Source organism: Labeo rohita, chromosome 3 (assembly GCF_022985175.1).
Source record: "Labeo rohita strain BAU-BD-2019 chromosome 3, IGBB_LRoh.1.0, whole genome shotgun sequence".
Taxonomy (NCBI): domain Eukaryota; kingdom Metazoa; phylum Chordata; class Actinopteri; order Cypriniformes; family Cyprinidae; genus Labeo; species Labeo rohita.
In genome coordinates, this window is record NC_066871.1 from 7,820,362 (window position 1) to 7,879,646 (window position 59,285).

Here is a 59,285-nt window from a genome sequence, read left to right on the forward strand (position 1 = left end):
GCATGTGTGTTCTTGTAATATTTGAGAGAGAAACTCTACTGCAAATCACAAATTCAACCATTGTGTGCACCAACCACAGGTCTTCTTTAAAATGAGTCCAAACTTAACTGTGCTCCCAAGTTTTTTGACATTTTTGTCCACTAAGGAGCTATGTGTAACTTTTTTTAATGACACACAAAGGTTAAGCTGGTTCTTAGCTGGTCCTAAGCAACTTGCTCCTGCTCAGGACCAGCTTAGGACCAGCACATGACCAGCCTAAATCAGCTCATGACCAGCTTAAACCAGTTCAAACCAGCAGCCATGCTTCAAAACATATCTAACCAGCATATGCTGGATTTTTCAGTGGATGACCTTTCCTACGTGATTACATAAAGCATGAAGCCGAGCTAGTGCAAAACAAGCATTTGTAGTGAAAAATGTTATTTTTTTTTTATTATTATTATTATTAAGAAAATGGCCAGTCGATTCACTAGATAAGATTAATTTTTTTTTACAGAAGACAATCCAGGTTACTACAGCTCTCATTCTCCATCCCATCCTGCATATTCAGACTAGCACACTGTGTTCAGTTATGATACGAAATGAACATTGATGTTTTGCAATGTCAAACTGAGCTGAAATGGTTTGAATTTTGATCTGTTCCTCACATAAAGTTATTAAACTTCTTCAGAACATTGACAGCCAATCAGAATCCAGCTTGAGCATTTAAACTGGCAGATGACATAACTGTAGCACATGCTTATAATAAACAGAATGCTACTTTGCTTTGGTCTGGAAGCTAATATAGTTATAGTTATCAGTTTTGGTGTGAAAAATTGTATGGAAATGTATGGAAGAATAAGGTTTCAGTTTGTGAAAATTTACATTTCTGAATGAACTATGAACTGTTTAAAGGAGAAGAAGATAAGAAAAAGCCAGGTTTTTCTCCTTTCTAGTCATGTTCACCTCATATTTCTGCATGTAATGTTTGACCCCACATTCCTGCAATAGCTTTTACCTCCTTTCCATTAGAAGCCCCCCACAGATGAATGAATAAGTATGAGTGTGTCTGCCAGCTGTTTGGCTTTCAGAGCAAGACCACATTAGTTGTGAAACCTACCCTCAGAGTATCCCAAATAATCCCGCCTTCTCCCTACCGCAGAGTCGCCCGCCCAACACCTGACACCTTCCCACACAACACGCCAGGGTCCCTTTAAACATTAATGAGCTTTAAATTATGACGGGTTTAATTAAAGCAATTGAGTATGACTGGGGAGAGATATTTCCCTGGAGGGACCTTTCATCCCGCTTCCTTAACTGGCTTTCAGTGAAGAGCATTTGCCAAGTACAGTTATCCCACAATGCCAGGTGGTGAGAGTGAGAAAGAATAAACACTATCTTTTGGCATGATGACCTGGAACAAAGTGGGATATTATGGCGGTGTACGCTATCAATACGGGTCCTAATTTTGCCTCTTATTTATTACAGCTTTACAAAAATGTGCACCGCTGCGATAAAGAGGCTGGGAGCAAAAGAGAACAAAAGTGCAAGAAAACAGAGGCTGTGGAAGATTTTGCACTTCATTCTAATCTTGAAAGCCACAGAAATTTCACACCCACTCCATCAACGTGGAGAGCAGATCCTTTATCAGTTAGTATGAACTTTACAAAAAAAAGCAGTTAGAAACCACAACACGATTCAGCCCAATAGACATGATAATCAAAACCAAACAGATGTTTTTTGGCAGAGTATCTCAAGTACAAGCTTTAAAGGCACAGCCTTATTCTAGAGATGGGCCGGGGAGCAGCAGCACGACATGCATGAAAACAGCATGTTTTTGCTTCCACAAAATGGGCAAAATCATATAATAAATGATCTGTGGGGTTTTTAAGCTGAAACTTCACAGACATATTCTGGGGACACCAGAGACTTATATTACATATTGTAAAAAGGGGCATAATACACTGTAAAAACTCCAACTTGCAAATTGTTCACTCAGTTTAAAAATGTAAGTCAAGTGGACACATTTTTAAGCAGAATGTTGAGTTTACACATAAAAACAAGTTAACTCAATGTTTACTATATTTTTCTCAATGAACACAAATAAGAAAGTTGAGCAAACTCAGTATTTTTATTTCTTCATTTGAGCGGTCAACTTGACATTATTGCGCATGCGCAAAGTGCCGTCGCTGAACTATACAAGGAGTTTACAGCTTCAAACATAAACAACGATGGCAAAGGGAGTGGATGTCTTCTTTTAAGGTAAGTTCTTTCTGCCCAGATTTAATATAGAAAGTAAGCCAAATAAACTACACAGTTAGGTTTGTAAATGTTCTTTAAAGAAAGAATAAACATTGTTGAATGAAGTCTGGCGGCTAACTAGTTAGCTAGCTTTGTTTTTCAAGCACGATCAGCTAACGTTAGCATTTGCAAGGTATGTATACAGATATATTTTTATAGTAACAGTTCAAATGTCGATTAAACGAGTATATAATTAACCAGATAGAGGTTAATTATGTGTTGTATTTCGTTGTGCTAGGCGATATAACTTACTAGTTTATCTGGCACACAGTTGTTGTTGTTGTTGTTGTTTTTTTTTTTTTTTTTTTTTTTTTTGAAATCCGCGATACTGGTGCATATATGTGAAAGTGCAAGACGTGTAAGATGATAAACGTGTTTATTGACACACAACCGAAGCGTGCAGAAAATATGCGATCACAGATTCATCTCTCTGTAGCAGCTTAGTTCGCTTAAATTGTCAAATACACATAAAGTTATGTCAAAATGTGTTTATTTACATAAACAATCACTTGTAAGTCTGAAATGAGAGTCAACGTCTGAGATAAAATCGCCTGTGTGTCAGTAAATTTGATCCGTGCATTAACGTTAGCCTCATAAACCTGCTGATATTTGTTCCGTTAATGTTACAAAAAATAAATAAATAAATAAATAAATAAAAAGACGACACTCACTCCTCTTGACTGAACAAATTTAGCAGCTTCAATAAGAGTCAGTTTATTCCATACAGTGAAGATATGCAGTATTTGTTTATACATGTATTTTTTGTATTATTTCTGACTTATTTCTGTACTGGTAAAAACTAGTCCTTATCCAGAATTGTATTATTATTATTTTTGTTATGTTTTAAACATTTAATGTCAATATTTAGTAGGAAATATATATATATATAATTTTTTTTTTTTTTTTACTGCAGGACACAAAGCCAGAGGATGTCCACACCAAGGGTATGAAGATGAGCATCTTAACTATTACTGGAAGATGATGTTGTCATCCACTCAAACCTAAAGGTGCCTAGGATGTAGTACTAGAGACGCAGATTGTGTTGGAATATATACATGGCCTTACCACTGCTGTTGCTGTCCTCTTTGGCTTAATTTAGATCATCCAAAAAAATGAAAATTCTGTCATCATTTACTCACAGCCATGTCGATCCAAACCCATAAGACATTTGTTCATCTTTAATACACAAATGAAGATATTTTTAATGAAACCTGAGATATTTCTGTCCATTCACTGAAAAACTATTCACCTAAAATTCTGATGCTTCAAAATGTTCATAAAGAGATTGTAAAACAAATACAGAAGAATGGAATGGTTTAAACAAAGTCTTCTGAAGACACGTGATCACATTACACATCACGCATTTCACACTAAATGCTGCTCCATCTCTGCAAGTGCTGTGAGTTTGAGCCTTATATAACATGTATTAAAAAAAAACCCCAGAAATTGTATTATATTTTAGTTTTCTATACAGTGATAGCTTAAAAGCTATGTCAGTTAGCACTGCATTATAAGTACACTCTAAAAAGATGGTTCTTTAAAGGTCTATTTAGAACCGAGTTTAGGGTTTTTTTTTTTAATTCCTGGCCTTTAAAAAAAAAAAAAAAAAAAAAAATTGTAACTGTCAAAACACCTCATTACTCATTTTCTGGACATCAACTATCCAGCTACACAGACTATCAACACAGTTTCAACAGGTGAAGTTCTTTCTTACAATGTCTATAAAATGTTAACTTTCATATTGTAACTTGTTTCCCATTGCCAATAATGTCTTTTTCTTTTTTAGGTTCTTTTTTGTGTGACAAGCTCTGTTCGGTTAAGGATACTCTCTTCTCCACTAAGTAATAGAGGTAATGAGTTTATTCATTGTTAGATTTTTCTTAAAATTATTACTTGAGTCTATGCTTAAGTGTTAAAGCTATATAAAACTATCCTAAGATCCCACTTTAAATCACTTTTTCTTTTTTTAATATTTTGAAGGGCATACTGCTTATGTCAATTTTTGCTTATGGCCTTCATAAGCATAATTGTTTTTACATAAACACATGGACACTCTTTAACTGTAAACTCAACTGTGTATTTCAGATGCATCATATTCACAACCTCATCATCTGCAAAGAAACTGCCACTCAATCACACCACATTGATGGGCTTAAAGGCATCACAGAGGATCCTGAAGATACATTATTCCTGGAAATTTTGTCATTTATTTTCTATTTCTATTTTTACTTTCTGATGTATTTTTTCATGTTCATTGTCAACTGTCATTTATTATTTGTATTTAGCCAATAACTGTTTTTAGAGCATTTTCATTTTTGCTTCAAGTTCATGTCAATTAAAAAAAATAAAAGTACCTAACTGAAACTACATGCTGTTTTGTTTAGTTTTTGTGTGAGTGTGTAAAACCCTAATACAGGCTAAAATACATTATAGGAAAAACAAAAATGTTAATAGATAATATATGTAAATAATATTAATAAGTAAAACTAGTATCAAAGTTATAAATATACTAATATTAATGAAAATAAACTATTTTCAAATGTACTATTTTCTAAATCCTATTTCATGCATCCCTACAATTGCGTCTCTTCAGGAGACTTAAACTGCTCAATTCATATTAACTTATATATTTATTTAATTATTTATGATCTCTTTATGAACGCTTTGAAGTTTTGGGTGAACAGCCTTTCAATACAGAAGTCTCTCAAATTTCATTAAAATATTTTAATTTGTGTTGAGTGTGAACAACGGTTTAGAACAACATGGGAGTGAGTAAATGATAAATTTTCAGAATAATTTTGGTTGAATTATTCCTTTAAGTGTTGTGTTAATAGTTGAAATATTTTGCTTCTTGATCCAGTGTGTTTGTTGCATTATGGATGTGCCAAAATAATAGATAGAGCAAGATGAACGTTTAAAATGACGGTAAAGTTTAGCTTCCTTTAAATTATATAAAAGTTTTTTTGTGACTTTTGATTTAAAACTTTACTTAAGGCTGCAGAATTTTAATATTTTTAATGTTACATTTTTCTGGCACTTAAAAAAAATTTTTAAATGTGTGTTTTTTGTTTAAGAGTGTTTTTATTGTAAATAGTCACATCCTAGTTACATCATAGTTTGAGTGGAGAAAAGCTAAATTGTGTTCATTTTGTAGAATGCCAATAAATACTTTCTGTAATGATGACAAAATCTTGTTTTTGTTATATTTACAGTATTGTTCATACTGCATGCATTTGTATTCTTAAAGGATGTGGAGGAGCATACAATGTGGCTTAGAGTCTGGATGTAAGATTTAAAGTTATACATTTAAATAGTAAAAAAAAGGCAGTTGATTTGGCTTAAAATACTAAAGCAACCGGCTGCAAAGCTTTTTTTGAGGTTACTGAACTTCAAGCAAAAAATTACTGGCACAACTTAGTTCTTGAAGTTCAGTAAACTCAAAAGCTTTGCAGCTGGTTACCTTAATATTTTAAGTTGAGTCAACTTAACAATTTAAGTTAATCTGCTGCAAAGCATTTTTGAGTTTACTGAACTTCAAGAAATAAGTTGTGCCAACTCTGACTGGTAGTTCACTCAACTTCACTGAAGTTCACTGAACTTTTATATATGAGTTGGCACAACTTCCCTCCTTTAAAGTTGAGTAAACTCAAAATTGCTGTGCAGCAGATTAACTTAATTTTTTAAGTTAACTCAACTTTTTATTTTTTACAGTGTAGGACTTCATTAAGCAAATCTAAGCTCTACTTAAATGCTTCAAAAAGTTGTGAAAAGTCAAAGTTTTAGTTTGAAGCAGACAGAACAAACTGAATATGTGACAGTTGCTCGGGCTGTGCAAGTGTTTGCGCAAGCTCCCAAGGCATAGCCAAAATGATCAAAACCCTGTCATGATGCTTTCATATTGAACTAGTCATGCAAGCAAACCATTTGAGGAAAGACAAGAAAAAGGGAGGCAAAGCAGTAAACTCTATTTTAGGTGTTTTTGTGTACCAGGATGTTCTTGCTGTTAAGTTTTCAGGGTTCATATATTTACTATATATTACCAAGCTATACAAAGAGGTATTTAAAAGATTTTTGGTTGATTGGTTTACATTGAGGTTAAAATTACATTTTCAGATTTGTGACATTTGTGACAGATTTGTGCTGTTCAGTTTCAGAAGTTGTAATGATGCATTCTTTTCCTAAAATGAATTTGAAATCCATCTGTTGATTATATCATTTTCAGTTTTTGGTAACACTTTAGAATATGGAACACATATTCACTAAGAGTTTTCCCTGAACAAACTCCTTATTTGTTGCTTATTAATAGTTAGTAACATAGTTGTTAAGTTTAGGTATGGGTAGGATTAAAGGATTAGTTCACTTCCAGCATAAAAATATCTTGATAATTTACTCACCTTGTCATTCAAGATGTTGATATCTTTAAGGTTTTTGAGGAAAACATTCCAGGATTTTTCTCCATATATTGGACTTCAATGGGGATCAGCAGGGTGAAGGTCCAAACTGCAGCTTCAAAGGGCTCTACACGATCCCAGCTGTGGAATAATGGTCTTACGTAACTAAACGATTAGTCATTTTTTTAAAAATGTATGTACTTTTTAACCACAAATGCTCATCTTGCACTAGCTTGACTTTACATAGCTCGCGTTACATAATCATGTTGGAAAAGTCATACATGGTTTGTTCTTCGCCTGTGTACTTCAGTTCCAGGTGGGGTTGGACAAAAAACTCCATCTCATTTTCTCCTCTAACTTCAAAATCATCTGACATCGTTGTTTTACCTTTTTTTGTAAAGGGCGTTTGACTTTCTTTGCCAGTTCGCTTTGTAAACACTGGGTTGGTACTTCTACCTATGTCATGTGTGTGTGATTACGTAATGCGTGAGGTCAAGGTAGTGTACAATGAGCATTTGTGGTTAAAAAGTATACCTGACATCGTTGTTTGACCTTTTTTGTAAAGACCGTTTGACTTTCTTTGCACGTTCACTTTGTAAACACTAGGTTGGTACTTCAGCCTACATCACGCGTGACCTTTCCTACTTGATTACGTAATGCGTGAAGTGGAGCTAGTGCAAAACAAGCATTTGTAATTAAAATATATATATATATTTTTTTTTTTTTTTTCAAAAAATGACCAATCGTTTCACTAGATAAGACCCTTATTCCTCAGCTGGGATCATGTGGAACCCTTTGAATCTGCATTGAAACTGCAGTTTGGACCTTTAACCCGTCCACTATATGGAAAAAAAATCTGGAACCTGGAATGTTTTCCTCAAAAACCTTCTTTATCGACTCTTTTCTGGAACTAAACTAATCCTTTAATGAATCTAAAATATGCAGAATAATGCATTAATATGTGCTTCATATGTACTAATAAACAGCTAATAATAAACTAAAAGTGAGAGTTGGTCCGTAAAATAAAGTGTTATCCAGTTTTTAAATATATTCAAATACAATTTAAAATTATGCCACACAATTTATTGTGCAACCCTACATAGCATGCAATCTGCTTTTTACGTATTATCTAACTGTGATTCAGCAGACCGAGTTACACTAATTTGGTAAGAGGCGCCACTGGAAAGCACTCTGATCACAATTTTCTAATCAACTTGGATTGTAAGAAACCACAATTATTTTCTATTTTACAATCGTGGTTAAGGGTTGGGTTGCGCTTTTTTGGTACGACCGACCCAACTACAATTTCACCATCTCATTCAAATTATGATGACTTGGCAGTTGACATGGAAATGTGGGTGGTCATGTGTTTAAGTATTCTAACGTCTGACATCTGTCTAAAGCCAGCAAGTTGCAGAAGTATTAAAGATATAACATTTTAAACCAGTTTTGCAGCATAGCTAAAATCTGACAATACTAAACAAATTTCTACTGCTGCAATGTTTATGTCCCTGTTTCCCCCGTGAAGTAACAGAGACGCTCAACCAAGAAAGACATATTAGACAGAGTATTATTTCAGGAGTCTGTGACACTGAAAACACAGCGTCTTTTGAACGTTTTGAATCAGAAATGAGCTGTCGGAAAGAAACCGCAAAACAAAATGTGATGAGTTAGAGAGCGATACACGAGTAAGACAGCGAGCAGGTGGCGGAGGGAGAGACAGAAGGAGAGGGAACACTGTATGAAGGAAAAGCGCCAAAGAAACTATGGAGGCTCTGATTAGTAACGCCTGGATCCACATGTCAGCTGACAAAGATATCAGGTTAAATTTAGCAGAGGGTCTGTGAGGCAAACAGAGTATGCCAGAGAAAACAACACTCCCACCGTCTCCATTATCTGACCTCATATTTCAGCCAGAATTCGTTTGAACTTATTTAGCCAGAGGCTGCCTACACTGCTTAACATTTAAAACCATTTTTATTTGACACAAAAGGAAGAGGTTTGCCCAAAGGAAACAACATCTACTGAATGCACGTATCTTCCTTTATAAGCAGGATGTCAAGTGTTTTGTTTCACTGAGGCTCATACAGAAGCTCTTTTCACTCTCATTCATTTATTATATTTTCCCCTTAGCTCACAAGACATTTGTATATTGCCTGTCCACCGCAGTTAGTAAATGTTTTTCCTTAAAGGGATAAAAATGTAAACTCTGTCATCATTTATTCATCCCAATGTCATTCCAAACCTGTTTGACTTTCTTTCTTTCCACTCAATACAAAGAGATTTCCTTGTCGTTCTTTTCAATGCATTTAAAGTCCATATGAGGACAGAGGCGTTCAAACTTTAAACGGGCGCACAAGTACCATAAAAGTACAAAGGTCCATATGACTCATGCGCTAGTCATTCGATAGCTTTCTATGATGAAAAGACCAAATTTTTTATTCACCGATAATCTTCCCCTCCAGTGAGCTGTTAACTGCTGACTAGATCACTGAGTCAGTGAGATGAACTCGAGAACCAGATCAGTCAGATTCGGGAATGAATCATTCACATCAGTTTTGTGAACTAACCAATTCATTCACATTAGTACAATTCGTTCTTGAATCAAGCATCCTATTTCAACAAGGAGAGCTTAAATTTGCTTACATTTCTCATGCTTTATTTCCCAGAGCTGATAGTTTTTGAGTGACCTACTATCTAGGCCGGCTGCAGGATGGCACGCTGAACAATGAGGCAGATACGGATGCAAGCCATGCATGATTTAAAAGTAAGACTGAAAATTCTTTCCCGTTGCCCCCCTGTGAACCGCCGTGCTAGACAGGTGCTGCTGTGAAACTGGAGACGGGAACAATATGCCTGTTTAAATATTTAGTAGGGAAATCTGCATATAATTACCACATGAATGTCTCATAAACAGACACCTGCAACATCAAGTTCAAGTTCTCTTCTCTTAACAGTCAAACATATACAGGAATTAAAAATCATCTACACTGTAAAGAATAAAAAACACAATTTGTTGAGTCAGTTTAAAATAATTTGTTACCCAGCTGCCTTAAAATTTCAAGCTGATTCAACTCAAATATCTAAGTTGTCTCTTAGTATAACTTAACATTTAAAGTTAAATAAACTTTTTTTTGAGTTGGCTGAACTTAAAATTTTAAGGCAGCCAGGTTAGAAATTATTTTAAGTTGACTCAACAAATTGTTTTTTACAGTGTAGTGCAGAACAGCTGCTTTTTACTATTTATCTAAGCTTGGTAGACCCCAGTTTTAATGACAGAAAATGTACATAAAATGTGCAAAAACTTAGATACATACTGATTTCCATTGATAGAATGTTTCATTTAAAAAGTAGCTTGATAGAATGTTTCATTTAAAAAGTAGCCAACTACACTACCACTAAAAGTATTTATTTTATTGCTACTAATATTTTTGTTCATCAAGGATGCATTCATCTGTGGGGAGCAGATGCATTTTAACAGTCAGTTTCTAAAGACATTCAGCTGAAGTTTCACTTCCCATTTACCAAATGTATTTTTGTGACTCAAAGCTAAATTTGCAGTCTTCAGTGTCACATTATTCTTCAGAAAGCATTCTAATATGCTGATTTGCTGCTCAGAAAACATTTCTTATTATTTTATATGACATTGGTTTTGTATGTGTCTCCGCAGTTCTGACTTCAAATGTCCGTTGAGTGGCGCCATAACTTTAATGCTCCAGGAAGTTTTAAAATAATGTACCATCTGTGCTACACCTAAACCTACACGATAGCATGAACAAGAGCGAATGTGACGTAAAAATGTAATCGCAAGCATGTCATTTTAGCTTGTTTTTCAGTCTCTAATCTTTCAGCTCTTTCATTGTGAGTCGTTTTTCATGGGATTTGTACCCAAGGATTCCGCATCCTAAATCAAATTCGGTGCCGGCTGAGCTACTGAGCAAGCTTGTTACATCTGGAAAGTGAAACATGTGAGGCTGTAATCATAAATGTGTATGAAAAAGATGTTTATTTCTGATGGAAACTGCAGTGATGTGTACTTATTAGTACGTATTTCACATTTTGTGAAAGTTCCCACAGGTACGTTTTCGTCATGAGATCAGGTAGGATTTTTGAATAAAGATAGTGTATGTGCAAAGTGAACTGTGATTGGCCCTGTACTTTTTGCATATATTTAACAATTTATAGATGCCTACAAAACCTACAACCCTTGCTTACCTAAATCCTTCAGCGCTAGAGTTGTACAGCTTTGCAAATGCTGGTATTTCCTTGAGGAAATGCAAATCTGGTTTTCCCTGTGGTGCTGCTATAAAAAACCCTTCACTGTTCTAGGATACTATTATCTCGCAAATTAATCTCACAGCTTCAGTTTCACACTGAAAATAAATGGACAAGTGGATGGACTCCACTTGAAACGCTATCCATTAAAGTATCTTTTGCTGCACATTTAATCTTTTCTTCTGTTTGTGCGGGTGCAGCGATGCACTCTAGTTTAGAGGAAACAATGAACCTCAGATCAAACAAGCCTATTTAGAGCAGGGTAAAAAGACATAAAAGAGAAAAATAAGTCTACCTGCTTCTTAAAGTGACAGCTCAGTGTGGAAGAGCTGATGACTCATACTGCAGTAATAAGCAGCGGGTTTCATTGAAGCGTGACAGTGGACAGTATCCATCTGTGTGTCACAGGCATGTCCTGCTGCTGTCGCTGAAGAGCTTGGGCTGAGCTGTCTGTGCTAGTCATCTCATCACTTGGTGATGATGGAAGTCTTTGCCAGATCACCTCATGACATGTACACGAGACCAGAGCCAAAGCATCTCAACAATGGGTTCAGCCAAAGCAGCGAATACATGACAACCATCACTGAAGCATCTCAGTCAGGCCACTTTGTGTCTCTGGCCCCTGATTTGGCTCATCAGACAGACGTGATCCTGATGCCAACTGGCCCTTGGAGCACATACACTCCGATCAGCAGACAACAAGCATCCCAGCACAATACTTTAGCACATACTGAGATACTGTGTTACACATATGCTCGTCATTGTTCTCTAAATAGACATACAATATGCTACATCATAACTTTTGGCGTGAATGACACTTTCTTGAAAAACTAATGTATCATCTCAGATACGGGTGGGTGATATACCGGTAGACAGGTAGAAATTTGTTAATCGGTAGAAATCTCTAATGTGGTTACACGCTAATATGACACGTTTTTAAGCAATGCAATTTAAAAACAAGTGATTTTAAGCTGTTAAAATGCAATAAGCAGCGAAAGAGAACTTAATTTGTTATGCACCTAATTTCAGAGCACTGTTAGAGATACATGCTCGTAGGTGAAGACCTTTCTCATAGAGTACTGAACTGAGTTATTTTTGCCGCTTTATAGGCCTTGAATTAAATGCATTAAATGAATTAAAAGCATTAAATGCACACTTTTGTATGTCAAAATGCCCGTCTTTGCAACTATCCTTGTAAAAACAGTAATTTATCTTAATGAATGTGTTTCCACTCCTCATGCTGTTTCAAAATGGAATAGATCAGTGGAAAATATTTTATAGAAAAAGGTTTGGACACTTCCTAACAGGTATCTATTGGTAAATAAGGTTAAAGAAGTTTTTTTAAGCTTATTCATCAGTACCTTCCTGTTAAAGCCTTTATTGTCTCAAAATTCAAATTAAGCATAGATGTGAACTGTACTTTTTGCGACTCACAACCAGAAACTGTCTTGCATCTTTTTTGGTATTGCGTTCATACAAAAAACGCTGGCATGACATTTGCCAGTTCATTGTAAACTTCATACACAATGACTTTGAGCTTTTCTTTAAGGATGTTTTGTTTGGAATTTTTACTTTTGAGAAGCAGTATGAAAATGTTTACTTTCTCTGCAATTTAATTATTTTGCTTGCAAAATATTTTATCCACAAATACAAAGTTATGAAAGTTACCCCCCACTTTTCTTATATTCAAGAAGACATTAAAATTTATATTAAATCATTATCTACCTCATGTAACAAAAAGGCAACTAAAACTTTGGATGTATGCTCACTTTTTGGTGGTTTTGTGTAATTTGTATTTGATAATTTATGTTTTGAGGGAAAAGTATGTTTATTGTTATGTGATCTGCTTATTTTTTATCATTTATTCATCTATTTATTATTTCTTTCTTTCATTTATTTATTTATTTATTTTCAATGGAAAAATACAGTCAAAACACAGTTTAAAATGACAGGCTTGTATGTCTTTGCTTTAAAGTATATATTAATGCATTTTTTTCTGTGAGAGTAGTTTCCATCATTTTCAGCATCACATCTACTAGTAAATTAAATGTAAATATGTTAAATGATTCAATTTGTGCAGAATATTCAACACAAATGTTTTATTAGTCAACGGTAACATGTTCATTCTAATGTGGTGATTTGCTGGTTGGGAAATGTTTTATTATTAAATCAGTTGCAAATGGTGGCGCTGCTTAATGGAGTGTGGAAAGGCAATACAGTGTCTCTCTTGCAAAGCCTTCGGCCTATTTGCTTTTATTACCAGTCACAAGAAATACACATCTTTAGAAACTCATTAGTCTATTGTTCTGTTGAAAGAACGTCAAACTGGATATAAGCAGTACAAACCAAGAAGTGGATGGTTCACATTCACAAGACTTTAAGTATATAAGGTCACACAGGTGATCAGAGACCCTAGGCATCTTTCTTCGGGTTAAAAGGTCTCTTTAATGTCCTAAGTTATTATAACTGTGACCTTAATTGCCTGCTGTCTGTAAAATTTTAATGTCTTAAGGATTGTTCCACAGGTGCATGTGCAATAACTGTTTATGGTTCGTTGAACAAAACATGTTTTTACAGAATTATCTTTAAAATACAGTACCCTGAAAAAAAAATCTTTTTTTGTCTTTTTTGCTTAGAAGTGCCCTATAATGACACCTGTGGGAAATTTTAACTAAGTATCTTAATACACAGACTGCTGGAATGCACAGATTGAATGCATGCTTGATGAAGAAAAATGTCAACACTAAAACAAACACTTAAAACATTAAGCAGATTCATTATAAAGAAGGCTGTAGTGCAAATTGCAACCTTGTGTGAGATTGGAGGTGCAGCTTCTGGCTGATTGCCATGGCGCTATAAAAATGAGCCATGAGTGTATTTCACCTTGGAATGTTTATAGCATTCTTGAATTACTTAAACATATTGATTTACTCACTGGTAGCCAACAGTGTACTCCTTTCTATTTCTGACACCATTACGCATCAGAGTAGCAATGTGTGAGCATGCAGATCTCAGTGGTTTCCAGACCTGTGACCCGCAGGGAGACTTACCTAACCGTACAAGCAGGCAACCCTATAGTGCATATACACACTCAAACACATACATCAGCCTTAAGTGGAGGTTGTGACCACTAATTAGACACTGATGAATTGAGTTTGGATAGTATGTCAAGCAAGGAGGGTCTCCTGCTTATGCCATGGTCATATTGTCAGCACTGACAAGTTAAAACTGTCATTTATGTTTTGATTGTAGGTTAGTCTTTACAGGAATAGTTCCTGTTTGGTGGATTTTGCTGCTTGCAAGGAAACTCAAATCAATATTATTTAGTTATGTTTCAAGAAGCCATGTATTAAGTGGGATAATGTTTATCCAATGCACACCTTCCTGCCAGTCAAACTTGAATTTTAAGACTAGGGCTGTCACGATTCCTAAATTCAATTCAAGTATTCCATTTTAAAAAAAATCCTCCACTGCAATTTGCCAGTGTGGAGTAACTGACAAAATACCGGAAGTGGCGCATTTAACGGACGTGAATCCATGATATATTAAACCCATTTAATAATTATAATAAAGAACAATTCTACTGTGAATTCACAAAGGCTATTATTTTGTTGAACTGTTATCACTTACATGTGTGGAGCGTCTCAAACGCTATCTCTGCATGTTGCTGTGAGTTTGGGTTTATTATAAGGTTCATCTGGGAACATACTGCTCTCAATTTTATCAGATTTGTAAGGTAAATAATTTATAAACCTAAAACACAAATCACAATTTCAGAATAAAAGCTCAAACCCTCACTCTAGGTTTACACGGTTTGATGTCCACATATTGAAGAAATCACAGTGATTGCAGCATTTCTGTCATAAAGATATGGCCAAATATTAAAAATTAAGTAGACATTTGCATTAAAAGTTGTTTAGGCAATATTAAACAATGATTAGATCATGCAGTAAACTGTAAAAACAATCGTCAGGCCATTGGCGCCCTCAGCAATCATTTGTCATAATGCATGACGTACATTAGCTCCATTGTTTATAACATATTATATATCTTAACAATTTTGTTGAATAAAACCATGTGATTACTTGCTTTTGATATACTTTATTTGAACTAATTATTATTGCCTCATTGCTATTGTATATGTATTTTAAGTCATTTTAAAAACTACTGTTTGCTTATGTCTTTATGTTTATATATATACATACATACACTGAGGCACATTTTCAAATAGATGTTATCTTTATTAACAAACCGCATATTTTAAGTCTAAATAAGTACATTCTCACTGAAAACTCTTAAACCTACTTTCCGTGATACAAAAACAGTATTATTTATAAAACTGTAGTGGATTTGGGCGTCCGCCATGACACTTGCTGTGAGAAATACTGCAAGCGAAGTGATACAAACAATGAAACAGTTGGAATTCTGATATCACTACAATATCATACTCCTCTCAGCCAATCAGATTTGAGGACCAGAAAGAAAATATAGTATACTCTCAATAATTCTCAAGAAATTGTGAGTGTCAAAACATGCCACCACAGTGTTGCACAACAAGTTACGTGCTACTCAGGGTTGAAAGTTTCAAAAAATCCCTAAGCCAGACTTTGCGCAATAGTAGCCCACTACTAATGGTTAGCAAAATCCACTAATAACAATACGACCACTCTGCACTCTGCTCTGCCTTACCTAAGCACAGTAACATATTGCAAGCACTTCAAAGCCTTTGAAGGGGCTTCAGAGGAGTCAGATGGGAGGCCTGGGACAGGCTTTTGTCCATCCTGTCGTCTGTTCTTCAGTCTCAGCGAACTTTACAGCCGGTGGTTGTGTCCTCTGGGAACGTCCGCAGGCAAGCAGCCAGGTGTTCAGGAGTTGGCCTGCTGCTACCGATGACAGACATGCTGGGACCATAGAGAGTGGCTCAGCTAGTGCCTGAATCTGTAAGTCCCATTAAAGCCACTGCGCGTCACGCTGTCCCTTTAAAGTCACGCCAACTCTGAACATTTGCTTGTGTAACGTTTAAGAAAAATTAGCTTTATATGAGTATTCATCTGATATTTCAGTCATAGAAATAATGCAGTCTAACATTACGCAAGTAAGAAATGTTCCTGGATCATTGCTGGAACATTCCTGTAATAAACAATCATAGCCCAAATTATGGTTTCCCTAAAACCAGAGGCAAAAGGTTCGTTGATAATAATGTTATTCAAGCCATACAGCCTAATCTTACATCTATCCTTAAACCAAACGCTAAAATCTGATCCGCTGATATCCCTGTGTGGTTCTCCATGAGATGTTTCTGAGCATTTCCTCACCACAAACACTCACTCCCTCTGATATCTTACAAATCTCAGGCATTCCTGAGGGAATGGAGAGTATGAAATGTTTTTTTAAAGAATAAATAAGCTAAACCACAACTATTTTACAATAACAGTACAGTTATAAAATCAGTTTATTGTTATTGTTAACAGACAACTTAAAGATCATCGTACAGCAGCTGAGACTCTTGAGTTCCTCTCAAAATATTGGCATCCGTCTGTATCTGTGTAATATATGTGAAATATGTGGGAACATTTTAGATTTTTTAAGTGGCACTAATTCTGTTTTATGTTTTTCTTTCTAAAAAAAATTAAAAAGATACAACAGCATCAGCTTCTGCTGTTTCTATTTCTCTGGAAAATGTCAGAGTTCAAGGTAGGTTTGCTAAGGATAACCTTTAATTGTAAAAGTACCTTTATATGCTATTGGATTTATTGTGAGCATTCACCTAGTCTGAAATTGGACATGAACAACCTCTCAAGTCATAGTTATAACTAGGAAACTTGGAGATAATTTGGATACACAAGTTTCCGAGTTGGGCGGGCCATAAACATTTAATATGGTGGAGAGAAGAAACATAGCTAGTTTTATTTGATTTTCCCACAACATCTACATTGCATTCTCCTGCCATTACAGCCATGTATATTTATGTACACTACCAGTTAAAAGTTTTTGAACAGTAAGATTTTTTGTTTTTTCAAGAAGTCTCTTCTGCTCACCAGTGCTGCATTTATTTGATCCAAAGTACAGCAAAAACAGTATAAATCTGAAATATTTTAAAATAACCATTTTCTATTTGAATGTGTTTCAAAATGTAATTTATTCCTGTGATTTTAAAGCTGATTTTTTTTAGCACCATTACTCCAGTCATGGAGTATCGGTATAGTGTTAGAAAAACTTTTTATTTCAGATAAATGCTGATCTTTGGTCTTTCTATTCATCAGAGAATCCTGAAAAAATCTATTTAGCTGTTTTAAATATTGATAATAATAATAAAAATAATAATACATTTTTCTTGAACAGCAAATTATCATACTGAATGATTTCTGAGGGCTGTGACACTGAAGACTGGAGTAATGATGCTAAAAATTTAGCTTTGATCACAGGACTAAATTATAAAATATATTCAAATAGAAAGCAGTTATTTTAAATAGTGCAATCTCAACACGGCGGCCCCATTAACCTTTATTTACTTGTATATTTTGCAAGCAACATTTAAATAAATATTATTTCATTTTATTACAGTTGATGTTTTCCCATTGCTCAGTTCTTTTCAATGGACCCTTAATGGATCAATTACTCACCCTCATGTCATTCCAAAACCATAATTCATAAGGATTCTGTATACAATCTCTTTATGAACTTACTGAAAAATCAAATGTTTGATTGTGCAGACTTTTAGGGGAGAGACAGGGATCTCTCAGATTTTATTAAAATACCTTCATTGTGTGAACAAAGGTCTTATAGGTTTGGAATGACACGAGGGTGAATAAATAATAGCAGAATTTGAATAAACTGTCCTTTTAAAAACTTTTCCTGTCACAGCTCAGTGGATTTTGGGACTGTCTGTGTTCTTCACAAAGAAATGAAGGGCATGCCAGAATTTCCAAAACTTCTTCTCATTTCTTTAGATGCAAAAAATGGGAGAAATGGGAAAATTACTTGCACCATAGTGCGCTTTATTTCAACCGAAGATCAATCAAAGCAACTAAAAACTAAAAACTAAAAACCAACGACTCTGCTGTCCTTCAACCTACCGCCAAACACATGTCACTGGCCCTTTAAGAGAGGGTCCCACAATACTTTGCGTTTGCCAAAGATAAACAAACCCGGGCTACTGAAACTGAAGCTAAAGTACGATGTAGCTGCTGCTACTCCGTATTCAATATCAAGACAAACAGTACAGTCTTTTAAATGCTTTTTCTTCCTCAAGATGGCAGTTAGACTTATTTCAAATAGTCTGCACTAACAAGAACATTCTGAAGCATTTTGCTAAGTATCGAACGATAAAAGTGACATGATACATTTATGATCATATGTCTGTAATCTTACTGCGTGCTTTTTAGACTTTTGCATTCAACTTATGTGCAGAAACAGAGAGGAAGTCCATAACAAACCGGTTATGGTTTGGGAAAATATATAGCCTAATATTTTGTAATATTCATAATGACAACACGGAAAAGAAAGAAATCTTTAACGTTACCTCAATCAGAATCTGCCAGCGATCAGACTGATGGTGAACCTCTTAAGAGACTCGTTCAGTGTCAATCTGACACGAACTCTGTGGATCATCACCTCAGCCCTTATTTCTCAATGAAAGAGTCCGTCAGACTGACTTACAGCTTCTTCAATCAGCCCTGCGTTGATCTGGCAAAGGCCTTTCTCGGCAAGGTAAGAAGACGGTGATTTCAGGAAATCATTTCATGTGAAAAGGTTACTGCTGAATTCAGAAAACAGATGCTCCCAAAGTGTTAGTCATAACTAAAACTATTATCAATATTAGATGATGTTTTGGTTAAAGTACCGAAATTACTAGAACTGAAATACTGAAATGAAAGCTATATACACACTACCTGTCAAAAGTTTTTGAACAGTAAAATGTTTAATGTTAAAAAAGTCCCTTCTGCTCACCAAGCATGCATTTATTTGATCAAAAAATACAGCAAAAGCAATAATATTGTAAAAATATTTTTACTATTTAAAATAAGTACTTTCTATTTGAATATACACTACCGTTCAAAAGTTTGGGGTCAGTAAGACTTGTAATGGTCTTTAAAGAAGTCTCTTATGCTCATCAAGGCTGCATTTATTTGATTAAAAATATAGAAAAAAACAGTAATATTGCAAAATGTTTTTACAATATAAAATAATGTTTTTTATTTTAACATACTTTAAAATAGAATTTATTCCTGTGATGAAAAGATGATTTTTTATCAGCTGTTACTCCAGTCTTAAGTGTCACATGATCCTTCAGAAATCATTCTAATATGCAGATTTATTATTAGAATGATCAATGTTGGATAATATCAACAGTTGTGCTGCCAAATATTTTTTGGAACCTGTGATTTTCGTTTTTTTTTTTTTTCAGGATTCTTTCATAAATAACAAGTTTAAAAAGTACAGTGTTTATTCAAAATATAAATATTTTATAACAATGTAAATTATTTATTATTAACTTTCAATAAACTTTTAATTATTAACTTAATACATCCTTGGTGAATAAAAGTATTAATTTCTTAAAAAAAAAAAAAAAAAAAAAAAAAAGAAACAATAAAAATGTACTGACCCCAAACTTTTGAACGGTAGTGTATGTTAAAATAAAATTTATTCCTGTGATCAAATCTACGTTTTCAGCATCATTATGCCAGCTGTCAGTGTCACATGATCCTTCGGAAATCATTCTAATATGCTCATTTGCTGTTCAAGAAATGTTTATTATTATTTAAAACAGTTCAGTACATTTTTCAGGATTCTTTGATGAACAGAAAGATCCAAAGATCAGCTTTTATCTGAAATAAACAGCTTTTATAACATTATACACGATACCATTTAAAAGACATTTACAATGTTACAAAAGATTTCCATTTCAGATAAATGCTGTTCTTGTAGTTCTCTAGAACTTTCTATTCATCAAAGAAACTTGAAACAATTCTACTCAGCCATTTTCAACATAATAATAATAATAATAATGTTTTTTAAACAACAAATCAGAATATTAGAATGATTTCTGAAGGATCATTTGACTGGAGGAATAATGCTAAAATCCAGCGTTAAAATGACAGAAATAAATTGCATTTTAAAATATTTTAAAATAGAAAACAGTTATTTTAAATAGTAAAAATGTTTCACAGTTTTACTGCTTTTGCTGTATAAATGCTTGCAAACAAATGCAGGCTTGATGAGCAATAGAGACTTATCTAAAAAAACATTAAAAATCTTACTGTTCAAAAACTTTTGACTGGTAGTGTATATTTAAAATTTACACAGAATTACATAAACCCAAATTTTAATGGAAACTGAAAATGTAAAAATAATAGTTAAGAAATAATATTTCAGAATATTAAAGGGATAATTCAATTACGGTAGTCATTGACTTCCAAAGTATCCACCTTATTCTTCAACACGGAAGTAAGTTCTTGCATTATTTAACATATTATTAGTCAAATGGTTAAAATGGCATTAGTTTTGAATATCATACTCATCATATCATGAGTGTAATTCAAATCCCTCTGCTGTCAAAAAACAGAAAAATTGCCCAAGGCCTGTAAAAAATTATTCTCAGGAATTGTGTTGAAATCATGACCTGACATCCAGAAATGAGTAACACCCAGAAATGACTAACAACCCAAGCACATACTCACTGCTGGGCGAGAAAGTCAGTGCTCAGAAGCCCAATACTGACTTAATGGAAGAAAATGTTTCTTGAATGCCACAAAATTGTTGTAGTAATGCTTATAAAATGCATTAATTTGCTGCTTTTAGATATAAAGTTGTCAATCACTTTGGCTTCTAGGCTCGCTGTTTTAAATGTAGACAGCGTTTTAGCCAAGCTACACGGCTTCATTCAGTATGTGAACACGTGAAATACTTTGGCGGAGTTAAACGCAGGAAGCCTTTGAATCCACAGCGCAGAATAGAGTTGAACGGACACACAGAGACCTAATTTGCATTTTAATGAGGTTTAAAATGGAAAGAAGGCTGCGGAAAACATTAAGGCAACCGAAATACCAGAAAATTGGCCACACTGTTACATGACTGTGCAGAGTTTCCGTTTCAGGTTCAGTAAACCAGCACAAAATATGCCCTTGTTTGTTTTCAGTTTACCCGTGTGAATAGAAAGGGTGTAATGAGAAGCATGAAAAGCCATTATCATGTTTGAAGGGCATCCGGTCTGACCCATAATAGGTTGTTTGGTGTGACCAAGCACTCGTCCAGCGTGACAGCCTGTAGACAGCATGGAGAAGGTGACACTTGTGGCTTTCACACTCTGTTGAGCTCATTACACAAACACTGTTCACAGCGGCCTCGTATTTGCTCAAGCTCCCTGCACGACTGCTTGTAGCATCTTTTAGCGCCTTTTAAGCAGCCGTTTATAGGATAAGTGGACCAGATGAACCCACTTTGAATAAACAAAGACTTTAGAGCCAGGATGGCATTCTGCTCTCTTAATGGGACACACCAGCTGAAATTACTGTATAGTTATTTTATCTTATGTTGTGGTAATATGTTATGTGGTAATCTAGATTTGTTTATTTTATGAACTACTGTGGGTGGTAATCTATATTTGTTTATTTTATTAACTAACTCTTAGTGGTGTTTGCCCTGCGCTAAAACTGTTGCAGAGATGATCAAGTGTTCTGAGGTAATTTAGCACGTTGTGTTTGTGGTTTCTAGGGTGTTTGGTTGTCTAGTTTAAAAGTTGACAAGTTGTTGGTTTAATATGGTTTTAAAACTCAGTACTGTTTTTAAGATTGCATTTAATGACTCTAAAATGTCATGTATATATTTATGTAAAAAAAATTATATATATATATATATATATATTTTTTTTTTTTTTTTTTTTTTCTTTTAAAATGTCATGTTTTGTAAACTATTTTTGAATATTAAACTAACTAACCAACTATAGCAGTGAGTAACTAAAACAATTTTAAGATGATTTTAGTCAAAAGGGCTGAAAAATCATACAAGCACTACTATTTATTGGCTTATCACTTTTGACCAGTAGGTGGCGCTGTTACCAAATTGATGTGACAATGGCACATACAAAGTTTGATGTTAATATGTAAAAGCTTTGCAGATATACAGCCTCAGACGCAGTATGGCATCATTCCAGCAAATTCATTGATGTGTTAAACGATAACCATTTTGTATATCGACACAAAATCCGTAACTTTTTGCCAGCATGATCTGAAGATGATCTGGGTCAGATTTGGTGAAAATCAGACCAACAGTCTAGGAGGAGTTTAAAAAAGTATGTTTTCAGCATAAATCAAAATGGCATTTAAGAAGTTTGGCCAACTATGGCAAAATTGATATTGATGTTCTTGGCTTGATCCAAAGAGTTCAATCAAAGCTCATTACAATAGGCTAATGCAATCAAAAGTTATTAGCATTTTTGAAAGTTTGTGCTCCAAAATTTTCTGAGTGCCGTCAGGGCATGGTTCTAAAGACACATGCAGAGTTTCTGAAGAAGAATAATAAGAATGCCAGCGGGTACAATAGGTGCCATCGCCAATTGGTGCTTCATCCCTAATTACTGTTTTTATGATTAAAAATAAATGTAGCCTTAGAAACTTCTATCAAAAACAAAATCTTCCCAACCCTAAACATTTAAACACTAGTGTATGTATTTTTTTTTTTTGCCTGTTTTATCAGGATTTTTTACAAAAAAAAAAAAAAAAATTCTAAGGAGCCCAAATGTTTTCAACACTGATACTAATGAGAAATGTTTTTTGACATCTGAATATGATTTCTGAGCCCAACTGTTTTCAACACTGATACTAATGAGAAATGTTTTTTGACATCTGAATATGATTTCTGAAGGATCATGTGAGACAAACGGGAGTAATGATGCTGAAAATTCAGTTTTGCAACCACAGGAATAAATTACATTTTAAAATATATTAAAATAGAAAAGTTATTTTAAATTACAATAATATTTCATTATATTATTGTTTTTTATGATCAAATAAATGCAGCCTTAGAGACTTCTTTCATTTGAACAGTAGTGTTTGTAATTTTTTGCCTGATTTAACAACTGTTAACAACAATTAACAACAATCATAAATCAAACAGCCTAGAAAAACTATACCACACCTTTACTCAAACCACAGGATTTGAGATATCATTAGCCAGCTAACATTTGTGGTCTAATGTTTCTCAGTCAACAGAATTTGACACATTTGCACCACCTGCTGGATGTAAGATGCCTGTACAGACTCAGGACGTGGGGAGTTTTTGGACCAAGTGTGACATCTGGTTTCTGTGTGCATTAGGTGTTGGTGAGAAAGTTAAGTGATGGCACTGAGCTCAGAGGAAGGGTTGTGGAAACCGAAGCATATTTGGGCGGGGAGGACAAGGCGTCCCACTCGGCAGGGGGAAAACGCACGGAGAGGAACGCTGCCATGTTCATGAAGCCCGGAACCATCTACGTCTATCCCATCTACGGCATCTACCTCTGCATGAACGTCTCCAGCCAAGGTGAGGCTCCAAAAACCGCTGTAATCGACCACACGTACGTCTTCACAGGCGATGGAGCCGGAAGGCTGTAACCACAGATCCCTCACCGCTAGTCATGCGAGAAACAAGTGCTTTGTTTTGCTTCTGCTTTGCTTCTCTCCAACTGTTTCTCATTATAGGTCAATTTGGCACATTGCATAAACCTAGAGAAAGGTTGGAGCGTACGCTCGCAGACACAAGCCAACAGGAAGGAGACGGCATGGAGCCTTGCTAACTACTCTACTATATGTGTGTGCAGGGGAGGGGGCGGCGGTGCTTTTGCGCTCGCTGGAGCCTCTGAGCGGTCAGGACGTCATGAGGGGCATGCGAGCAGCCAAACGCAAGGCGGGAGCCAAAATCCTTAAGGAGAAAGAGCTCTGCAATGGCCCGTCCAAGTTGTGCCAAGCACTAGATATACAGCGCAGCTTCGACCGCAGGGATCTGGCCACTGATACCGAGGTGTGGCTTGAGGGGGACCCAGAACGAGAGACTGTCAACGCTGGAGAGGTGGTGTCGGCGCCTCGGATTGGAGTCGAGTCTCATGGCGAATGGGCAACCAAACCTCTTCGCTTCTACTTAAAAGGACACCCATGTGTGAGCGTGCTGAATAGAGATGTAGAGCGTCAGATGCAATCCTCTGCTGATCTTCATAACACTGAGATGGAAAGGACAGTCTGATGAAATGATTTTTACAGATGAAATCAGTCTTTAAAGGGATAGTTTGCTCAAAAATGAATAATTTACTCACTATTATGTTGCTCCAAACAACAAAAGAGATGTTTAGCACAATGTCCAAGCTGCTCTCATCAGTATAATTAAAGTGAATTTTAACCAGGGACTTTCAATGTTTAAAAAAAATGGCAAAAAGCACTCTAAATATATCATGACTTGTTCATTATATTCTCTGTAAGTCCTTATAATGCCATGCGATAACAAAAAAGCTATAGTTTAAGTTGTTCACCAGTAATGATCTCATTTTTCCTCACAAAGCCATCCAGTTGAGAAGAATATAATGCACAACTCTGTTTTTAAGCTGCAAAACGATGAGTCGTGATTAATTGATTCAAAATAAAAGAAAACTGTGTGTGCACTATGTATATTTATTATGTATATATTTAAAAAAAAATTGTATGCACTGTATGCATTTGCATGTAAACACCTGTATATAATTTATATTATATATAAATATTTTAAATATAAATCTAACATTGTTCCTTAATATATACATGTATTTGTGTGAATTTACATATACATAAGAAATATACACAGTACACACATATATTCTTATTTTGAATCTATTAGTTACGACTAATCGTTTTGCAGCTCTACTTGTTTTGTCAATTTTGGAGTTTGAAAGGCTCTAGTCACTAATCATTTTCACCGAATTACGAGCAAAAAGAGCAGCAAAATTGCTGTTAGAAAGTCACACGGGGTGGAACGACATAAGAGTGACTAAATAATGAGAATGGTCATTTTTGAGTCAACTAACCTTTTAGGTTTGAGTTCTAAACATCTCTGTTTTTTGTAACATTATTACATATTCTTGTTATTCCTGTAAATTGATTTTTCAGATGTTTGGGAAACCATTTGCACTTGGAGGCAATTACAACCCCCCTTTTCTCTTTCTCCGTTTACTCCGCACTCATTCTGGTCTGGAATTATCATCATGGTATGTGTTTTGGGTCTTGTTTGCTTGAGGAGATGGTTTATGACATCAGGGAGCAATCTCCACATAGGAGATGCTTGGGAGGATGCCCAAGGATGATTCACACACCATGACCCCTTAATCGTTTATTAAAATAAACCGCATATGAGGTAAAAATCATGACAACATGACAATCTTTGGTCAATACAGCTATACAGTAGATTATGTGAGGCTCACTTCATAAGCCACTTATGAAACTGAGCACGTCGAATGCATTTCACGCATGGTTATTTAAGCCACTGATGATAAGCAAACACTCACTGTTGAATGATCAATTTAGTCTGGTGGAGACTGGAACAGAGAGATGATGGGATCCTCGTGGTTGGTTATCACTAAAACACTGCGAAACTTATCGAATAAAGTTTTTAGCTGCGAGCGACGCATGTTCTCGTTGTACATGATCTCTTCCAGGTGATGATGGCCTCTGAAATAATGCAGCAGCCTAAAGAAAGACAAGACGACACTATTTTACTACATGCAGCAAAATAATGTTTATAATTGGATTGGTGGCTCAATCTGACTGAAAAGCCTTTATCTAAACACCTCATTCGATACGATTGAGCTTGAGCCCGAATTAAACTTCTACTGGATTTTGAACGGGCGGTGTAGATCTTAAATCAATAAATCAATGCATCACAATTTGTGAGATTTTCCAAATGCATCGTGATTCTTTCTGAAATCGATTCTGAGCTTAGTTTTTAACAGCAGATGGCAGTCTAATCTAGTTTTTAACACTCAAATGCTCAAAGTATGGAAGCCTGTTTTTGCCACTGAATAAAAAATAAAAACGGGAATTGCGTCATATAAACTCACAAGTTTGACTTTTTTTTTCTCAGAATTGTGAGATAAAAACTCACAACTGCAAGTTATAAAGTTAGAATTGTGGGATATAAACTCACAATTGCGAGAAATACTGAACTTGATTTTGTATCTTGTAATTCTGACTTTTTTTTCTCAGAAATGTGATATAAAGTCCAGTTCTGAGGAGAAAAGATATGTTCACAGAATTGCTAGTTTATATCTCACAATTCTGACTTTATAACTTGCAATTGCAGCTTTTTTGATTTTAATTCGGACTTCTTTTCTCACAGTTGCGAGTTTATCTCATGCAATTGAAACGATTTCTCAGAATTGCGAGATATAGTCGCAATTCTGAATTTATAATTTAATATAATTAATAAGTTTTTTAATTAATTTTTATCTCAAAATTCAGACTTTTTTTTTCTCAGTCATATTCAAAATTATGTGAATATTTACATACATTTTGCATTTTATGAATGTGCCTATGTTTGTTCCTGACTTTGTGTGTATACCTGTTTTAAAAACTGGTCCATGGAAGAGACTGAATATTTGCTTTTTAAAAAAAAAAAAAAAAAAAAAAAACTCTTTTCACATAAAAGTCAGCTTTCTTTTTAAGATATATCATCAAGACAAAAATGACAAATAACTTTTCAGTAGTATATATATATATTTCCCACCATAAATATATCCAAATTTAATTTCTGAATAGTAATATGCATCAGCCAAATATTGTCCTATCATCACAAACCATACATCAATTGAAGCTTATTTATTCAGCTTTCAGATGATGTATGAATCTCAATTACAAGAAATTGACCCTCATGACTGGTTTTGTGGTCCAGGGTCACATATATCTATATATTCAGAATACATGTAATGCACATATAAAACAAATGTGTGATTTGGATTGCAACATTTAGGCTTCACATAAACAGAACATTTAGAATCTAAAATAGCACTGAATTCATTCTAATTTGTGAAAATTAGCTCATGTATCCATACCTACTCTTTTGTACAAAAACTAGGTTTGAGATGGGAAAAACAAGCTATAAAAGACACTCCGTCACCTGGCAAACAAGCGCAGGTCCTCTGGGTTCTGTGCTGCTGGGACACGGAGGATGGCATGCCGCTCATGTTCGGTCAGGCTGGCCAGAAGAGTTTCTGTCATTCTTTTATTGAGAGGAGAATCTCCTCCGGTCTGGAGCTCAGCGCTTGAGTTATCCATACTGGGACTCGTGAGGGTCATGTCATCGCTACTTGCTGCAGAGGAAGAATGAGAGAAACTACTAAGACTTTTTTTGATCATAAAAGTGTTTTCACTTGTGTGTGTGGCTTTCAAGCTCCATTAGAGCTGACTGGGTTACATACTGGGAGAGCCGAAACTCAAGGCACTGGGTGTACTCAGACTTCGGCCTGTAAGGCGTGTGACTAGAGGTGGCTCCTCCTCCCGCAGACCAGGCTCCTCCTCAATGGGCGGGACCAGCAGACAAACATAAGTATGGAGCTGAAACAGCAGCCGATGCTGGAGCATCCAGACCACCATTTGAATGAGCTGGGCCTGCTCAGATACACACATGATGGTGTAGTTACAGCATTAAAAAAAACTGACAATACTAATCACACAAACTCTGACCCTTACTGAGATTAAATCAGAACCAAAGGCACAAATGCCTTGCTTTTTAGCAAGTATTTACAACATCTCAAACAAGTCAAACACTACTCTAATGTCACCATTTCATTACCTTGTAACATTTACATACAATTGTTGTGTTTTGCCACCTAATGGCAGTTGCACCGAACATCCAAATGATAAAATGAACAATGAATGTCTCATACTTTTGATTAAAATGCATCACATCTGGTCAGCTGGTTGATATGGCAAAAGTTAATGCTAAAAATGTATCTGAAAATTCTGCATGCTCCTATATGCAACTCCAAAATGCTCCTGTACTGCTTTCTGTTGAAAATGAATGACTCCTTGTCTGTTGTTTTGTTATAGATAGTAAAAAGCGGGGTTTAGACTCTTACCTCATGCACAGGGGCATCCAGTGGATTCCTGAACTCTGACAGAGATACAGGAAGTGAGAACTTTGCTAACATGGAGGGCAGGTCATGACCTGGAAATTGGAGGGCAAACTGCTCAGCCAGAGGAGAATAGCTGGGGGAGGGAGAAACGAAATCATGAATAATGTTTGCATTGAGTTTTTTTTTTTAAGGTATTGCATGTACAAAAGACAATGCAATACAATTTTACAATTTTTACGTTTTTTAAGAGAACTCATACTCACATGCAGATGTTAGCATGGGGAGAGAGCATATACACATTGTTCTCACAGAGAGGATAGATAATTATGGCTTTACCCCAGTATACCAAATGTGCAGCTATCTGGAAAACCTGTGGGAAGCAATTTAACATTTTAGATCATTGATTTTCCAGCTAGGGGGCAAATTCTAAAGGGGGCAGAAAATGGCTCAGATCATTTATATCAAGACAAAATGATAATTAATATAAATCAAAACAACTAAAAAATTATAGAACAAGGATATATGACTTAGTCTAATTTTTAAAAGTGATTTCTAGACCTGGAAGTCATGTAAATGAATAAAATGTTAAAACTCCATGTGTATTTTCATAATGGATTTATATTTTTCTAGTTATGCCAAGCTCTAAAACATTTTATCAGGTAGAAATGATAAAAATGTATTTTTTAAAATCCATATTTAATTCTAAATCCTTGCCCAATAAGAATGTACATATGAATAAAAAGTCATAAAAAGTGAAAATTATTTTTTAAATTTCATTTACACTACTGTTCAAAAACTTTTGAACAGTAAGATTTTTAATGTTTTTTATAGTCTCTTCTGCTCACCAAGCCTGCATTTATTTGATCCAAAGTGCAGCAAAAACAGTAAAATTTTGAAATTGATTTACTGCTCAAAAACATGTATTATTATTATTATTATTGTTATTATTATTATTATATTGAAAACAGCAGAGTAGAATTTTGAGGTTTATTTGATGAACAGAAAGTTCAGGAAAAAAGCATTTATGCAAACAGAAATATTTTGTAACATTATAAATCTCTTTATAACTTTTGATCAATTTAAAAGCATCCTTGCTAAATATATGTATTAATTTCTTAAAACAAAACAAAACAAAAAACAAAACATCATACTGACTCAAAGCTTTTGAATCCAAATTATTTTCTGTTATGCCATAAATAACATATTTTAAAATGTAATTTATTCCTGTGATCAAGCTTTTTATTTCAGATAAATACTGATCTTTGGATCTTTCTATTCATCAAAGAATCCTGAAAAAATGTACTCAACTGTTTCCAGCTGTTTTCAACAGCAAATCAGCATATTAGAATGATTTCAGAAGGATCATGTGACACTGAAGACTGGAGTAATGATGCTGTAAATTTAACCTTGATCACAGGAATAAAATACATTTTAAAATGTTATTTATGGCATAACAGATAATATGGATTTATCTTGCATTTCCACTAGGTGGCAGTATGAGACCAACTAATGCTTTAAACAAAAACAACTGCTGTAACTTGTATATCATAACTGTTCATTTTATTCCCTAAAACCCTATAGTGTCAGAACAGCATCCGATTTTTCACCAGAAAAGCTTTTTTCAAGACTAAATCTAGAACTTGTCTGTTAAACCAATGAACCGTTTCCACGTGTCAAACACTAAGGGAGGACAAGGCTGATAAAAGTGTACAGTGGCATCTAGTCTTTGACCTGTAGGAGAGCCAGGTCAGCATCTTGAGCCAGTTGCTGCAGGTTCTTCACAGCTGAGCAGGTCTTGATGAGGCGCACTAGAGCAGGAGAGCAGTCCAGAGGGAGCTGAGCTAGTAAGACTTTCTCATTGTCCAGGAGCAGCAGTGCGTGATACGGCCTGCAGGGGGCACACAATCACAACACTACTTGCAGTACAAATTACACTCTGGTCTTAATAGGAAGTGCATTTGTGACCCTGGACCACAAAACCAGTCGAAAGTAGCACGGGTATATTTGTAGCAATAGCCAAAAATACATTAGATGGGTCAAAACTATTATTTTATGCCAAAAATCATTAGGATATTAAGTAAAGATCATGCTCCATGAAGATATTTTGTAAATTTCCTACCGAAAATATTTCAAAACTTAATCTTTGATTAGTAATATGCATTGCTAAGAAGTTCATTTGGACAACTTTAAAGGTGATTTAGATTTTTTTGCACCCTCAGATTCCTGATTTTCAAATATTGTCCTATCCTAATAAACCATACATCAATGGAAAGCTTATTTATTCAGCTCAATTTATGGTCAATTTATTATTTACCATCTCACTTTCAAAAAATTGACCCTTATGACTGGTTTTGTGGTCCAGGGTCACATTTGAAAAGCGGGCGAGACTAAGGCCATGTTCAGAATATCATATAACCACACATAATACTTTCTTATTAAATAGTGTAATACTGTACACAAAGAATACATGGATAACATACTACTATTTTTGCCAAAAATTTGGGATTCTTACATCTCACAATTCAGTGTGATCAAACTAAAGAGCACTGGATGAACCAGCAAAAGCATTTTTAAACATGCTTTTCTTGCATGAAAAAGAAAGAAAAAGATTTAAAAATACTGCTTGTTTCATCACAATGACAAAAGTTAACAAAATTACATAAACAAAAAGGAAGCAAATTAGCAATTTTTATTTTCCAGAAAATAACTTGATGCAACATGTGACATGTGACAATAATTGAAATGTTGCCAAATAAGCAGGATATCATCTCTAACTCACCGAATGGCCTTTAGGCTGTGCTCAAGAGCTTCTGGTGGGATGTGTTTCCCTCCTACACGGTGGATTTTGTGTGGCAGGCAGAAACTGACCTCAAGCCAGTTATTAATGTGAAGCCGAACCACTCCAGTTGTGCAGAGGCTGAAAACAAAACACAATATTATAAAGAGCTGTTGTTTTAGTGCAGAATATGAATAAAAGCAAATACCTGTTTGTTTACATCTACTCTTTGCAACACATTTATGAAAATAATTATGAATTTCACATTTCATGCTTAAGGATTTAAGTTCAAGTATCAATAACAATACTAAACACAACTGTAACCTCTATAATACTACATGCATTCATAAAGACAGTCATTGGTTGCATCCCTGATGCATTAACGAATCAGCTGTTTAAATTAATTAGTTTAATGAATTTCTTTTTAATATTTAAAGTATCCTTTCATTTTTCTAAACAACCATTGTAAAAATTATAAATGAACATTAACAAACATTAATCTTAAGCATTATTTATCTATAAACTGGAAATAAGCTTTCCACTGATGTTAGCCAAAATCATTAGTATACAACTATTTGATACAAGATACAACTATTTGAATATCTGGAACCTAAGGTTGCAAAAAAAAATCTAAATACTGAGAAAATCACATTTAAAGTTGTCAAAATTAAATTCTTAGCAATGCATATTACTAATCAAAAGCTAAGTTTTGCTATATTTATGGTAGGAAATTTACAAAATATCTTAATGAAACATGATCTTTATTTAATATACTAATGATTTCTGGCAGAAAAGAAAAATCTATCATTTTGACCCATACAGTGTATTTTTGGCTATTGCTACAAATACACCCGTGCTACTTAAGACTGGTTTTGTGGTCCAGGGTCACAAATTACAAATACAATATAATAAAAACAAATATTTTATAAAATTCGACTTAGACAAAGACAAGATTAAGAATAATTCTATAAAAGATTCTTTAAATGCACTTGTGATAAAAAATTGTAAAAGTTTTTCTGTGTCCATAAATAAGTCCTTAAAAGTTTGTCCTGATAAACAGTGCCGTCTCTTAAAATTATAAATCGGACAGACCAAAAATATATGTTTTATAGAAAAGTTGATGCTATAGTACTGACTGATTTTAACACTGACTAATGAAAAAGTTCATTTTTGTTGTTGTGTGAGCTAACAATCACTCAGAATATGAAGAATATGAAAAGCTTTGGGAGTCAGCTGTCCACGACAGACCTAAACCAGCCAAGAAACCAACAACAACAACAACAACAAAAAACACACTCAGCAAAATATCAATTATTCTTATTTAAAAAATGCAAGAAAATACACGCCCCTAACAGAACATGTTCTTTTGGATCAATTATAGCCCTTACTAACCTATTCCCTACTCCTAACCATAACTGACCCCTAAAATCAAAGGGAAATTTGTTATGTTATATTAAAGCCTCTAACTCCAGGTGACAGGAGTCCTTGGGTAAATGACATTCAACATAAACCTATACTCACCTGTCATAGGCCTCTTTTAGATCTCTTGCTAATTTACACTTGGGAAGGATCTGGCGAAATGGCGACTGTGGGGTGCCGTCCGCTATAATGACAGGTAAACAGCATGGTGAAAATCATGTAACACCTTCAGTAATTACATTTGCTGGACAAACATTTCACATCTCTAGGGAATGAGGGAAAGTCTCACTCTCAGTCATGGTGGTGACCTCGTCTTGCACAGCCAGCATGAGCTTGGCCTCTCTGGTGAGGTACTGACACCTGCGCTCCTCGTGCTGCAGCGCTATGGCGATACGACGAGACAGGTTATGCATACAGTTGATGACCGAGGCATCTGCATTGGCCTGTAGCAGGCAGAAACAGAGATGAAACACAGTTATTATTCAGTTGATGAGCAGGTCAATGACATCACAATTTTGCTCATATCTATTAGTTTGGTAACACTTTACAATAAGGTTCATTAGTTAACATGAACTAAGAATGAACAATATCTCTACAGCATTTAATAATCTTCATGTTCATGTAAATTTCAGTATTTAGTAATGCATTATTAAAACCACAAGTTGTGTTTGTTAACATTAGTTAATGCACTGTGAACTAACACGAACAAACAATGAACAACTATTTTTTAATAACTAACATTCACAAAGATTAATAAACAGTGAAACTGTTCATTGTTCGTTCATGTTAGTTAATACATTAATGCTAACAAATGACACTTTATTGTAAAGTGTTACAATTATTTCATTACACAACATTAAAAATGCAATAATTCATGCATGCAATTACTTGAATACAACTCTTTTATGACAAATTAAAACTGTCACAGATTTGAAGAAAATAAATGTTGACAAGAAAATGTCAAGTAGTTTGGCATGATCTTCTAGGATTCTTTTTCATTTCTTAGAGAGAAAGAAATTCTAATAACAAAAAAATATGTAACAGTTTCACTGATTATTAATAATCCAAACAAGTCTGTATTCAAGGTGTGAGTGTGAAATTCCAACTTTTATTGAAAATAGCATAATCAAAAGCATATAAAACCAACATAAATACAAAATACAAATAGTACATTTCTAAGAAATTATCACGTATTTTAAACTACATTTAAAATTATTTGTACCTTTTCTGGACACAGTTCTTTGTCATTGACAAATAAATAAAATTAAGTTACAGGTACAGCTCAGCCAAAAAGCTGACTTTATTGGCATTTGTTGGTTTTTTTTTTTTTTTTTTGTTTTTTTCTGGATTATATAACTTTTCTTGTTTGGCTGTTCACAATACGTTTTACACATAAAAAAGGCATTTTTCTTTTCAGATATGCAGCCAATGTGCATGTGCAAAGCACCATAGTTACACAATTATATGTAAAGAAATAAATCTTTGTTAAATGAATCAAATTACTATTATGATCTGAAGTGTATAAAATTGAATTCCAATTTATAAAAGGTTATTAACGTGAAGCCGAACAGCTCTAGTGCAACGGCTGAAAATAATGCAGTGCAAATACATTTACATTTCTTGTTTGTAAGAATTCAACATAAAAGACATGCATGAAGATGATGATGATGATGATGATGCAATAAGGTTAGGAAAAAAAGTAAAAATGCCACTGGAAAAAAATTAGGTGGCAAATATGGACTAATGTTGGTTGGCTGTATTTATATTTATTACTATATCTGCTATTACATGGCAGATACAAATGAAACATTCAACAAAATATCATAAATAAAACATAATATAATTTTATAAATGTATATATTTTTATATATTATTCATTTGATGAGTGGATCATGGATGTGATGTTCATTTTTTGTCCACATTTATTCCAAAACATTAAAAAAAGCATTAATTTCTGACTTAAATACACCTCTTCTATGATAAACAATTTAACTTGTATTAAAAATCATTTTAATTTTTTAAAATGGCGCATAAAGTACAAGCTAAACCACGTTTCAAATGTGCATGTATGGTAAATTTGCAGATTAATGGTGGGCATGGTGACAGATGGAGAGTACTGAGAAAGGGAGTGGGTATGCTGGGGAACTGATAGGAGCATGAGTTTGCGTTTTCTGCAGCTGGGGCTTTGACTCAGCACTCTGCCGTGTCAAGTCATGCTGGCACAGGGGTGGGTCTGATCGTGTGCAGTCTGATTGTGCAGAGAAAAGAGTCCCGCCTCCCTGTCAGTCAGTCTGATAGACAGCACACAGGAGGCTTATCACAATCCGCACCCTTTCTGAGAAGCCAAACTAAACTCTCAACCTTAGATGGCTTCACAAACAGCTGATTCACTAGACAGTGCCTCCACAAAGTATTTAGACAATGAAGTCATAATTAAAATTGTTTGCATTTTATTGCAATATATAACAAATATCAAACCATGGTTAAACCAATAGATCAAAGTCTCCAGATACTGTACATTTTGCATCTTAATTTAGAATAAAATACTATTGTATCATATTATGTAACTAACATCATAATAAACTTGTTTTGCTGAAAATGTGTGATAAGCCTCTTTAAAATACACTGCACTTGTTTTGATATTTTACATATCTAATTTCATGACCAGTCATATATTTCTAGGCGTATCCTAATATTTTTGTTGGCCACTGACTATCTTAAAAAGTGGTGTGCAGTATATTTTTTACTTAAATTCATGATAACATATGAATTATAAACTTTCAAACTGACAATTAAGTCATTTATACATTAAAAATGCATATAGTTTATTGCAATATGTAACATATCGTTAACACTTTACTTAATGCCTTTATGTACAACGCATTGATTATGCCTTGTAATGCACGTTATAATACACTATACAATCTCATGAATAATTGTAACCACAGTTAATACATTATAACACTTTATAACACTATGCATTTCAAATTTGGTTATAATTATTTACGACAAGACAATGTATTATAACACATATTATGATTAATTATAATGCATTATGATAACTCTTTAATGACCCTTTATTAATGCATTATACATAAAGGCGAAAAGATTACAAAAAGTAAAGTGTTACCCAAATATCAAAATATGATCAAACCAAATTAAAGTTTTCAAATGCTGTACAGTTTTCATCCTAATTTAAAACAAAATACTGTAATTTTATACTGTATAACTTCTTGCATAGCAAGCTTGTGTGTTTTGCTGGAAATGTTTTTTTTTTTATTATTAAAATATATTGCGTTTAGTTTGATATTTTATAGATTTAACATCATGATAGCCACACATCAAGTGTATCTTAATATTTTTGTTACCCACTGCATCTCAAATAGAGAGCAAAATATTTTTTACCTTAAATTTGTGATATTAACTGATGAACTTTTAAATTGACAATGACGTTTATACATGAAAAATGCACACATTTTATTGCAATATGTTACAAAGATCAAACCATGATCAAACCAAATAATAAAAGTCTCCATATACTGTACACTTTGCATATTCATTTATAAATACTATTGTTTTATACTCTATAACCTACAGTATATGTGTGTTTTGCTGGAAATGTGCGATTGTGCTTTTTTTTTAATAAGTTGCGCTTGGTTTGATATTTATATGTCAAATGTCATAACAGTCACACATTTTTAAGTGTAACTTAATATTTTTGTTGGCCACTGTATCTCACATAGTGGTGTTCAAAATATTTTTCAACTTGAATTCATGATAGTATATTCATTTATACACTTTTTTTTCCACATATATCTTAAGAGATATGTGTTCATTAGGAGTTTAAATATATTGTTTTCTTACCCTTAATGCAAAAACGACACTGAACAGGATCATGGTGGGCAGTTCTCTTTTGGGGGAGGGGTCAGTTTTGGAGACCTAGCAAAGGAACATCATTAAAAAAATAGAATTACATTAAGTTCATTTTATTAATATGCACGTACTTCAAAGAGATACATGTGATGATAATTTCAGAGCAAGGATAAATAATGTTTTGCTTTCTTTTAATGTCAGTGTTAAATTGTATCAACAGTAAAATTAATTGAATGCTGCAGTATATTTGAGAAATAAATGTGAACTGTTAAGTATGTGTATGAAGATTATACTTTCATTGTGCAGATTAGCATAACAGATGATGCATTTTATGATGCCAAAGTCATCTTTTAATCTTAATCAATACTGAATTTACTTGTGGCTTGACTTTACGTATTATATATTATATTGTATATCTTAGCTAGTAGATCATGATCATGAAATTAAATGTTCTTTTAACAAATGCAAAGTGTTTGTTGGCAGGAGGAGTTTTTCTTGGTACAATGGGCTCCTTACATATTTTCTGTCTAACAGAAGGTGGAGCTCTTAGCCTATGTTCATGGTAGTCACCAGTGCATATGCAATATATCATACATACATTACACATAGTTTCCTGAGGACTCAAACATGGTGAGATGGTTATGGAAAGAATAAATGGTCACTAAATATGACCTAACAGCAATATAACATTCAAAAGTTTGAGGTCAGCAAGTTTTTAATGTATTTTTATTTATTTTATATTCTTTAGAAATAATGGATACTTTTAATTTATAGCAAGTATGTTTTGTATTCAGCAAAAGTGCCAGTAAAGACAAACCATTACAAAACAGTAAAGACAAAAGTTACAAAATTTTTCTTTTTCAAATAAATCCTATTCTTTATAATTTTCTATTCATCAGAGTTTGATTTCTACAAAAATATGAAGCAAAACAACTGTTTTCAACATTATTTTCAACAAACCAAAAACAAATCAGCATATTAGAATGATTTCTGAAGGATCATGTGACAATGAAGACTGAAGTAATGATGCTAAAAAAAATTCAGCTTTGCTGACCCAGGAATAAATACATACATTTTAAAATATATGATAAAATATTGCAATGCTATTTCACAAAATGACTGTGTTTTTGACCAAACAAATGCAGTTTAAAAAAAAAAAAAAACATCACAAAATTTTATAGGCCCTAAAATTTTGATTATCATTTATTATTTTGGTATCATATATACAGTTAAAGTCAAAAGTTTACATACACCTTGCAGAATCCGCAAAATGTTAATTATTTTACCAAAATTTGCATGTCCTGAACAGTTAAACTGCCCGCTGTCTTTCAGAAAAATCATTCAGAAAAATCCTTCAGGTCCCACAAATTCTTTGTTTGTTTGTTTGTTTTTTTGCATTTTTGTGTATTTGAACCCTTTCCAAAAATGACACTATGATTTTGAGCTCCATCTTTTCACACTGAGGACAACTGAGGGACTCATATGCAACTATTACAAAAGGCAACACTTAATGAAAAAATATTACATTTAGGCAAAATAAGAAAAATGTACACATCTTCATTCTGTTCAAAAGTTTACACCCCCGGCTCTTAATGCATCGTTTTTTCTTCTGAAGCATCAGTGAGTGTTTGAACCTTCTGTAATAGTTGCATATGAGTCCCTCAGATGTCCACAGTGTGAAAAGCTGGATCTCAAAATCATACAGTCATTGTCAGAAAGGGTTCAAATAAACAAAAATGCTGAAAAAGCCAAAGAATTTGTGGAACCTGAAGGATTTTTCTGAAGAACAGCAGGCAGTTCAGGTAATCATTCAGGTGGATCATTCAGGTGACAACACAGTATTAAAATCAAGTGTATGTAAACTTTTGAACAGGGTCATTTTTTTATAAATTCAACTCTTATTTTCTCTTGTGGACTGTATGTTAATGTCTTTTATGTGAAATATCTTATTCAGGTCAGTACTAAATAAAAAATAACATGCATTTTGTATGATCCCTCTTATTTTGGTAAAACAATTAACATTTTGCAGATTCTTCAAAGTGCATGTAAACTTTTGACATGAACTGTATATCAGGGAGATCATGTCTTTTAACTGGCCTGACATCTTTGACACAGACATTTGGCATAACTAACCTGAATAGTGTGTGGAGGCTGCAGTAAGGTTGGATGTCCAACGAAGCGCACATTGTCTATTTTTAGCTCAAACTTCTTGCCGCACATATCAGACTTGGTGGCCAAGATGGTGGCGAGAATACTATCGGAAAACCTTTTAAGGCAAAGGAATAAAAAGTTGTATAAAGGACAGTGATCACAGAAGAAGTGAAACTAAAATCAGCTAATTACAGTGGAGGGTCTGGTTGGCTTTTAAGCTCTAATCAACTCAGCACTGAGAATTATACAGTCTAACCCATATTTCTAGGGGATTCACAAGGGATGGACGATTGGACAAATGATTTGGTGAAGGTGCTTTTTTACTGATCTAATTACATCACAAACCACCTCTAAAAAGTAGTGTGGTAATTTTGATCCTTCTGGCAGAGTTATGAACCTGTCCTATTTCACCCACTCAGACAAGAGTGAAACAAACCCAATAAGACCAATAAGCTAAGACAAAAGTCAGTGGTCTCTTTCAGTGGTGAAATTACATGTAAGAAAAAAAAAAACAAAAAAAAAACAACAAAAGAAACAGGTCTTGAAATGTTGATTTTATGAGCATTGCATTAATGCAAGTCCGTCACCTGTACAGCATTTGACTGAATGATATTTGTTGATTGGAAAAGATGATTCTCCCACAGTAATGTATTTCAATTAACGTAAGAACAAATATATAATATCCATTCCTGTGACCCAAGATTGAAGGTGATTATATGATTTTAAAATAACACAATTACTCACAATTTCCCAGATTGCCATTTGAGTGCATATATATGTGAGCTAAAAAATATACATATGCCAGACAAATTATCAGGGAGCAAAGGTGAATGAAGATAGGGTGCTCTGGAGGACAGAAAGGTGGTTTAGAATCGTGGTTTTAATCTTACCCTGCTACCAACTGTTCATCAGTTAGTGGAGTTTGTTCTCTGAAATGGGAATAGGGCCATAAAAAAAAAGAAAGAAAGAAAAAAACACAAACAAACAGAAAAGGAAAATGCAGCAGACAAGTTGGCAGGATGCATGACAAAAACAAACCAATTTTTAAAATTTAAAACTGGTCAGCCACAAAGCTTGTTGTCTTTTATATTTTTAAATGTGGTGCCAGTGTTAAACTGTGATATTTGTCCTTTCTTTTTTTCTTTTTGTTCTTTCTTTTAATATAACGAACAAACTTACCATTTAGGTGTCCTTTGTAATGATATAGTAAAACATTATGATGTTTTTTTTTTTGTTTTTTTGCCATTATGCAGATTTATTTGTAATGCTTTAGAATTTAGCATATAATAATAATCTTAAAATGCATTTGAAATTGTAAATTGTAATCAAAAGTTCTCTTCTGGATCAGGTCGTACATAAATCATGTTTCTTAAATGAACAGTTCACCCAAAAATGAACATTTCTGAAAATACACTCAATCCTACGGCATCAAAATGTATACGAGTTTGTTTTTTCATCAAAGAAATTTAGCGGAATTTCACTTGTTCACCAACAGATCCTCCGCAGTGAATGGGTGCCGTCAGAATGAGCGTTCAAACAGCTGATAAAAACATCACAGTAATCCACACAACTCCAGTCCATCAATTAACATCTTGTAAAATGAAAGTTGCATGTTTGTAAGAAACAAATCCATCATTAAGGTTTTCTTTTTTTTACTTTAAACATTGCTTCTGGCCAAAACTCCATAATTCATAATAACGCTTCATCCAGTGAAGAAAAATCCATTTCCTGTTCTCCTCTCACATCAAATTTTTGGAAAGTTTTGGACTGTTTTTGCTTTTAAAGGGTAATCGGTTTATGCTAATATTTCTCCTAATTAAGAAGAGATCAAATTTTCACTAAAGAATAAAATACAATAGAATACCAGAAGCAAAATTACAAAAGTTTAAAGTGCACATGTTTTGAGTTCGAAGTTACAAAATAGACCCTAATGGTGGATTTGCTTATTACAAACATGCAACTTTTCACTTAACAAGACATTAAGTGATGGACTGGAGACATGTGGATTATTTGTGTGTTACTGCGATGTTCTCATCAGCTGTTTGGACTCTCATTCTGACGGCACCCATTCACTGCAGAGGATCCGTTGATGAACAAGTGATGTAATGCTAAATTTCCCCAGATCTCTTCTGATGAACAAACAAACTCACCTACATCTTGGATGGCCTGAGGGTCCGTACTTTTTCATGAACTATGGTAAATTATTCCTTTGACGCCTCACTAATGACCCAGCATAATATCCAGACAACATAAAAAAAAAAAAAAAAAAAAAAAAAAACATATCGCACAATGGACATAATGGCCTAAAGGTGAGAACTTAACATGCCACCAGAGATAACTGCATGCAGAAAAATGCTGAATGCACAGAAAACACAACTCTAGTACAAAAGGAGCTTACAAAAGGAATAATAAACCCTTAATTCCTGTTTTTTTTTAAAAATACCTTGAATCACCATCCTGGTCTTCTGTGGAGTCACCTGATGTATTCAACACATATGGACTCCGTTGTTTTGCTTTGATAAAAAAAAACAACAACACACACCTTGAAAAGGACAACTCTTTGTGTATATTGCATGTGTACTAACACATAGAATCATAAATATCAGCTACAGTCTCCAATACAGACGTCAGAATTACATACAGAAGAAGAGGAAGCAATGACACTTACATGTTGCTGATGAAGTGTTTTCAGACACCCTCTGAAACGGGTATCGGAAGAGCAGTTTATTTCCTCTGCTCCCAGAGCTAACTAGTATAACACTTATGGGGCTTGTTTTTTCTCCATTTGGCTGGAGGCTGGATTCACCCTGTTTCCACATCAGCTTCGCATCTGAATTGACATCTACAGACCACTGCTTGTACATCCTGACGCGTTTTCTTAAGTATATATAATCTCAAGCGAATTAAGTTTGCAGCTGGACAGTTGTGGACAACTGAAGGGTTGCTCTGCATGAAAATTTACTTGAATAAGTACAAGACACCTAGTGCATTTTTTGAACTGCATTTCAAATAGCAATAGAAAAAACAGAAGAACTGAACAAAACGTATTTCAGAATAATAGCACCATAACAAGTTCTGTTAGCCTGCTCGCTAGCCAAAATCACAACACTAACGCAAACCAGTTACTGGTATCAGTCACAAGATGATAAATCAAAATATTTGATCCATCAGTTACCTTCTGGCGCCATGTGAATATGTGCAACTAAACTGACAGTTAAGTTTAGCAATAAAAGCTACGTAAATAATGTCAATCCTTACTAAAACCGACAGCATTGCAGCAGGACAATGTTTGGTGTTACACTGAGTGCGCCGTAGAAATACGAACGGTTAAGTGGAAAGGTTCCGCATATTGTACGAAAACGAACGAACGAATAAATAACTCACACATTAAGTTCAATTTACTCGTTTTACACGTTTTAAACTTTTTTTCAACTTAAAGCGCTTTGTCCCAGAAATGAAATGTCAGCTGTGAAAACAGCACAGATCTAGAGTTAGATGGATCTAACTATCTAAATTCATACTAGAAATTAAAAAAGGAAATAAGTAAGTATAAAAATGAATTAAATACACAAAAAAATTCCTGTGGTGCATAAATTAAAATATATATATATATATATTATTTATTTTTTTAAATTATTTTTTTAGGGTGATATTTAAGGTTTGAGTGCCTTATGTCCTTAAAAGTTAACAACAAATGGCTGAAAAGAATTTCAAACTGTTGTCATAACAGTTCTTGACATTTAGAAGATGATTTTATTGGACTGAGGTTGCTGGTGGGGGGCAAGGTGAGTGGCCTGACATATCCAATCTTACTTCTCAATAATAAGGTTGATCAATCAATAAAAAACAAATGCACATTTAGAAATAATAATTTATAACCCATGTCTTGATGGTCTCTGTGAGATAAAATGCTGATTTTGCTAAATAATCTCAATTTTTATATAAAGCATGTTTAGTTACTGGCCCAATTTACCTAAATGTGTTAAAATAAAATGAGCCAATAGTTTCAGTTAAATGTGCCACCTTTTGAGTTGAGTTTAAGCAGAAATTCTAGTGGTTCCACTTTTTAAAAATTATTTATATTATTAATATATTGTATTATTGCATGTGTGACATACCTTTTTCACATTTTACCTTCTAAATGCATTTGTATGTGATGTGTGTTTATGTGTGCTCGACTGTGTTAGTGAGGTGTGTGTATGTGTATGTGTACACACTAACACAGTTGTGCACACATGGGCTCACACTCTCTGAATAGACAATGGGTGAAAGAGACATTTTGATATAGAAGTGATAGGTGTTGAAGTAAAGTAGCCTAATGTTAAACTATTTATTATAGAGAGGATGAAAAACAGAAAAGATCAGAAAGGAAAGAACAGGGTCAGAAAGGAGCATAAAGGAGATAGAAATAACGTCTGCCAAGGATGGGGCGAAAAATACAACCAGTGGGTAGGGCAGGGTTTATGTAAATTTTAGGGTTTGTGATGTCACTAACCCAGGAAGTAGCCTGCTGTTTGTTGTAAGCCTTACAAAGCAAATTCTGTAAAAAAAAAACAAAACAAAAAAAAAAAACAATTGCTCCCTTTGCAATGAACTTTGCAGATAACTTTGCAGATGTTGTTTATGATGAAACAACCACACTACACACTAACTAAATTTTAAATGCCTGAAAAAGGTCTATGTTCAACACAAGCTCAAGATATTTTCACATTTTTTCTGCTATATATAAAATACATCAGAGCTTTTTTTTAATACTTTTACTTGTGTTGAAGAAATTGTTTGCTAACAAATGGCTAAATGTGACTACAGAGGTAGTTGGGAACATTAAATGACTCTAAATGTTTATAATCATGCCCTTGCAAACTATTCAAACTTCAAAATTTGAAGTCATGTGGCCATGGTGTAGTTTGTTTATAGCCTAGTCTTTAACTTCTGGCATTTAAATATAGGCTTCAAATTTTATAAAATTTGTGTTAATTTGTGAAGATTATCATGATTATCAAAACATGTTTGAATTATAAACTTTTGTTGATCAAAGAACATTTTCTGCAGCAATCCAAAAACCAGTGGAAAAATCATATCACCTATAGCCTATAGCAGCACCATCTATAGCAATGCATTCTACCAAACCCTAATCACATTGGGAGGGGCTCAGTGAGTGAGCTGAACTACTGGGTGGGGCAACACATGCTGCTGTGACTTAAACTAAAGATCAGATCACATTTTAGCCAATTCATGCAGAAATTTTGGTAAACTTATGATGTTCCATTTTTAAATATATGAAAACCATTGTTGTTTTATCTGCCTGTTTATAAAAAATAAAATATAACTTTGTATACAGAATAGTGTATGTACACTTCTGTACAAAACACTCCAGATGATTTTAGTGTTAAACACTGACAAAGACTTGGTGATACAGCTTGCTGTTCCTATCTTCTTCATGTAAATTAGTTCTTCAATGCAAATCTTTCACAATATGAGCATAAAACACAATAAAGATGTATCCATGTACCTAAATTGTCACAGCTAACAAATCTGAATTAAAAGAAGGAACACATAAGTTCTATAGTTGCCAAATATCTCACACTATGCCATTGCCTGAGGTAAGAACTCTGAGATCCAGAACTCTCCAAATGTAGGCTAAAAACGTCTACATAATACACATATATCTGCATGGTCCACCTTGAATCAAAGAGCTGGAGTAGGACCTGCAGAGGCATCACACTGTTCTGTATGTCGAAACCATCTGCCTGTCAGAGACGAGTTTCCCCTCTGTGAGTCTGCTTATGAAATTGAGATCAAATAAGATCGTTCTGAGTGTTTTAATAGTAGGATAATTTTGAGTGTAAATATAATATTACCTCATAACCACTGCTAATGTTGATGCTCATTAACCAATGAAAATGCTGTACACTCTTAAAAATGAAGGTTATTTATTAACATCAGTGGTTCTATGAAGAAACCTGAACATCCATGGAACCTTTCAAATGCAGAAAAGGTTCTTTATAGTCAAACAACGTTCTTTAGATTTTAAAAATGTTCTTCAAAATGGTGGTTTTAGGAACTGTTCAATGAAAGGTTCTTTGGGGAACCAAAATGGTTCTTCTATGCAAAAAACACCCGTTTGGAACTATTCTTTTTAAGAGTGTATGCTAGTACAAATAATCTAGCTCATTCACTCAATAAATGAAAAGACTCAAAGTCCACCCATTGACTGAATGCTTTATTTATATACTTTTTAAAATCTTTAATGCACTGAATCATGGTTGAATTGAGACAGAAATCTCAAGCAGGACTTCAGAAATATTGGCTGGAGAGAGCGACCACAACAGCGCCCAGGAATTTCTGCCAGGTGGCCTGAACAGCAGGACTGAACGCGGATCCCATTGCGCTCGCAAGGATCACGGTGAGACATTCGGCCAACAGCTGTGCGAGTCAAGAAAACGTTCATTTGTTAAGCAACAACAGTCTGCTGTGATATCATTATTAATAAGCTCAAACTTGGTCAACAAAGAAGTAAAATGTACCCTAAAGTTGTCTGGGTCGACGTTGAGTTTGTTGCAGTGCAACTGGCTGAGTTGAGAGTAAGTGCCCTTGATGTCATCCAGGTTCTTCACGGCTTTGCCCAACGCATTTAGCACAGTTTTGCCATGGTCTGCCACCTTGGGATTGCCCAGGATCGCAGCTGCACTAGATAGGTTCCCAAAGGTACCGAAATACCTCTGAGTCCAGGGATAAACGATCAGTACCCTGTCATGTGAAACAATGGAAATACATAAATCCAAAGTCTATTCAAAATACATCACTGAATGAACAACCTGTAATTTAAATAATCTTTGACACACTATCACATTACCTTCCCAGAGTCTGGGGTCCGATTTCATTGACGTTGACTTTGCCCCAGACACTCGCAATAGTACTGCGCTCGGAATCTGACCACTCCATCACTGTGATTATCTCTTTACCTTTTCAACAAGTGTAAATGCTGAACACAGATAGCTGCGAGCGGAGTTTTAATTTATACTCGCGTTCTCCGCCCCATGTCAGGCGCTGAAACTGATTGGCTATGTATCGTAGTTCATACTTGGATCCGATCCTAGTTAATGTTACATTTTGATTAGAAACTGCGAAGTTAGATTTGTCAGAAATATTTTTCAAAATAAGTAAGGATGTAATCCTTAAAATCACGAATGTAGATCTTTGTAGCCTGCTCTGGCCCCGAAACATATAAGACTTCGTATTGAGATTTGCCTAAATCTAAACACATAAAATGTATGAAATATTATGAATCTATTTTACACTCAAATACAATATGCAGATGAGAGTCGTATTAATAAAATGAATGGCAAATAGTCAAAGTAAGCCTATTCAAAGTAACATTATAATATTCGGACAATATTAGTGCGAATATGTACAGCTCAGGTGTTTTATACGAATTTAACTTCAAATCAACCAAAACAAACGCGTCTAATAACTAATTTTTTTTTTTTTTTATTTGAACGCGTGCCAGCTCTTTTTTACTTTATCTGAACATTCAGACTCGCTCCTCCCATTTCAAAATGTTCTTAATTTCTTAATTTGATAACCGTTGATGTCCTGTTATTTTTAAGCTGCTCCACCCTTTAGGTGCCATTTGGTGTCCCCAAATGACCCCAAAGCATCTCATACAAGACAGAAGAAAGAAAGATAGAAATGAAAGGAAGAAAGAAAGAAAATAAAAATAAATAAATACAAATAAAATATTTCATAAATAAATAAAAACTTTAAAACATTATTTTGTTTATTATAAACTATGTTTGATAAATTATTTCTTGCAGCTTAATTGTTTTGGTGCATATTACATGATTTGTTAATGGGTGATAGAAAATAGACGAATGGATTCCTCGGCAGTTTCTTTTCTCCCCGCTTTATTTAAAATAAATAAATATAAACGTAAAGTAAACATAATTTAGTATTTTTGATAAAATAATGAACGATGAAATTAATTGGCAAAAATCGTTTGAAGCCTAAATGTTGGCTGAAGTCTAAGAGGTGGAGCTGCTGAGATGTTGGGTGTGGCTGCACTGCGCGTTATAAAAAGACCCCCTTATCCTACACCTAAAACTCCGCTCTTGTGATATCAAGGTGAAAAGGATCAGAAAATGAGCTTGACAGCTAAGGATAAAGCCGTGGTCAAGGCCTTCTGGGCTAAAATCTCTGGTAAGACCGACGCCATAGGCCAAGAAGCTCTGGTAAGGTAAGAACTCTAGATTTATTTATTTATTTTTTTTTTTTTTTACTTCAAAAACACCTACAAATCTGCCAGAACTATAAGCAATAAACGGATTCTTCTCTTTCTCGCAGAATGCTCACTGTCTACCCTCAGACTAAAACATATTTTGCTCATTGGTCCGATCATTCCGCCGGCTCTGCCGAAGTGAAGAACCACGGCACAACTGTGATGTCAGCCATCACTAAAGCTGTGGGCAACATGGATGACCTTGTTGGTGCACTGAGCTCCTTGAGTGATCTCCATGCCACCAAGCTCCGCGTAGACCCTGGAAACTTCAAGGTGAGAAATTTGCTAATTTGCTGTTAAGTTAATCTGACACACCCAAATTATGATATAGAGCACTACAGTTAAATCAAAACGAAACATCCAAGATGTGAAATAACATGTGAATTATTACTTCATAGTGCATTTATAGTGTATTAACTGTTCATTTCTTGGGTTATGTTTTGCAGATTTTGTCCCATAACATCCTCGTGGCTTTTGCAGTAAATTTCCCATCTGACTTCACCGCAGAAGTGCACGTGTCCGTGGACAAGTTTCTTGCGGCTCTGTCTGCAGCCCTCGCTGATAAATACAGATAAGATAATTATTCCGGGGCTTCTCGTGCAGATGCAAACGGAGGCAATACAGATAATGGAGCTAAAATATCATATGCAAATAATAAAATCCATAACAATCAAAACGTCTCTTTTACGTGTTTTTCCAATCGATATGAGCCAAATAACTTAATAGACAAATAGGCTGCTTTGCATTATTGTTCTTTAACTATGCCAGGCACAGAGGGAGAACCCACTTTTTCGCAACCTCCCATTGCACATTGGAGTTCAAAGCAAGAATCTTTCTTTTTTACGAATTTCATTATGGCTGCTTCCTCATATTCAGTCATACCTTGAAAATATCAGCAGTCCTTTAATTTTTGATGACAAAAGTAATGTGAATAATAACCACAGTGATACCAGCAGTGGTGAGGACCAGTAAAGCTCTCTGAAAATACAGTGAAATATAGTAATATAATATAGTATGTAGATCCCGGGTGTAAAAGTTCTCAAAGATTATACTTAAGTGGATACTTACGATTTTCTTTTCAATTCAAATGCACATTTCCTTTGAATTGATGCATCCAATCTTAATTTCCATCAAAATCTGCCACACACACACATTGCCAGGGTCACTGAAGGCTAACTCATCCTCATTGTCATCACATGGAAGAGTCAACTCTGCACTCTTCCTATTGGCCTTTCCGTGAAATATTGTTGTATTCATTTTCGGAAAATACAAAATAATTTTCTTATTTATACATAATACAATACACATAAACTACAATAAACACTTCTAATAAATAAATAACTGCAATAAAATTATTGATGTTGCTATAAAAAAATCCAAGTGGGGAAATACATTACTTCAATTTCACTGTGGTACAGAGTTGCCATATGGCAACATTGATATTTTTTCATTTTACAGAAAAAACTTATATTAGATCATGTTAATTTGTGAATAAAATGTGTAATGTACTAACCAAAGATATAAAAAAAAAATCGCCCTTGAGAAGAGATTTACAGAGGTTTACAGGTTTACAGAGCAAATTCTGCAGCAATACAAGGGGGTTACTCCATGTTGGGGTGACAGTGGAAAAAAGGTGTTTTGGAGGAACATTCAAATGTCATGTGTCTTAAAAACAGCACATTATTGGCTACCTTAAGGCTGGACTTTTTAATTACCATATTGCAATATATTGTTTTGTTTTGTTTTGTTTTGTTTTCAAGGATATTAGTAAAACGTAATTGTTGCCATATGGCAACTCCATATATAGAGGGTTAAATTGTACTTATGACAAAAGCAAATGCAAATCTTCTAAACTGTTATTGAAGGCGATTTTACACTGCACGCTTATAGTTCTAGGTTGTTTGCAATACTGTTTACAATTGCTTATTTGTAGGCTACATATAGGCTAGCCTATTACAAAATTAATTTAATGCATAACTATTTCTCCACATATTTTTATATTTCCATTTTAATGAATTCATTAATTTCGTCAAGTTCATGTCTGTTCTTGGTATTTGTCTTCACTGGTGACTGAAATCTGAATGCTCTGAAGAACTATTTACAATTCTCAGTAACGAATGCAACTTTCAGGTACATCTGATTGACAATTAAATTGCGCCCTCTTAACCCTTGTATGGCGTTCATGTCTGTGGGACCCGTTTTCACTTTTTGTCAAAAGTCAAGTCAAGTCAAGTCACCTTTATTTATATACCGCCTTTAACAATACAGAATTGTGACAAGGCGGCTGTACAGTATTAAATAGGAAATAGTACATCAACAATGCCAAAGGCAACAGTAAACGCTCAATTTTCAGGTAAAGGTAGTTAATCAAATACAATACAATAAAATACAATATTGTGTGAAGATAAAGTGTCCCCAACTAAGCAAGCCAGAGGCGACAGCGGCAAGGAACCAAAACTCCATCGGTGTTTCAAAAGAAAAATGATACGATTAATTATTTTTTCAAACTCATACTCATTGGCCTTGGCTCATTTTCTGTGAAGATCATATATCAGAACACATTTTCAATGTGTTCTGTACACCCCTCTACACACTTACATACAAGATGTTCAGGTCCACTGGACCCGGGGCTAATAAAAGAGGGGAAATTGTAGGTCTTGTATAACTTCACTCTGTCCCCCTATTGTCTGGGCCTGCTGTGAGTATGTGTATGTGTGTTTGTGTGTATGTGTAAGTATTTGTGAGAGAGAGAGTCTGTGAGAGTGTGAGTGTAATTGTAAGTGTGCGTTGTGTTCTTCTGCCCCTGCCACTTAAATTCATAAATGTGATTTAACAAAGGAAAAGGGCAAATATCAGCAATACATGCTGTTTACATTGCTTGTAATTGGGATGAAGTAAACACCTGTTGAGTATTTTAACATATATTTTTTTAATTGTGTTGAATTAAAAAGTCAAAAATGCAGCGGGTCCACCAGACCCACGAACACTGTCTGAGTAACAAAAATATGAACACCATACAAGGGTTAATGTCATTAATATTGCGGACATTATATATTCAGTATTCGTATTCAGATTGGATCATCGTAAAACATGATGTAAGAGTCCTCAAATCCTTGGAGTATAGGCTACTCCTTATATTTGTCCCAGTGATGGAGATGCGCACATAACAATTGTGCTGTGCAGAACCGAGATTTACGCGGATGCGAACAGTCAGTGAGTAGGCTAAATTTTAGGGGTCTCGACGGCCACCGGACGAGGGAATTACTAGATATCGGTTTTGGTTCGTCAGACTCCATAATTCCAGAACAAATTAAAGCTGCAAGCAGCGATGAAAGGGCCTCGCACCCGGGCTCACCGCCGATCGGAGGCCAATGGTGGGCACTATGCTTTTCACATAGTAAATTTTAGAGGAATCTGTCAAAGTCATTAAGATGTGCAAAACTTCCTGCTGCCAGCTGGTGGCGTTATGCCTATAACTGAATATTGGAATGTAGATGTGTTCAGGCCAGCACTTTTATCAAACATACGAAGTTTGGTGCAGATTGAACATATACTTATACTTGAGCTAGTGTAAGACATGACATATCCTGCTGCCAAGAGGTGGCGCTATGATTATATCTGAATATTGGTCTTTAGATGTCTTCAGGCTAGTACTCTTACCAAACATGTGAAGTTTGGGGCAGATCAGACATTGCATGTTTAAGTTAGTGTAAAACAAGTCAGTTCCTGTTGCCAACAGGTGGCGCTATGATAATAAGTGAATTTTGGCCTCTAGATGTGTTCAGGCCAGGACTCTTATCGAACGTGTGAAGTTTGGGGCAGATCAGACATTGTATGGCTGAGTTATAACAACTTCGATTTTCATGGCGAATCATCAAAATTTGACAGGCAGCCACGGACACGCCCTCCAGCGAAAACTCTAGATCTTCGCAATTTAACGTCACAAAGGGCTTTAGATTAGACTGCCCAAATTTGGTGTTGATCCGAATAAATCTCTAGGAGGAGTTCGTTTTAATACGACGCCTGGAAATGGCAAAAATGACACAAAATTTGCTGAGAAAATGAAAAATATCTGACTTCCTGTTGGGTTTCGGATTTTCCTCCAAGAGACTTTTTTTGTGGGTATTAGTGTGTTACATGTGCTTACCAATTTTCATACATGTACGTGAAACGTAGCGGGAGGGGCACTTCATAGAATGTGAATAGGTGGCGCTGTCGAGCCATTTTGCCACACCCACTTCTGAAACCTATATCAGATGTAAATTTTCGCCAGGTCTGATGCGTGTGCAAAGTTTCATGACTTTTCGGGCATGTTTAGGCCCTCAAAAATGCGATTCATTTTGGAGAAGAAGAAGAAGAAAAATAAAAATAATAATAATAATAATAATAATAATAATAGTAATAATAATAATAATAATAATAAACGGAGCAATTCCAAGAGGGTCCTCGCACCACCGGTGCTCGGGCCCTAATTATAGGTGGCCTGAACAACAGGACTGAACTCGGATCCCAGTGCGGTCACAACGACGATGGTGAGACAATCGGTCCACAGCTGTGTGAGTCAAAAAAAAAAAAAAAAAGCATCTGTTAGGCAACAATAACAGCCTCTATAACGGAGATGCTGTGATACCCTTTTTAATAAGCTTAAATTTGGAAGAAGCAGCATGTACCCAGAAATTCTTCACAGCGTTGTCCAACGCACTTAGCACAGTTTTGCCATGTTTGCCACCTTCGGATTGCACAGGACTGCAGCTGCACTGGACAGGTAAACTGATAAACGATCAGCACTCTATCATGAAACAGTGCAAATACATAAATCCAAAGCCTATTCAAATACATTACTGAATGAACAATGTGTTATATCACACACTTCAGGCGCTGGGACTGACTGGCTATGTGTGGTAGTTAATACTTGGACCCGATTAGTTAATGATTAGAAACTGCAAAGTTAGATTTGTCAGTAGATATTTCAAAGATCGAAAGACAAGCATGGATTCGATCATCAAAAAAACGAAAGTCATTTTGTGTTTTCTGTTTTGTGCTTGCGCCGAAAAAAAAAATCTAATCATGGCTTTATGTTGTGATTTGTTTAATCCAAGCACAGGAAATTTTTCGAACCGTACATTAGCTATTGGCCTAATTCATAGGCTGCCAAAACATTAGGCTTCCATGTGAAATTAACGTTAAACTAAAACAAGCGCATGTAAGTTTTTGATGATTGAACGGGTGACAGATCTTTTTGCTTTATCTGGACACTCAGACACATTTCTCCCATTTCAAAATGTTCTTAAACTGTGATAACCGTGGATGCCATGTTCTTTTTGAGTTGACATTTGCTGTCCCGAAATGATCCTTAAGTATCTGGCACACGCAAAGATAGTAGACGGAATATTGTTTCAGTAAATCTTGTTGTTAATATTAATATTAATTGTAGGAGAAACGCATTAATTAATTTTCAGGCAAAAAAGCAAAGCAACGCCATTCAATACGTCATTTAGGCAATTTTTTTGTTGGAGTTGTCACAGTTGTTTTCAGATATTCCCAGCTGACTTCACCACAGAAAAGTGCACTTGGCCGTGGACAATTTCTTTGCGGCTCTGTCTGCAGCCTTCGCTGATAAATACAGATAAGCTCATCATTCCGGGGCTTCTTGTGCAGATGCAAACAGAGGCACTTCCAATAATAAAGCTACAATATCAGATACAATTCAATTAATAAAATCTATGACAATCAATATTTATCCTCCTCCCCTGGTGAAAAAAACAGCATATGCTGGTAGGTAGGTTTTGATTTTTTTAGTCCTTGACCAGCAACATGACCAGCTAAGGACCAGCTTAAACCAGCATCAAAACCTACCTAACCAGCATCCTATAGCATCAAAACATACCTACCAGAATATGTTGTTTTTTTCACCAGGTTTTTTTCACATCAAAATGTTTAAGAGGAATAAAATGCCTAAGACAACATGAAAACCTATTAAAAGTCAAATATGCATAAAATCATTATAATATATTGAGCGTGCAGGTTAAAACGTGTTAAAATGTGTTTTCCGGTCATAATGAACCACATCAGTAGGCTTTATTGGCGTTTAAACTACAAATCTTTACATTCTATGAATTTTTATTTTATCAGGGCACCATATAGCAGTCCATTATATGGAGAAAAATTCTGACATGATTTCCTCAAAAAACGTAGTTTCTTTACGACTGAAGAAAGAAAGACATGAACATCTTGGATGTGGGGTGAGTACATTATATATGAATCTTTGTTTTGGAAGTGGACTTCTCCTTTAAGTGACAAAAATGTGATCAATAGAAACATCCATTCTTGATATCAGCAGTAGTGAAATCGATGTCAGTGATCGACAGTCGATGTTATTTATTCTCTTTTTAAAAACTGTTTAGTTCCTTACACTTAAGTAAAAGTACAGTATACTTGAAGATTTCATTCAAATAAACAATAGGCTATCTGGCTAAAAACATAGGCCTACTTGAATGAAGATTAAAAAAACAACTTAGAACTTATCTACCCTATATCATTTTTTAATTAAAAAAGAAAATGTTAAGCTGTATAAAAGAAAAAGTTAAGCTGTATAAAAGCTGTATAAAATACTATTTATACAAAGAGTGGAAAAAAAAAATGCAGTGCATGCAGCTATAGAAATCTCTGTACTCTCAGAAATATTGATATGCATGTAAATCTGATTCAATTAGATTAATTCATGAGAAAATTTCATAATCATTTAGATATAAAATTGATTGACAGCTGTTATTGTTACTTCTGTATAATTATATTAATACTTATCTGCCACCTTGTAAAACATCACTATATGATTTGCAATTAATTTAACATTTCCAATGGCAACATTAATAAATACAAACAAACATTAAAATATTTTTAAATCAGTTCTCGGAAGAAAACACGAATTTAATTGTCATTCAAAATGCTGTGGGCAGCAGTGACTATAGATTTCGACGTATAAATAAATAAATAAATAAATAAATGTATTGACTTGTATTTGCATATACAATCGTTTAACCTTGTAGAGCTCTCACAATGGTCCAGCCTGAATGATGTGAAAAAGACTTATCCACACTATTAACAACTCTGAAATTAACCAGCGCAAGGTTTATCCGTCAATAAAATGCATCTTGATTTTATGACATCAATTATTTATTTGTAAACAAATTATTATTGTTTATTTTGCAAACAAAAGTAAATAAAAAAGTACAAGAAAATGCAGCGCTATGCTATTTAATAAGAGGAAATAATCTCAGGCTTCGCTTAATATTCAAAAAGTGGTGCAGTTAATTTTAGAAATGAAATGTTTAACCTTTTTAAATAATAATTTGAAAATTCAAACGATGTGGATTATAAATTTATAAATTCAATGTCTCTGTTACGAGAAGAGGAGAGAATTTCCCCCAGCCTAGTCCCTAGTGAAAAATAAATATAGGTACTAAAATGTATTTAAAATACGTTTGTTTCATGTTAAGTATACTACAAATACATTTACGTATTATGTACTTAAGACAAATACCCTGCAGCTGTACTTTTATTATACTAAACTGGTATATTTAAAGTTTGCTAAACTGGAACAACTAATTTTGCACCTACTTTAATTGTGCGGGAGTAGTGCTGAAGTCGAACTAAAGATATACTTAAGTATATCTGATTGTGCTAAAGTGGAACTATTGCAAAGACACTTTAGGTACACTTTAAATATGTTGCATTTAGAGACCGATTTTATTTGAAGGCCATACAATTCTCGTCAATAGTGACATTAAAACATATTTAAGGCTTAATATTAAGAAATGTGCATTGTGCACAAGTACCCCCAAATAAAATTTTATATCAGTAAGTCTCGAGTGATATGTCAGTAAATATGTTAATAGACTTGAACTGTACTTATTATAAAATAAATACATTTTAAATCTATTACTTTTTTAATAGGGGTTGCTCACACTTGTGGAAAAAAACAACAACTAAAACTAAAAAGAGAAAAGAACATGTTTGTTAAGATAAATTTGTATCTACATTTAAGAATGAATCAGTTTACCTGTTGAGAGTGTGTTGACAGTCTGTTTAGCTGGATGGCTAAGATCCAGAAAGTTGAGGTGCTTTGACAGTTGAAAAACAAAAAGACGGGAGTAAAAAACCCTCTAACACAAAGAATTCTTCAGGAAAAAGTTCTAGAGGATTTTGACAGCATACGAGCTAGACAATCACGACAAAAAACAACTGAAAATTGATGGATATAACTTTTAGGTATACTAATGAATATAATAATAACGTAACTTTTTTTTTATTTAAACCTCTTGTATCATAAATTATATGCATTTAATACTAAAGCACAAAGGATGCGTGGTCACTTTTATGGTTTTACCCAAGTAATTTCAACAAGTTAACACGAAGAGTTCGAAGTTAAACTTCTACGTTCTATCTTTAATTTAGAACCCTTTAAAGCTTTTATGGCTGAGTAGCGCTTAGCGTGGAACTTGGAATGTTGTTTTTATTATATTATGATAAACCCAGCATAGTGTTCAAGCGTTGCCGCTAATACAGTATCTTATCAAAATATATTGTGTTTTTTTTATATTTTCAAGTACATTTGCAAACAAAGAAACTGAATTTAAACAACCGTATTTATAAAAATAACGAAGATTGCGAGTTTATTTTGAAACTATGCTGTACAGCCTCTGGAGGTTGTGATAAATTTTATTTCTTTTATCAATTAATTCAAGCGGTTAACACCCACAGTCTGCAAATCTATCATAACGGTCTTTGAAAGGCATGCTTGAAGAAATAAGATGCTCACTCATTTAGTCTAGTCTAAAACCTTTCTAAAAGTTAAGAACTCAGCGAAAGAAATGTTGAAAATTAGGGTTCTTTCCCTAAGTTGTCATCAAGAACATGTTTCTCTTTAAGAATTTAATTCTGGTCATACAGACTGCTGGTCAGTGTTTTCTGGAATAAATGGAAGCAAACAACAATAAAGTGCTTTTAACTTTATTTTATTGATCTTATTTTATAAGAGTTAGATCTTTGTGTGAACAGCTCCTGCAATCTTCTGCAATACAGCTGGCGTTCATTGGTGCTGAGACTCTAGTGGTACTGTCTGCACAGAGCGGAAACGACGACAGCCAGGAACTTCTGCCAGGCCTCCTGGACGTCAGCATTGAAACCAGAGGCGCCAAACTTCATGGCAGCGCACACGGTGATGCAATCAGCCAGAAGCTGTAGAACAAGAGATCTATTAGTTGGTTGCTTTTCTATTAAGATGCATTTAAAATAATATGAGCACAACTGTTTATTTACATCACGCAAATATTAGCAAACCTACCCTGAAGTTGTCGGGATCAACATGCAGTTTCTCAGAGTGCATCACACTGAGTGGCGCATAGGTGGCCTTGATGTTATCCATGTTCTTGATGGCTCTCTCCAGACCTCCCATCACAGTCCTTCCGTGAGCTGCCACCTTGGCGTTACCCATGATTGCGGCGGGACTTGACAGGTTTCCAAAGGTGGCGAAATATCTCTGAGTCCAGGGATACACGATCAGACACCTTAAATAAACAGAAGCATTAAGAATAGAATTAAACAAACTGCTTACATGACATCATCTAGCACAGAGAGAAACTTTATAGAATGTGTCTATAAAGAAAGCGATGCGGTGATACCTGGCCAGGGCCTGAGGTCCGAGTTCATCGGGATTGAGCTTTCCCCAAAGGCCAGTGATGGCACTTCGCTCAGCATCTGTCCACTCAACCATGTCTACGTTTTAGGGTGTCCTTAGGTACTTGCTTAAGTCCAGTAAGAATCACTAGTAGAAAGTCAGAAACCGGAGTATAATTTATTGACTTGATATGTCTCCGCCCATTAAAAAATGTAAAGTCTTATTGGACAATTTCTCTGAGCAGGTGACGCATACATGTCTGGACTTCACTGATCGGAACCCGTCCAAAAAGTTGTTTTGTAAAATGTCCTAAACATGAACAAGCTTTTTTTTTCTGCCAAATTTTGCTAATCGAATTTGCGCCATTACCACTATTACGTTCATGTTCATTCATGTTCAATAAAATGTAGACATTTTCAATGAAATAGCAAAATAGCAAAGCACAGTTGCAGATAGATTTTTTTGATTATGATGCATGGCCAGATTAATGCAATTATGTTACAAGCGTTTTCAGTTGATTTTTACATTTATTACTTGAAATTATATTTTATCAGCCTAGACATGTTAACCTTTCTGACAGTTGCACCACCATTTATAAATGTTAAAAAATGGGTTCAGTTTATTTAAATTCAGTTTTCAATTCAAGTTTATTTGTATACGGCTTTTCACAATACAAATCGCTGCAAAGCAGCTTTACAGAAAATTAAAGTTTCTACATTATATTTAGTAGTAGCTTATCAGTGGTGACTATGTCATGATGATGTCCATATAGCAGAAAATTTACAGTATAAATCATGCAGTTAGTTAATGGCATGTCATCAAACAGACAGTGAACTCTATTAACAGCATTTGAACAATGTGTTAATTCTGAATTATAAGTTTAAATGGTGAGTAAGTGAAAATAAAAATAATTTCATTTGCATAGCGCTTGAAAGACGTTAATAAAAAACCGTTATCTTAATTAAAGGAGAGGCACAGAATTGGCACGTTTCTGATTGGACACCACAGGCTTGGGATCGGCAGAAACGCGTTTAAGGGGAGTGGTTTGGACCGATTTCACGGGTGTGTCCTTCTTTAGTTTTATATAAAAAGTAGGACAAAATCTCATTTTCGCCAACATCTTTTTCTGAAGACAATCTAACTTGGGAAAAAGAAGACGCAGCAATGAGTCTCTCTGATAAGGACAAGTCTGTTGTGAAGGCCTTGTGGGCTAAGATTGGCCCCAGGGCCGATGACATCGGCGCTGAAGCCTTCGGCAGGTAATACTGGCCTACTCTCTTCCTATTTATATTGATATTACTTATTGACAGGTCTATATAGAAACTTCCTAAGTAACTTTGCTTAAAACCATGAAAAGTTAATGTTTTGATTAACTCTAATAATTCATGTTTTTTTTTTTTAAATTATGTTGTTTACATCACCAAAATTATTGTTATTATTTCTTTTCAGAATGCTGACCGTGTACCCTCAGACCAAGACCTACTTCTCTCACTGGGCTGACCTGAGCCCTGGGGGTGCTCAAGTGAAGAAACACGGCAAGGTTATCATGGGTGCTGTTGGCGATGCCGTTTCAAAAATAGACGACCTTGTGGGAGGTCTGGCCGCCTTGAGCGAACTTCATGCCTTCAAGCTGCGTGTTGACCCGGCCAACTTTAAGGTACACCATAACAAAACGATAGTACTTTGTCACAGTACTGTAAATAAGTCACATCATGGACGTGGTAGCGTCATGGTAACTTGTTTCTGTTTCTTCCTTTTCTAGATCCTCGCACACAATGTCATTGTGGTCATCGGCATGCTCTTCCCTGGAGACTTCACCCCAGAGGTTCACATGTCAGTTGACAAGTTTTTTCAGAATGTGGCCCTGGCTCTCGCTGAGAGATACCGCTAAACATCCAGTGGGCATTCAAACGTGACACTGTGCGGCACCCCTAACCAACTCAAGTGTGATGTCTTAATAACATTTCTCAATAAAAGGCACAGAATTAAAAGAATCATGTCTTATTTGTATTCATTGAATCTAACGTGACACTGTGCGGCACCCCTAACCAACTCAAGTGTGATGTCTGAATAACATTTCTCAATAAAAGGCACAGAATTAAAAGAATCATGTCTTATTTGTATTCATTGAATCTGTCATTTGTGTCCCCAATCCTTTTTGTCGGGGTAAACTGAAAGCCTTATACTATGTAATTCTCACTGAGACATCCTTAAAAGTATAATTATTTTACCAACTTTTTAAATTTTTAAAATCAAAATAGACCTACTTTTACATAAACCCTGAACTCTCGGTTCATTAACCTTTTATACTATCTGTTGTCGGTTCTAAAAACGGAACCGGCCGGGAGTAAGTTTCAGACAACTCAAAATATGTTCACGGTTGCATTTACATTTAGCAGACGCTGTTTTTCTTAAAGCGACTTATAAAAGGGGAGCTAAGACTGACGGCAGACGTTCTCAGCAGAGCGAGGAATATAGGTGTCACCATGAAAACAGACGCTCAGAAGAAGCACCATACTTTTTCTGTTGTTTAATGGCGATTTACATTGCAAAAATAATTTTGCTGTATGTTTATTTTATATATTTAAAACTTTTGCTTCCACATTTGTTGTTTCCGTTTGTTGTAACCCTTTGAAAACAAACAAACAAACAAACATTTTGAATAAAATAAATACAAATAAATTAATTATAAAGAAAAAATGTGTTTATATGTATTTGTGTGTACCGGACAATTGGTCACACATCACAAATTAAGCTATTCTGAAGAATGTTCTTGCTTTTCCATTATGAAAGTGAATGGGGCTTTCAAGTTCAAAAATCAGCATGAAAACATTATAACAGTGGTCCATACAAGGCTTCATGTAAGGAACTGAGTGTGCAATGCGTTCTGTTATTCTCTTGCCTTTAAAATATAGCTTGATATGCATGGTCTCCATTCGCTTTCATTGTATACACAAGAGAAAATTACCATTTTGTGTTCCATCGAAGATTGGACATTTAAAAAGCTTAAAAATGTGTACTTTAAATTAGGTACAGTTCATTATGGCTGGAAAATTGCGTAAAAGTTCTGGCATATTATCTCTACTGTACTTAAGTAC

At 34.7% G+C, this 59,285-nt stretch overlaps 6 protein-coding genes and 1 long non-coding RNA gene across 9 annotated transcripts; 4 read left to right on the top strand and 3 right to left on the bottom strand.

The window, feature by feature from the left end:
• Positions 1 to 2,059: 2,059 nt before the first annotated feature.
• On the top strand, positions 2,060 to 5,305 carry LOC127157765 (uncharacterized). The gene is made up of 4 exons (XR_007825996.1): positions 2,060 to 2,241; positions 3,194 to 3,977; positions 4,067 to 4,130; positions 4,366 to 5,305. It is a non-coding gene; the product is annotated as an uncharacterized LOC127157765 (long non-coding RNA).
• Positions 5,306 to 17,937: 12,632 nt separating this feature from the next.
• Positions 17,938 to 24,314, top strand: mpg (N-methylpurine DNA glycosylase). The gene is made up of 3 exons (XM_051105985.1): positions 17,938 to 18,656; positions 23,261 to 23,465; positions 23,743 to 24,314. The coding sequence occupies exons 1-3, from the start codon at positions 18,432 to 18,434 to the stop codon at positions 24,159 to 24,161; spliced, it is 849 nt and encodes a 282-aa protein (XP_050961942.1). The 5' UTR covers positions 17,938 to 18,431; the 3' UTR covers positions 24,162 to 24,314.
• nprl3 (NPR3-like, GATOR1 complex subunit) lies at positions 24,004 to 41,538 on the bottom strand. Of its 3 annotated transcripts, none has more exons than XM_051105982.1 (15): positions 40,902 to 41,532; positions 40,677 to 40,746; positions 39,124 to 39,162; positions 38,216 to 38,348; positions 36,074 to 36,148; positions 32,499 to 32,652; positions 32,312 to 32,393; positions 30,794 to 30,931; positions 29,746 to 29,902; positions 28,278 to 28,384; positions 28,018 to 28,147; positions 27,358 to 27,547; positions 27,057 to 27,249; positions 25,450 to 25,630; positions 24,004 to 24,138 (listed from the first exon to the last, which is right to left on the bottom strand). In XM_051105982.1, exons 1-14 carry the CDS (start codon positions 41,095 to 41,097, stop codon positions 25,465 to 25,467), a joined length of 1,830 nt encoding a protein of 609 aa, XP_050961939.1. In that variant the 5' UTR covers positions 41,098 to 41,532; the 3' UTR covers positions 24,004 to 24,138; positions 25,450 to 25,464. The 3 variants fall into 3 exon arrangements, with proteins under 3 accessions (XP_050961939.1, XP_050961940.1, XP_050961941.1); XM_051105983.1 differs by lacking the exon at positions 24,004 to 24,138 and having other exon boundaries at positions 25,104 to 25,630; positions 40,902 to 41,179; positions 41,409 to 41,538; XM_051105984.1 differs by lacking the exons at positions 24,004 to 24,138; positions 39,124 to 39,162 and having other exon boundaries at positions 25,104 to 25,630.
• A 2,903-nt stretch (positions 41,539 to 44,441) lies between these two features.
• hbba2 (hemoglobin, beta adult 2) lies at positions 44,442 to 45,256 on the bottom strand. Its single transcript, XM_051106547.1, has 3 exons — positions 45,090 to 45,256; positions 44,761 to 44,983; positions 44,442 to 44,659 (listed from the first exon to the last, which is right to left on the bottom strand). Exons 1-3 carry the CDS (start codon positions 45,176 to 45,178, stop codon positions 44,531 to 44,533), a joined length of 441 nt encoding a protein of 146 aa, XP_050962504.1. The 5' UTR covers positions 45,179 to 45,256; the 3' UTR covers positions 44,442 to 44,530.
• A 1,048-nt stretch (positions 45,257 to 46,304) lies between these two features.
• On the top strand, positions 46,305 to 47,187 carry hbaa2 (hemoglobin, alpha adult 2). Its single transcript, XM_051106523.1, has 3 exons — positions 46,305 to 46,469; positions 46,577 to 46,784; positions 46,958 to 47,187. Exons 1-3 carry the CDS (start codon positions 46,375 to 46,377, stop codon positions 47,084 to 47,086), a joined length of 432 nt encoding a protein of 143 aa, XP_050962480.1. The 5' UTR covers positions 46,305 to 46,374; the 3' UTR covers positions 47,087 to 47,187.
• An 8,322-nt stretch (positions 47,188 to 55,509) lies between these two features.
• hbba1 (hemoglobin, beta adult 1) lies at positions 55,510 to 56,359 on the bottom strand. Its single transcript, XM_051106180.1, has 3 exons — positions 56,192 to 56,359; positions 55,855 to 56,077; positions 55,510 to 55,748 (listed from the first exon to the last, which is right to left on the bottom strand). The coding sequence occupies exons 1-3, from the start codon at positions 56,281 to 56,283 to the stop codon at positions 55,617 to 55,619; spliced, it is 447 nt and encodes a 148-aa protein (XP_050962137.1). The 5' UTR covers positions 56,284 to 56,359; the 3' UTR covers positions 55,510 to 55,616.
• Positions 56,360 to 57,279: 920 nt separating this feature from the next.
• si:ch211-5k11.8 (Hemoglobin subunit alpha-like) lies at positions 57,280 to 58,181 on the top strand. The gene is made up of 3 exons (XM_051106083.1): positions 57,280 to 57,446; positions 57,637 to 57,844; positions 57,950 to 58,181. Exons 1-3 carry the CDS (start codon positions 57,352 to 57,354, stop codon positions 58,076 to 58,078), a joined length of 432 nt encoding a protein of 143 aa, XP_050962040.1. The 5' UTR covers positions 57,280 to 57,351; the 3' UTR covers positions 58,079 to 58,181.
• Positions 58,182 to 59,285: the final 1,104 nt, after the last annotated feature.

Excerpts from the sequence above, each read along its gene's own strand:
- si:ch211-5k11.8 (XM_051106083.1), top strand. The coding sequence starts at position 57,352 with ATGAGTCTCTCTGATAAGGACAAGTCTGTTGTGAAGGCCTTGTGGGCT. Across the intron at positions 57,447-57,636 it reads GGCGCTGAAGCCTTCGGCAG|AATGCTGACCGTGTACCCTC; the intron begins GTAATACTGGCC and ends ATTTCTTTTCAG. Across the intron at positions 57,845-57,949 it reads TTGACCCGGCCAACTTTAAG|ATCCTCGCACACAATGTCAT; the intron begins GTACACCATAAC and ends TTCCTTTTCTAG.
- hbba2 (XM_051106547.1), bottom strand. The coding sequence starts at position 45,178 with ATGGAGTGGTCAGATTCCGAGCGCAGTACTATTGCGAGTGTCTGGGGC. Across the intron at positions 44,984-45,089 it reads GGACCCCAGACTCTGGGAAG|GGTACTGATCGTTTATCCCT; the intron begins GTAATGTGATAG and ends TTCACATGACAG. Across the intron at positions 44,660-44,760 it reads TCGACCCAGACAACTTTAGG|CTGTTGGCCGAATGTCTCAC; the intron begins GTACATTTTACT and ends TGACTCGCACAG.
- mpg (XM_051105985.1), top strand. The coding sequence starts at position 18,432 with ATGACAACACGGAAAAGAAAGAAATCTTTAACGTTACCTCAATCAGAA. Across the intron at positions 18,657-23,260 it reads CAAAGGCCTTTCTCGGCAAG|GTGTTGGTGAGAAAGTTAAG; the intron begins GTAAGAAGACGG and ends TGTGTGCATTAG. Across the intron at positions 23,466-23,742 it reads CATGAACGTCTCCAGCCAAG|GGGAGGGGGCGGCGGTGCTT; the intron begins GTGAGGCTCCAA and ends ATGTGTGTGCAG.
- hbba1 (XM_051106180.1), bottom strand. The coding sequence starts at position 56,283 with ATGGTTGAGTGGACAGATGCTGAGCGAAGTGCCATCACTGGCCTTTGG. Across the intron at positions 56,078-56,191 it reads GGACCTCAGGCCCTGGCCAG|GTGTCTGATCGTGTATCCCT; the intron begins GTATCACCGCAT and ends TGTTTATTTAAG. Across the intron at positions 55,749-55,854 it reads TTGATCCCGACAACTTCAGG|CTTCTGGCTGATTGCATCAC; the intron begins GTAGGTTTGCTA and ends CTTGTTCTACAG.
- nprl3 (XM_051105982.1), bottom strand. The coding sequence starts at position 41,097 with ATGTACAAGCAGTGGTCTGTAGATGTCAATTCAGATGCGAAGCTGATG. Across the intron at positions 40,747-40,901 it reads AAACACTTCATCAGCAACAT|CAAAACAACGGAGTCCATAT; the intron begins GTAAGTGTCATT and ends TTTTTATCAAAG. Across the intron at positions 38,349-39,123 it reads GATGAACAGTTGGTAGCAGG|GTTTTCCGATAGTATTCTCG; the intron begins GTAAGATTAAAA and ends TTGCCTTAAAAG.
- hbaa2 (XM_051106523.1), top strand. The coding sequence starts at position 46,375 with ATGAGCTTGACAGCTAAGGATAAAGCCGTGGTCAAGGCCTTCTGGGCT. Across the intron at positions 46,470-46,576 it reads GGCCAAGAAGCTCTGGTAAG|AATGCTCACTGTCTACCCTC; the intron begins GTAAGAACTCTA and ends TCTTTCTCGCAG. Across the intron at positions 46,785-46,957 it reads TAGACCCTGGAAACTTCAAG|ATTTTGTCCCATAACATCCT; the intron begins GTGAGAAATTTG and ends TATGTTTTGCAG.